Consider the following 72,089-nt stretch of genomic DNA (forward strand, 5'->3'; position numbering starts at 1 on the left):
TGCTCTGTTTGGCTCCGCAACAGGAATAAATCCAATGCAGTATTGCTTTGGGGAGTCTTAGACGACAGCAGCACTTTTATCTGCCACGCACCTACCTTCATCAGTCAACAGTGCACTCTGCTGCTGACCTGCCCACGGATTCCACCACCTGCCTCTCACCCATTGACTCGATGAGTTAAGAAAAATATTATTAAAAGTTATTAACAATTAAATTTTGGGGAAGACTTTTTTTTTTTTTTTTAAACAGCTCTATGCTTCTCAAGAAGACCAATGTCTAATGCCTTGTGCGTTATCTAACCTGGATGGGTCCACCGAATCCTTTGGCTTTTCAAACACATGATCAAGTGTTCCCTACAGCACCCATTCCCCTTTCCTGTAAAAGGTTACAGCAGGTCGGGGGCTTCTGGATTGATGCTGGTTGGAGGATGCATACAGACACTGGGTCTTCCTCTCTCCTACTCCGGATACAACGCTGTATAGCCAGTGTCCTGAGCTGGCCTGTCTAGAGTTCTGCTTGCCAACAGGGAGACTGTTCTGTTCTGGGGACTCGGTCAGGTGTAGCTGACACAGCAGAGAAGCCCAGAGGTTGCTGTCTACACGAAGTCACTATGAGGGAAACAGCAGAAGGTCTGGGATGAAAGGGGTTGCAGCTTGGTAGCTTACACGCTGAAATCAACGGCAGCCATGTTTATCCAATCAGTAGTGTTTAAAACCATTTTGAATCAGTTCCTGGAAATAATTGTCTTACAGAAATTTGAATTCCTTGAATGTTTGGAGAACTGGTAACCTTGGTCTGGAATTTCTGCATGGTAGCAGCTGGGGCTTAAAGGGGTGGCTCTATTACATGGGGTTGTGACACTGTGGCTTACTACATCCCCCTCAACTACAAACTAGTGGGCAGCAATCGAAGGAACAGCTGAATTCTGCAGCACCAGGGCTACTCTAGTGTGTCTTTCTATGAGGCTAACGATTCGGGCTTCATCTGGGACAGTCCCACTTCCTTGAGAAATGGATTCCTTTGTTGGCTGGCTGGCTCCAAGCCACATGAGGTTGCTTTGGTAGGTAATCTTAACATGCGATTCTACTTGTCCTTTACACTACACTGCAGACTCCAAAGGTACAATCACACTAATATTTATGTGCTTAAGTGTGAGAATGCTGAACACGTAAAGGGGCATGTATCTATACAGAAATATGTATACTTCCATTTGGGCAAAAGTTAATTTGGTTCCACAGATACAAGTGCTGGCAGCATGGAGAATAAATGTAACAATTAGGTAAAACCTGTATAATTCTGACTTACAATATTACAAAGAGTGACTTTTTAAGTTATTGCTTTTTGATTACAGAATAAAGAGTTCATTATGTCGTTTCCTGTTCAAGTAGAAGCGACCAGAACCGGAAGTTCCCAACAGTCGATGCTCGAAGGTGGTTTGGAATGGAGATGTGATTTCACCCTGGTCCAGGATTGATGTGGGAAACTTGAGGATGACTTATCAAGAGTACAAGAAAATCAGCACCCCAACTGCTCAGTGCGCGGGAGGGTTTCTCAAGGGCTCAGTGATGCGCAAAGCTCGGCCTGACAGAGAGTTCACGCCCCTTTGGAAGGATTTCCACTCCACTTACGCAAACCTCAGGTCAGAACACAAAGCTGAAATCAACAGTCAGAGGATTAAGAGCAGTGTTGGTTTTTGACATTCAGATTCAGAGGATCTCGGTCTTTTGTGTCTGCCGCAGAATCGCTCACGTGGCAGTCTTATTTCAGGCACTTTTAAAGCATCTTCATCTGGAATAAAAATCTGCACGAACTGCTTCTGCAGAACTTGAAATGAGTGCTGAGTGATTCTAGCTCCAAAGCCGACTGCATTGCAGATCACCGCCAACTTCTCCATCGCCAGACGCCGGTGACCGCGGAGCTTGAGATGTCTATGAGGTCCCCTTCTAGCTCAGTACAAACAGGCAAGTCATAAAAACCCAGAGTACTCAGTTTCTACTTAAAAAAATACAAAAGGTAAATACACTGAATGTATTACACAGATGGCTACTATCAAAATAAATAACATGATCCGACGCCAAGGTTTATCTCGGAACTCTTGAACGAAATCTGGTGGAATGTCAAATGTGGAGACCCACTCCTAGGGACTAGCTGCTGGTAGGCACAAGTATCTCAACGTCCTTGCCGTTGGCCACCACGGCATTGGGAGAGCAGCTGCTGGCGAGGTCTTCTGTGGTGGTCAAGGAGGACGTCTGGGAATGAGTTTTGGTCACGGGAGAGGCAGCAGACTGGGATGGGGTGAGGCCAGGCTTTTTGGGTGGGATTGGTGGAGGGTTTCCTCTCTCAGCTCTGGGGATGGTTGGGGACTTGATTCCTGGAGACAGGGGGCTCAGAGGACTAGACACTTTCCCTGGAGTAGGCGAATGGCTAGCGTCACCTCTTGGGTTGGCAGTGCTGGCCAAGTTCCGGTAGTCTGTACCGAAGGGAGAGCTGCTGGGAGAGACTGGCTTGATCGGCCCCTGGCTAGTGAATCTGGACAGCACCTGTGTGACCGTGTTCCGGGCCAGCTGCTTGGCAGCAGAGTTGTCTAAAAGGGTAGGGGACAGGTCCCTGGATGGAGGGCTTTGCAGACCACTGGCCTGCTGATCTTGGTCTGCTTGGGACTGAAACTTGTGCCGAGCTGCGTGGAACCGCTGGTTGATTCCTACTTGGTAGGAAGACTGGTAGCCGGGGCTGCTGACCGACGACCCCAAGAGACGCTTGGTTAGAACTGGCGAAGAGCAGGGAGAGGAGGTCAGAGAGGAGGAGGCGGTGCTGCTGGGAGACAGTGAGCTGCCACTGGAAGGGAGGTGACTCGGCATTGTGACCGGAGTCTCAGCTCCGACAGGACACCCGCCATTCTCTACCGGCTTCTCCTGGGCCGAGACCACAGATTTCTCTCGCGGAGGCCCTTGGTTTTCTGTGTTGCTGCCTGAGGTCAAGTCCCTGGTAGTTTGTATTTCCGGGTCACAGTGGCCATTGACTTTTGCGTAGGAGTAAGTAGGAGTGGTGGGACCAGTATCTGTCAGCTTGGTTAGGATGCTCCCGTGGCTTCTCTCTATCTGAACACTCTCTGTTTGGCAGGACACAGACACTTGCAGCGGGGGCTCTGTGGCTGTGCCCCTGGATGCGGTCGCTGGCCCTCTGCACTGCTCACTGGTGCCACTGCGCTGCTGGGCGGCCTCCAGGTCCCTCACGAGCTTCTTCAAGTCTTCAATCTCGTCCTTCAGGGCTCTGGTCCGGTTCACCTCTCGATTCAGTTTGGCTCTCAACTGCTCCCTCTCGATATCAAACTCAGACAACTGCTTCTCCACCTGGGCCTCCGTCTGCAGGCTTCGTTTCCTCTCAGCTGCCAGTTCTTCCTCCAGCTTACTCGCCCGGGTCCTCTCCTTCTCCAGTTTCAGGCTCAGCTCTCCGGCCTTCTGCCCCTCCTCAGCCGCCTTGCTGGTGGCCTTCTTGCACTCAAGCACCAGCATGGACGAGAGCTGCTTGTGGCGGGAGCGCTCCTCTTCCAACTGACTAGACAGCTTTTTTTGTTCTTTTTCAAATTTTTTCACTTGGGACTTTTCGAATTCCAACTAGGGGAAAAAAAAAAGTCAGCACACACCTTGATTAGAGCAGGGAAACCAAAGGATGTACTAGAGCCATGGTCACAGGGAGTGCCCTTGCTAGCTGCGCTCTGCGGCATGGTGCTAAAACTGTACGCTGGCGCTTAGGTTAATCAGTATTTCTGAAGTCTGAAAACATCCCACACAGAACCCCCGCACATTATGATCTAATCTTTGCTTGATGACTTGGGAGGCGTTTGAGTTCCTAACTGCTTCAGGGCAAGCAGCGGGAATATGATGCTCCATTGTGCTTTAGGTATGTGGGGAGAACACAGAAGCAGCCAAAACAAATACAGAACATATGCAAGCTAGATCTGGGGATAGAGGCACTGAAAATCAAACTTAAAGTTCCAGCAATCATTTTCTCTGATCTAAAAAAAAAAAAAAAAAAAAAAGAACAATCTTAAATAGCTGCACTTAAATCCTCATGCATTAGACAAGGTCTTACTCTGAGAGTGGCTTTGAACTTGAAATCCTCCTTCCAACAGCTAGGATTAGAGGTATGCACCACCATCCTTGGATCTACCTAAATGTAGTTTGTCCAATATTATCACACAGACTCTGAATGAGAGGGAACAGGGTAAGTCATGTTCATATTTAAAAAAAATTAAAGAGTGTGAGTTCAAGGCTAGCATGATCTACATAGTAAAGACCATGTCTAAAGAATTGAAAACAGCACCGTATACAGGAATGAAGGGTTGTTTCGTGTCCTGCCATCTTTGCTTCAGGTACATTGAATTGTGACAGGCCACACAGTTACTGTAGATCAGGCAACAACAAAAAACTCTGAGAATCAGAGACCTCTAAAGTATGTGCTACAGATGACAGCCCCACTAAGCGCTCTATGTTGGTTTAGTTTCTAAGACTGTGTGCTTGTGGGTGCGGTAGGGGTTATGAGTGCGGGCATCACTGCAGACAAAAAGGAGGGCATCAGATTCCCCAGAGCTGGAGTTACAGGGAGGTGTGAGCCACCTGATGTGGATGTGGGGGCCAAACTTGGGTCCTCTGCAAAAGCAGTGTGTACTCTTAACACAGGGGAGCTGAGCCATCTCCCCAACCCCAAGTAACCTATGTTTAAAAAAAGAAGACGTTTTAGAAACAGACACGATAAACACAGAACGTCCTATCTTCTCTCTGAAGACTTATAATGTAATATTGCACACTGAAAATGAACTTTAAAAATGTCATTCTAAGCAAATGCCATCATGCTCTTTCTTCCTGATTTACCTGTTGCGTCAGCCTCTCCCTCTCCTTCTCCAGCATGTAGGTGACGTCATCTCCTTCCGCAGTGTCCTGCGCGTGCCTCTGCCTCTCTTCTTCAAGGTCAAGGATCACCTGTAAAGGATTTAAAAATATTTACTTTTAAATATCAAGTAATCACATTTATATCACTTAACAGTTGAGGGTTCCAGATTAAATAATAAACAAATGAAATCCAGCCAGGGTCGTCAAGGAGCATGCTGTCTGCAGGGAGAAAGACATGCGAGTTATGTGCTAGAAACAGGCCATCTACTTTGCTGAAGAATGTGCAGAAGAATGCAAGCAGAGACAAGAGAGCGACTAATTAGCTGTGGGGTTCTGAAGGCTTGAGGACCAGCAGAAGTCTGGGAAATCATATGTAGTTTGGAATGACTAGGGACCTGCTGGGGTGGGGTGTGTGAGTGTGTGTGTGTGTGTGTGAGAGAGAGAGAGAGAGAGACAAAGAGAGAGAGACAGAGACCTTACAAGGCTGAGGTATTATTCTCAATGCTGTCACTGGAGGTACCAAAATGGGAATTTGAAATTAAACATCTCAAATGGGACATCCTGTGCCTTACTCAACTAAGAATACTTATTTTTGTATACCTAGATAAGACAGGAAAGGCTCCTACTTCATCCTACGTGCAGAAGGCCCAATTACTAGGACCCTAAGTGATGATTTTTCGGAAAACTCTAATGACTTGTCCATTTACCCTGCGGAAGGATCCACACCCACACCATGTCCTGGACAGGAATGTATCACGCAGTGCCTCTGCTTCCGGAGTGCCTCGGCTCAGCCCTCCAGGGCACAGCACTGTCAGCTACCTCGATGGCCATTTCTCATGACTCTGCCTCATAAAAATTCTTAGGAATGAAGAAAGAAGAATTTCTATGACATGGAACTCCATTTTAAAATGAAAAAAACCAAGCATGGGGTCACATGCCTATAATCCCAGGATTTAGAAGGCAGAGGCAGGAGGATCGCTATGACTGTGAAATCAGTCCGGTCTATACAGAGAGTTCCAAGCCAGCCAGAGCTATACAGGGAGATTTGACCTCAAAAATAAATAAAAAATGAAAACATATTAGCATTTGAACTTTAAAAAAAATCTAGTTTTTAAATTTAATAGAAAGGCTTTTGGTTAAACCTTTTTGGTAGACAAGGTTTACCTATCTTCTCTTTTGAGAGCCCTTTAAAATTACAAAAAGAAGGGGCTGGAGAGACGGCTCAGAGGTTAGGAGCATTGACTGCTCTTCCAGAGGTCCGGAGTTCAATTCCCAGCAACCACATGGTGGCCCACAACCATCTATAATGAGATCTGGTGCCCTCTTCTGGCATGCAGGTATACATGCTGACAGAACACTGTATATATAAAAAACAATTCTTTAAAAAATTACAGAAAGGAATAAAAAGAACTATAAAGTCTCAGAGACAAGAATGGCTTTAATAGGGGAGAAAGCTTTTTAAAAGACTCATTTTATTTATTTATGTGTGGTGTGTATGAGTGTGGTTGCCCACGGCGGCAGAGTTCATGGAGCTGCGGTTACAGGTGGTGGTGAACTGCCTGATGTGGGTGTGTTGGGAACTGAACCTGGGCCCTTTACTGCTCGGCCATCTCCCAGGCCCAGACAAGTTTTAATGACATTCTGAAGTGGGAAAAGAGCAGTCTTCAGACTCCCAAAGAGCTGGGACCTGGAAGTAGCAGGGGCTTCAGGGAGGCTGGTTCAGAGCCTGGACTTTCAGACAATTAGGAAGACTCTCCTTTAAACTAGGTATGGAAAGTATATATCTGTAACCCCAGTGCTCGGTTACCTCCATATTGAGTTCAAACCTAGTGAGGGCTACACGAACCCACAAATCCACGTGGGGGCTGGGCAAGGGAAGAGGTGACTAAGGAACTCTGCTTCCACTACCAGCAGTGAGCGCATTATGCTGTGTGGATCCCAATCTTTCCAGAGGTGAAGGGTCAGTTAACAGCCACACCACAGCGAAGGGCAGACACTGGGAACCTCCCGCGAGGTTCAGACTTTAAGCTTCCTCTTACTAACGACCTCAAAGAGCTAATTGATTTCTGGGAAATTAAGTGCCCCACTTGGTAACATTCCCAGGAGCAGACAGGTACTCTGCCGGGTAGGCGATGTGGGAACATGGCATGGTGACACACTGAGAGCCGTAGGCCAGCCTGGCTTAGAGCGGACCCTGTCTCAAGAAACCAAACACAACAGGCAAATCACTTGTTTTCAAAAATTTAATGCTGCTTACATTTCACACTGAAACAGTATACTAAGGAATTTTCAGTTATTTTTAACTTTCTCCTCTCTTCAGTCACCTAGATCTGAAACTGTACTACACCTTCCATGACACGATGTCGTTCGGCAGAGTTCAGTCACTTCCTGCATGAAGTGGGAATAAGGCCTGCTCACCACTTGAGGATCTGATGAAGAATTTTTTATCTTCATCATGTGAAAGTCCCAATTTAGCCCACATTTCAACACACTGCCAGGAATGTTCGGGATGACACACTCTAGGTCAGACTCAAAAGATCTTAGGCAATTTTGGGAATTTGACTAAAAGTAAAAAAATACACTTTCCATAAAAATGCGTACACTTCTGATATTTTATGTATTTTAGGGGATATCTGTGGCCTACCCATGATTAAGGACCTATCCTTTGGACTCAATGGAGAAAACCGAAGACTGACAGGCAAGAAGACCCAGCCTGGGGACAGCCCATCAGATATGGCTTTAGCAGTGAGCTCTTGTGGAGAGAACCATGGGAACCAACTAATGTCCATTAAGTCTGAAGCTGCCGATCTCATTTTTCTGGTTAAAATGTCTCCTACAAAACACTGCTGATGCCTGTCTCTGTAGGTCCAAATCTAAACTGGTAGTTTGTTTTTTTTAATGCAGATTCTTGCCAAACATTGTCTGCAGGCCAAAACTGAGCAGCGAACGACAAGCTGAAAAACGAATGTACCCACAATAAAACTCTGAAGATGAAGCACTCAGGGACCACAGGCTTGCCCTTCCTTCTGAGCTATCAGACAGAACAGAGCGCCTGCCCTCCATCCAGTATAGGAAAAGCTTAAAAGCAAGCATCCTAGGAGCTGTTCATGGCTTTACAAGCATGCGGTGAAATACAAAAGAAGAATGGATGGAACAATCTCCATGCCTGCATGGCTGCAATCAGATTTATCCTTTTTCTTCCCTAAATACTCTTTATTTATCACTTAAGTAAGCAAACAGAGAACGCTCTGTTTAGCTACAAGCTCACTGTTGCCAAAGTTTGGAAGATTGAGCTCTGAAAATAAAATGCACTAAGTGCTCTGGAGTGCCATACAAGAAGGAATGTCTCCTGCAAGAATGTCTGCCCAGTCCTTAAACTGAACCCGTGCAATTATCTGTGCTCCTTTTGTGCTCCCCTGGCTCCTGTGTCACTGAAGGACCTCTTTATACCTAGGAGGTCCCCTGCCCCATCAGAGCCCCATGAAATCTGGTGGTGGACAGGATAGGATAGAAGGTATTATTTCCAGAGGCCTCTGAGGACTCCCGAAGCACACACCTGCCGATGGGCGAGCCTACCTTTCGGTGCCTGCTCTCGGCAGCAGCCAGCTGGGACAGCATGCGCTCCTGCATGTTCTTGCATTGCTTCATCACCACCTTAAGGATAGAGAGGGGGTTTGTGCACACTGGCTGCTTCTCACTATCATTCTTTTCCTTTAGTGTTTCAAAATCTCTCTGAAGAGCCATTAGAGGGTCACTGATGTTATATTTTCCATAGCGTTCTTCAATGAAAGTATCTCTGTGTTGGGCCTGAGAATAAGAAAAAACAAAATAAAGAACAAGACAAAATCATTAGAGTGAGGACTGTGCTCAGGACGTATTAAAGGTGGCAACATTAGTGGAAGCTGACTACAAATCAGGAGGAGCCACGAAGACAGGCAACTGCGGAGGTGAGCAGTGTGGTAACACGAACAAGCGAATGATTACAGGGAGCCGACCTGGTATCAGACATTATCCAAAGCAGGTACGGCCATGTTAACTCGGGAACTTTTATAGCCCCGAATTGATAATCATCTCCATTTTGCCGATGAGAAAACCATTACAAAGAGGCTGGACCCAGCTAGCCTGCCTCCAAAGTCCCTGTCTGGAAGCAGGCTCTGCCTCTGCATGCGTCTGTCCATGTTACCTTCAGGTTTATCCCATCTTTCTTCTGCTAAAGTACTAAGCGTGATGACTTTATGAGTTTATAATTTAGAGACAACAGGGAGCCGGCAGGAGTGCAGAGGATGCAAGTCTGGACACAGGAGAGAGAGTCCAGGACTCCTTGGGATCTGCAGAGAAAACTTGACTGCACTGTTGATGGGACAATGGGGGGGGGGCTTGCACAACCACAGCTGAAGACAAAAACCCCTTCTGCCAGCCACTAAATTCTACCCCCTTTTCAATCTCCCATCAGCCTCTAGCTCCCTTAGTCTTTTCTGTTCCCCTGAGCAGGCAGCCATCTAAGGACAACAAGTGCTTGGGAAGATACTTCCATGTCCTTCCTGTGGTACTGCTGCTCGGGGCAGCTTTAAGGATTACATGGGGGAAGCAACAAGCACTACATGTAGGCAGACAGAGGGGCACCAGCAGTTTCTACAGCGGCTGGGCATGGTGGCACACCCCTTTAGCCCCAGCACTCAGGAGGCAAAGGCAGGTGGATCTCTGCGAGTTTAAAGTCAGCATAAGCGACATCCTGAGACCCCGTCTCAAATACAACAAAAGTAACAACAAACGAGCTCTTAAGAACACCCGGAGGATGTGTGTGATGGCACGGCCTGTAACCCTAGCATCCGAGGCCCGGATGGGGAGACCCTGTCCAAAACAAGCTGTCCTGCCACCACAAGACTGGAGTAGTTCAATGATATTTATACGATAGAAACAGAAATTTAATTAAATTGAAAATATTCTTTCTTTTTAAAAATCACCACGTGTACTGGTACATGGAGGTCCTTAGTTGAGGAGGAGGTTGGTCTTGAATTCTGGCTGGATTTACAGAACCATCACACCAGGCCTAAAACCAAAGTCCTCCCACCTTCTTTCATTTTCTTTATTCTCTCTCCTCTCAGCCTGAAGATCTAACCTAGAGTCTCCTACAGCTCCTGTCCTGGCCACACTTCTGGTTATTGATGTAACCATGGCTGCATCATCAGTGTGATAAATGGACGACCACCATCACTGAGATTGATTTGGTAGGGCAAAAGAAATAAAATAAGTTGGAATTAAAAAAAAAAAATTAGTAACCTTTTCTTTTCAAAACACCATGGAGAAAATGGGATGGGAGAAGCTGCAGCTTCTCCTCTGGCCACATCAGTTCTGCTGAGAAGCTGTCTGTCAGGTTTGAGTATATAGTTAACTAATCCTAAAAACACGACTTTAAAACCCACATAGTGATTATCCTATATAATTAATAAGCACCAGAGTCCCAAGTAATGGGAGCTTCTCTGCTGAGCCTCGGCCTGAGAACAGCTGTCAGTCTGTCTGCTTTCTCTCCGAGCACCGCGGGGCAGCTCCAGTCACCTGCACGGTAATCACGAACCACACAGATGGCGTCACCTGTCAGTGAAAGGGCACTGTGGACAGACTCCAGTCACAGCAATTCTACCACAGGGCCAGACACAGAAAAGCTCAACTTGAAGGCTGTATTTATGATCCCAAACAGCTAGAAAATGGGAGACAATACAGTTTTCAACCAATTTATGGGCTACAAGTTTAACTGTAAATACAGGAGAAGCAAAACCAAATGCTAAAACTTAAATAATGAAAGTAACTTTTATGGGGGTACGTGTTGGTTATCTGTTGCTGCATAACAAACAGCCCACCAAATCAGCAACTTAGATAATACTCATTTTATCTCACATGACATCCGATGGTTAGGAGTCTAGGGTGAGGGGTTAACTGGGTGGATCTAGATCAGGATCTTGAGCTTAAGTGCCAGCTTCCCACAGTGCACAGCGTGCAGCTGATCTAGACCAACGTCTCAGGAGCAACACCACCTTGGGACATCCCAGATGGGACCACACAGGGGAAGAGCAGCAGGAGGCAGTGCTTACTGCCCAGGGAGCAGGGACTCCTCAAAGGCTGCCACAGACAGGGGACGAGATGTGTGCCGCTAACACTACATTTCAGGGTGAAATCTGAAGGCCCAAACTGCCAACACTGAGCTTTAATATTTTAATGACATTTCAGCTATTAAGAAATATAATTATAAGGCCCTCAAGGACACGAGGGGCTGGTGTGATCTTAGGTTTGAGTTTTGGAGAAATTTAGTAATAAAGCTAAAATCAGTCAATTTCTTGTCTCATCATTTTTACTTTGCTTTAAGTGACAATATAAACTCTAAGTGAACAGAAATTCCTACATTTTCAGAAACCACACTGGCCTTTAATTTCAGAGACGAGGAAAATAATTGACTTGCTAGACAGACTTGGCGACAAGGGTGTTATCAACAGACAGAACACACTGGCCATCTTCGGCGGCAGGGGTGTTATCAACAGACAGAATACACTGGCCATCTATTACTCATTTCTTTTCACTTCACAGGCTGGAGGAAACACATCACAAGAGAAGGCTTAAAATAACATCACAGAACAGCCCTGGAGCCTGCCATACTTAGTCTCCAAAGTCCCAGCTGTGTTATCACTGACTTCAAAGAGAAAACCAGGCACTCAGACCAAAGCAGGAGAGAGTTTTAAGCCAGCCTGAGCCACAAAGAAAGATTTTGTTTCAAGCATCCCCGGACCCCAAGAATAAAAGTAGTTTCTTCTTCTACCTTCCTAGTATAATGTGTGGAAGACACAGGAGCACACATAGTCCAGCTGCCTTCCTAGTATAATGTGTGGAAGACACAGGAGTACACCAGTCCAGCTGCCTTCCTAGTATTATGTGTGGATGACCCAGGAGTATGAATAGTCCAGTTTCAGGCAGGAAGTCAGTCCCTATATTCTTTGGAATTAAGCCTGGGAGAGCTTAGCTGGCAGGGTGCTGGCCTAGCAGGCACGAAGCCCCAGGTTCCACCCCCAGCTCAGCATGAAAGTGCATACATGTCTGAAGTTCAAGTTCTTAGAAAGTGAAGGTGGTGGACCAGAATCAAGGTCATTTCCAGCTAAATATCAAGTTTGGGGCCAGCCTGGGCTATGTGAGGTCCTGTCTCAAAATAAAGCATAACAGACTAACAACTAGGCAGATAAATGGCTTAGCTGGTAAAGGCACTTGCTGCAACGCTTATGACCTCAATTTCATCCTTAGGGCCTCTTAGAGCCAACTCCTGTAAGTCTACGAGAGTGCTGTGGCATGTGCCCCCTCCCAATAAAAAAAGTGTTATCAGCGGCCTTTGAAGTAGAATGGACTTCAAACACCCCTCAAAGCAATCTTCAGGCACAGATGTTTATGAAAGCAGTTATTTACATAAGGACAGACGACTATTTATTATTGTTTGACTAAAGTGTTCTAAATTCTATTCAGGACTAAGAGTGGATTTAATTTAAGTAGCTGTAAGTGTGGCTGCAAGGAGCGGTGTCAACACCCAAATTTCAAAGTCTGCAAAAAGTTTTGATGAAACCAAAACTATGTCCGTCCTGCTGTCGGGTCCCTCCCCTCCAGGAATGAGGCTGACGGGAGGGGTGTGGGCTTTCTGGCCCAGATCCATATGCTCACCTTTTTGATGTGGGGAAGAAAACATGTATGGGAATTCATCAGAAAAGAAAGAACCGATCAAGGGCAAATACTCCCAAACATAAATCAAGGATTTTAACATACATTAAAAAAAACTACTTTATGACAAAGAAGCAAAAAATATCAAATGGAAAAAAGAAAGCATATTTAACAAGTGGTGCTGGCATTACTAGATATCAACATGTAGAAAAATGAAAATAGACCCATATCTATCACCATGCACAAAACTCAAGTCCAAATGGATCAAAGACCTCAACATAAAGCCAGCCGCACTGAACCTTATAGAAGAGAAAGTGGGAAGTACACTTGAACGCATTGGCACAGGGAACCACTTCCTAAAATAGAACCCCAGCAGCACAGACACTGAGAAACAATTAATAAATGGGACCTCCTGAAACTGAAAAACTTCTGTAAAGCAAAGGACACGGTCAACAAGACAAAACGACAGCCTACAGAATGGGAAAAGATCTTCACTAACCCACATCAGACACAGGTCTGATCTCCAAAATATACAAAGAACTCAAGAAATTGGACACCAAAAGAACACATAATCCAATCAAAAAAATAGAGTACAGACCTAAACAGAGAACTCTCAACAGAGGAATCTAAAATGGCTGAAAGACACTTAAGGAAATGTTCAACATCCTTAGTCATCAGAGAAATGCAAATCAAAACAGTTCTGAGATTCCATCTTACACCTGTAAGAATGACCAAGATCAAAAACACTGATGACAACTTATGCTGGAGAGGTTGTGGGGAAAAGAGAACACTTCTGTATTGCTGGTGGGAATGCAAGCTGGTACAGTCCCTTTGGATGTCAATATGGCAATTTCTCAGAAAATTAGTGTTGAAAGGAGCTGCGGGCTGCGTTCCTGCTGCCCGGCTCCCGGCCGCTTGGCTTGCTTATGCCCCGAAATAACAACACACAAACTGTATTCATATAAACACTGCTTGGCTCATTTCTATTAATGTGTGTAGCACCACGAGGTGCGCTTACCAAGAAGATTCTAGCTACGTCCATCCTGGGTCTGAGCTTCATCGCATCTGCCTAAGAGATGCAGAGCTATGGCGTCTCTGACCTCACTTCCCTTCTTCCCAGCATTCTATTCTGTCTACTCCACCCACCTAAGGGCTGGCCTATCAAATGGGCCAAGGCAGTTTCTTTATTAACCAATGACCTTCCTCCATCAAATTAGGAAACAACCTTCCTCAAGACCCAGTAATACCACTTTTGGGTATATATCCAAAGGATGCTCAATCGTGCCACAAGAACATGTGTTCAACTATGTTCATAGCAGCTTTGTTTGTCATAGCCAGAACCTGGAAACAACCTAAATGCCCCTCAACCAAAGAATGGATAAGGAAAACGTGGTACATTTACTCAATGGAGTACTACACAGCAGAAAAAAAATAATGACACCTTGAAATTTGCAGGAAAATGGATGGAGCTAGAAAACATTATTTTGAGTGAGGTAACCCAGATACAGAAAGACAGTTATCACATGTACTCACTCATAGGTGGTTTTTAAACATAAAGCAAAGAAAGCCAGCCTACAAACCACAATCCCAGAGAACTTAGACAACAATGAGGACACTAAGAGAGACTTACATAGATATAATCTACATGGGAAGTAGAAAGTGTAAAAAGACAAGATCTCCTGAGTAAACTGGGAGCATGGGGACCTTGGGGGAGGGTTGAAGAGGAGGGGAAAGGTAGGGAGAGGAGCAGAGAAAAATGTAGTGCTCAATAAAAAAATTTATAAAAAAACAAAAACAAAAACAAACCTACTTTACCTTTCCCATAAGTTTTATGTTCTCTAACTGAACAAGTTAGATATTTCCCATTTATTCTCACTGGCACACGCCCAGAGTCTCTCCCCTGACCACCAGCTCTCTTTAGAACGGTCACATGGACCCAGGACCTCCTAGGCAACTGGCTGGGCTACAACGCCAGTCTGCCAGTTGACCACACATCCCTCAACACAACAAGAGTCAACGGCTGCTTCAAAATCACACATTGAAACCACACTGGCCATAGACAGAAATAGGAATTCCTGCATGTGCTAGGGCTCAGTGCAGAGCTGGAGAGATGGCTCTGGGGATGGTAGGGCTTCCCGTGCAAGCCATGCATGAAGACCTGGGAGTGGCCCCAATGGCCCTGTAATCCCTGGCACCGGGGTGCGAGTGGGTGGATATAGGGGTCTCTGAAGCTTGCTGACTGTCAGATAACCCTAGGGAGAGATCCTGTCCCTGGGAATGAGGTGGAGGGTGCCAGGCAAGACACCCGGCACCCCACTCCCCCATCGTTACATGTGCAGACGCCACAGAAACGTACGCATCCCGATACCCAGGTCCCTGTTAAATCACAGACTGTTCTTAATCTCAACAGAACATTATTCCATGCCCCCTTCCAGCCAGAAGTCTCCCTCCTCCCAGAGACAACCCGTTGGTTCCACCACTTTTTCGTTTTGTCATATCCAGACCTCTATCTAAACAGTGGCACACAATACATTCTTTCGTATCTGGTCTTTTCTGTTCTCACTGTAATGAAGCTCACGCTCATCGGTGGCATGTCGGTAATTTGTCCTTTTTAATCATGTGCTGTGTGAGTATACTGCATTTATTTATTCTCTCGATTGACATCTGATTCTACCAAGTCGGGTTCTTCTGCGAATAAAGCTGCTATGGACAGTGGAGTAAGAGCTGTTAGTTTATGAGAGGCTTTCTTTCCTTTGTAATTAGGGCTAGTTACCTGCTAAGTCTATGACCACTTCCCAATCAACTTCCAGCGTGGGTCCACCACATTATCCCCTCATTAGCACCGTGGACACACTCAGGTCTCACCCAGCACCTGATGTGGTCAGGCCATGTTTCTGCACCATCTACTGTAGGATCTCACTGTCCTGACTAGTGTCTACCGAATTTAACAGCCTGCCCCTGTGTTCTATGTTTATGAGGAAGCACACATGCATGCACACACGCGAGTGCTCGTTCTTATGTCACACAGAGCTTGTCAGAGGACAACCTGCAGCAGTCAGTTTTCTCTATCTTTCTACCATGTGGGGCCCAAGGATTGAACTGAGGTCACCAGGATTGGTGACAAACACCTTATTCTCTGAGCCATTTTGCTGGACCCCTAAAGTAATCTCAACAGTGGCAGCAGAAACACCAGGGAATCCAACATCTAAATGTCATTCCCTGAGAGCAGTGTGGTGAGCTTTCATATCTCCAACTTAATCCTAACAATATTTCTCTTTGCTTGAGCCAGACCTAGCAACGTGGCTCAGGTTGGTCTAGAACGTGAGGGCCTCCTGCCTTGGCCTCGGAGTGCTGGGACTATAGGTGTGCGCCACCATGTCCAGCACAATATTCCTCTTAGATGTCGCTATTGTTTCCATTTCTTCTTAGGAGAAGCTAAATAGCAGCATACAGCTTTCTCACTCGTAGTGAGTAAGAAGAGGAAGCGGTACTGACCATGCTGGCGGGTAAGCCGATGCTCCCCAGAACCTACAGGAATGGGTTTCAGTCGATTAGGTCCTAACTGGCGAAATAAGGGGAGCTGAAAGTTTGCACAGTACAGAGTTCATCTCTGCCCCTCCTCCCTGCCTAAAAAACAGAAGAGAAACCACTGCAGAGTGCTGAGAGTAGGTAGTGAGGGTTACTTCAAGGACTTTCTCCCCACGTGTGACCCCAGTGACAATACAGAGTCTACTTTGTAGTATGTCTCTATTGTAAATGACACTGAAGGGAATGAAGACTCTCAGAAGGCTGACTCCAGATTCTGCTTTTCAACAATGTAAGGTAAAAGAAATATACAGGGGCCGGGCGGTGGTGGCGCACGCCTTTAATCCCAGCACTTGGGAGGCAGAGGCAGGCGGATCTCTGGGAGTTCAAGGCCAGCCTGGTCTACAAGAGCTAGTTCTGGGACAGGCACCAAAGCTACAGAGAAACCCTGTCTCGAAAAACAAAACAAAACAAAACAAAAGAAATATACAAAATCTATTACAGAAGGTGATCAGCACTACTATTTTACTGTAACAAATGCTACGAAAGTCTACAAACTAAAAGGCTTGGCTGTAGATCAAATATATAATACACAAAAGAAAGAAACAAAAACCAGATAACCAAAACATTCTGGAGTCTGGGGACAGTTCCCAGTACACATGCATTTAGTGATCACAACATGTTTGCAGGGCAGTGCATGTGCTGTGATGTAGGCAGTGACAGGAAGACAGATATGACCACATGAGGCACAGTCCTTGGTCTTCAAGGCGATGAGAAGCTGCTGGATTTTTAAGGACAGACTCAACATCTGCAAGGGACAGCAGTTTTCTAAAGAGCATCACTCATGTTTAGAGGAACACCGACTACAGTTTATTTGATAAGAATTTTCTAAGACACAGACTTTAAACTCATAAGGAATAGGAAGGAAAAGGCCGACCCTGGAAGTGGGCGGGTTCTGGCAGATAAATGGGACAATCATTGACTGAATGAATCACAGGAAATATGGTAAAGGTGGTGGGGGTGGCGGGGCGTACATGACCCCAAACTCCCTCTGGAGTGCTACACAGTGGGACTAACCCACAGACATCATGTGACACCTTAAATTAATCCTGTAAACCCAAACACCGTTCTATTAACAATGTACACAGGCCCTTTTACTCACTATGTATCGAAAGCTACAGGGCTCAGTGAGTGCAGGTTCTTACAACCAAGACCAACACTGACAGCCTGAGCTTGGTCCTTGGGACCTACACAGTAGAAGAAAAGAACCAACTCCTAGAGGCTGTCCTCTACTCTGACCTCACCGTGCTGGCTAGGCTGTGTGACTACACGCATGTGATCTGACTCAGGAATATTAGTGCATAAAAGCCAGGTGTGGTGGCACACACTGTTAATCCCAGTACTCAGGGGTCAGGGGTTTTATATAAGTTCTAGGCTAGCCAATGCTACATAGTGAGACTCTGCTTCAAAATAAAGAAATAAAAATGACATTCCACTCAGAGCTCCAGTCCTCCCTTTTAGAGTCACCCAGCTAGAAGAGGGTTCCTCCTCAGTCACACAGCGCGCTCCTCTTTTAGTACTGGTGACTACGTGCACCAAGCTTACACCACCACACGTGAACTCCTTTTAAATATTAAAAGTCTGAAGCTAAGCTTTTAAAAAATGATTTATTTTTACTTTTGATTATGTGTCTGTGTCTTTGCATGTACACACGAGTGTGTGTCCCAGGAGGCATTCGATCCTTTGGGGCTGAAGTTACAGGCTGTGAGCTGCCTGCTGAGGGTGTTGGGAATTGAACTTGAGTCCTCTGGAAGAGCAGTATATGTGCACCCTTAACTGCTGAGCTATCACTCCAGCCTGAAGTTAGTTTGCACTAACTTTTTGTTTTAGATTTGTGTGTGTATATACATAACTTAAAAATAAGTTTAATAAAAAATTTAAAGGAGGGTTAATTTCGAAAACAGAGAAAAGAAAGATGATGAACAATTTTGTAAAAGCCATAAAAACAAAACAAAACACTAAACCCAAAAACCTTGAAAAACCAATTCCCAGTTGGGCACCGGGGGCACAGGCAGAGCTCTGTGAGTCTGAGGCTAGCCTGGTCTACAAAGTGAGTCCCAGGACATCCAGAGCTACAAAGTGAGACCCTGTCTCAAACAGCGCCCCCACCACACAAAAACAAAGTAAAACAAATCCCCAATAAAATGAAGTCCAGAGGAGAAATAGGGAAAGGAAATACATTCCAAAAGAGAGCACCTGTAATTCAGACAGATGCTCATCAAAGCCCTCGGTGCGACAGTCTGGGAAATAGACTTTCTGTTGAGTATCTAGGAGACGTTGCCAGCAATACCACACTGTTTAATACTTAGGGCTGGAGTAATCTCAAGGAGAGGGAGGGCCTGCCTAGCATTTGTGAGGCTGGGGCTCGATTTCACAGTGGGGTGAGGGTGAAGGGAAAGGACGAGCAGCCTTTGATTTTCTTCTGATACAAGCCTCTCACTATTATCCAGCTGGGGAATGCAGACGACTACACCTGATCTTGACTAGAAAGGGTACCAGGACAAAACGTTCACTAAAAATCAAAATGCGGTGGGGGCTGCAGAGAAGGCTCAGCCATGAGGTCACTGGCTGCTCTTCAGGAGTACCCGAGTTCTACTGTTAGCGCCCAAATGGCAGCTGCTTCTAACTCGAGCTCTGGGGGAGTTACTACACCTTCTTCCAGCTTCCCTGGCATTACATGCATGCATGCATTACATGCATATATGTAGGCAAACACCCATACATGTCAAAGTATTTTTTATTTTAAAAATTAAAATAGGAAAATTTGCTTTACTACATGAATACAACAGTAGACAGAGGTGACAGCCAGTCACTTGGTATCCTTTATACAAATATGAAAGCAAAAACAAAGCCATGACTTCCTGTCTGAAGAACAGGCTGTTCCCAGAGAAGTAAATAACATGACTGGATGGGAATTCTAACAGTGAGAATTATGAAATTACTTTATTAAAGCTAGGCCTCTCCTAAAAAACATTAATAAATGGCACCCATTCTCAAGAACTGGCAATGCTCAAGCAAGACTTCACGGGTCTGAACTTCGTGAGATGAGCACTTGTGAGGGCTTTAGAGACTGGGGATTCTGGGCTGCACAGCTGGAAGAGGTGAAATGCCAGCTCTCTCTCTCAATAAAAGGGGGAGGTTCACAGACAAAATACAAAGAGCCCTGTGATGTGCAATGCTTGTCAGAATGAACACGTCTTCACATTGCTGTAATCCCCAGTGAGGACAGAAAAGAGAAATCACATTAAATGTATTCAGCTTTTTAAAATGTACTGGAGTGCTTGGTGGTTAAGAGTGCTTGCTGTGGGTTCCTAGCACACACACCAGGCAACTCACTTGTAACTGCAGTTCCAAGACAAACACCGAAATAGATACAATTAAATAAATGTAATTTTATAAAACAAACAATCCCCCCCCCAAAAAAAACAACCAACCAACAAAACAAAACTACCCCCAGAAATTCTAAAGGACCAAACACAACACTATTATGATATAGTGCTGAAATCCGCTAGAACAGATTCTGAATATACACCATGATCACAGAAAATCGTATTTTAAACAGCCATGGAGGGCATTTCATTTAAAAGGCACATGGAAGAAAAAGAAATGATGTGGGGCCGAGCGGGATTAAGACAAGAGTGCCAACAGCACCAAGGAAAGAAGTTTAAAAAGGAACACGAGGGGCTGGAAAGATGGCTCAGTAGTCAAGAGCACAGGCTGCTCTTCCTAGCACCTACATGGTGGCTCACAATGTCTGTGACTTTAGTTCCAGGGGAATCTAGAGCTCTCTTCTGGCCTACACTGGCACTAGGAATGCACACACAACATATATTTAGGCAAAACACCCACACATATTTTAAAAAAATAGCCTATAGTCCTAGGAATTGGGAAGCTGGGGGGGGGTCTGCTGTGTCTGGTACCTGTCAGTTACTCATCGCAACACCCTATCTCAAGAAACCAACACCCGCCGCCACCACCAAAAGTAAGGCACCCAGGTAATCTAATTAGAAGGTCATCAGGGGCTGGAGTTTAGATGTAGAGTGTTTGCCATGCTAGGTTCTGAGTCCAATCTCCCCAGTGCAGAGAGGGGAGGGAATTGGAAGTCACGTGTACTTTCAGTAGGTGGAACTTAAGCAAGAGCGGTAAATAGTAAACGAGAGATGCAAGAAGCAGGAGGCGGAATACAAATGACACTGAAACACCTGAGTCACCAGAGGAGATGGGGGATGGCAGGTGGCTCAGGATGAAGACAGCTGCAAAGAGCTTTGGCTTAGAAAAGAGCAGAATGCAGAAATTGGTTCAAATGAGCCTTGAGTCTGGGACAAGAAGTAATTTAAGTGAAGAAATTGGAGCATCAAGAGAAGGGAGGAATTAAGGGGAGAATAAGCCATGAAGAAAGGGAAGACGAGGGCTGGGAAAGATATCCATCTGGTAGAGTGCGAGCCCAGTATGCGCGCAGCCGAGCTCAAGCCCAGCACCATGTAAGTGCATATGGGGCGCCTATACATCCCAGCACTCAGAAAAGTGTAACTGTGTAGGGAAACTGAAGTCCTTGACTGCAATCCAAGCTACTGCTCTCCAAGTCTGTGAGTTCTCCTCCTGGGCCACTTCTGAGCATCTCAATGATTAGGTGTGGATTTCCAAAACCTAATGACATAACTAAACAGTAAACTAAGAATAACCAATAATAAACTACATAAACTAGTATTAACTAATCTGCGGTGCCCTGTTTTGTCTTAAGAGATCTAAGTCGGTGCACAGCAGTTCCTCCTTTCTTACAAATACTGCACGTTAGGCCTGTGGGCACTGTCTAAAACACCAGCACTGGAGAGGAAAGGCAGGCAGTGCAAACCCTCCACCTAGGAATAGTGCACAGTGAGGCGCACCAGGTTCTGCAGCCTTACTTTACTACTTTACAGGCTCATGGTGCTGCATCAAACAGCGCTGCACGGAACACCCTTGGGTATCCATGAAAGAATGCCCCCACCTCCCGCCCCAGAGTTTCTCTATGGAGCGCTGGCTGTCCTGAAACTCGGAGAGCTGCCTGCCTCAACCTCCCGAGTGCTGGTGGCATTACAGGTGTGGGCCACCACCCAGTGAAAGGACAGTGTTGCAGAAGAGATATTTCTTTTCTTTTCTTTTCTTTTCTTCCTTCCTTCCTTAAATAAAGACTTTAATGTTTCTATTATGTTTACCTGTGTGCTTCTGCATGAGTATATACCACTTCTGTATGGGTGCCTGAGGTGTCCAGAAGAGAGTGCTGAATCTCTGGAGCTGAAGTTACAAGTGGTTGTGAACCGTTTATTGTGGGTGCTGGGCACCTAACTCAGGTCCTCTGGAAGAACAGCACGGACTCTTAATCACTCAACCATCTCTTTAGTCCCCTATGATAAAGGGTCCTAGCTTTTCTTTTCAAGACCACTTCTTTATTTATTATCGTGTTTATGTGTGAGACTCTGTGGAGTTGGTTTATTTATTCCTTCCACTTTCACACGGTTCTGAGACTTGAACTCAGGTCAGCAGGCTGTGTCGTTGGGCAGTGAGCACCTTTACCTGCTGAGAGCCATCTCAGTTGCCCTGGTTTTCCCAATGCGTTCTGTAAAGTGTCTCTTTTCCACACAGATTGTCAGCAGGCAGATAGGATGGCTTCCTTCTCTCCTAGTTATTTCTACAACTCGCTGAATCTACACACTACATGACCCAGCACCGTTTTTATTTGAAACGAAAACTTTCGTACTTTTCCTTGCTTTTCTCTATAGGGGCAGCTAGAAATAGCCTGATTAAACCTGAATCATGAGGTCAGCACATGCCAGGAGACACAATGATAGGAAGTCAAAATAACAGGAATAAGCTGCTTCCTTTTTTATCTGTCTTAGTTTCAGGCTGAGGGACTGCAATAGAGCTCGTCCCCGACTGCCCAAGAGGAGAACGTTCTGGAAGGAAGTGACACTTCACAAGCAGAACCCCCTTCCCTTCCTCCAAGGCATGGCCCTCCCCCACCCCATACCCAGATCCCAGAGGCCACAGGGAGATGTGAGCTGGATGACAACAGTGGCTCCCGTAATTACTGCTCACACATTCACAGCATGAATGTCGCTCACCGAAAGCCGGCCAGCCAACAGCTGATACCACAATCACTTCTAAGAGCTAGCTGTTATGGATGAGGGTCAATGCTTTCATGAATAAAATTCAGATGTTTTATCACTTAAGAACACAAGCTTCTTGTTATAAACAGTTTATGAACACTCTTGGATAGGAACGGCCTTTCCTGTTCTTTTGGCTCTTTCTGCCGGGACGGCCCATCAGTACTTCCCGCTCACTGACTCACGCTGCCCTGGTGGTACAGGACTCCTACCGCCTTCAGGGAAGCACGCCACGGAGAACGGAGAGGCTTGGTTGGGAGTTTCCACCAGTTACAACCCGGCACTCTTCTATGTTCACAGTTCTGTTTTCACACACGGAGACCTTTTTCCTTATTAGTCTAAAGGTCCACTCTGATCGCGCTGTACTGTTCTGCCCAGACCCTGCTATGAGATGCTAGGCTGTTTCTAGCATTTCCACTGCACTGAAACTGCTCCACAAACAGCCTGACTTGCGACTGTACTCACGAGGCTGAAGTGGGAGGAGGGCAAACTGCAGACAAACCTGGGCTGGACAGTGTCTCAAAACACTAAGGAAGAAAACTCTGACGACATCTAAATATTCAATGTCGCTAGTCAATAAGAAATGAAAATTAGAACTGAGACGAGAGCCTGGTGTGGGTGCAGGAACATGCAGCTGAGGCAGGACTTCTCTGAGTTCCACGTCAACCTGAGCTATATAGTGTGTTCCAGGCTGGCCTGGGTTACACAATCTCATACAACAACAATAACAATGAAATGGAAGTGACTTATGACACACCTGTTAGAATGGTTAAATAAAAAAGGGGGCTGTACCCAATGCTGGTGAAGCTGTGGCATCACTACAACTCTTGATGGGGAATATAAGATGGTTTATCACATCAGAAACTACCTGGATAGCTCTTACAAATTAAACAAGATACTTGGCATGGTGGCTAATCCCAGCACTTGATTCAATACAGTCATTCCAATCCTTTGTGTCCACACAAAGCCTTTCACATGTAAAGGTTCACGGTGACTTTATTTATAGTAATAACAGAGTTTGAAATAATGCAGATACTAAGATGAATGTAACTATGATGTATGTATAGAGATGGTGGAACACTATTCAGTCATAAGAGAAATCAACTGTCAATACATAAAACAGCAGAGATAATAAACAATCATACGCATAGTAACAGGCTGACCCTAACTTATCTTTGTACCTATAGGTTAGGGCGTCTCTCAACTATTATCACAGAAGCTGCTTTTTGCAGTAGGTGGCAGTTAATACAGAGACCTGCTCTAGCCAACACGCAGAGACTAAGAGTGTGAAATGTTCAGACAAACGGGACATCTGGAGCACACTCCCTTCCCTCAAGGCTCAGAAGACAGCACTGACAAAGAGGGGCTGGACAGTCTGTGAGAGCCAGAAAGGGGAGATGTGTGCAGAGAAACCGTAGTTGCTAACATGACAGGATACCTGTTACACACATGAACTCACAGTGGCGGAGGTTGTGTGCTTAAGACCCACACAAGATTAAGCCAGCTAAAACCCAAGTGTGGATGAGTGAGAGGTTCTTGAAGTCCCACCTCTACCTGAGAGGCTACTGGCAACTGACGGCTGTTAGGGGATATTGGGGAAGTCTGCTGTTTCCAGGGATGTGGCCTGGGCTCCGTGGATGGTCCCGTGCCCATGCACGCACAGGTAGCTATGTGGGAGGGGGCAGATAAGGGGGGGAACTGGACAGAAGGGAATCAGGCAAATTTGATCAAATACACCATTTGCAGATATAAAACTCTCAAACAAGTTCACTCTTCCACAACTAAGAAAATACCTTCTGGATGATTCCATAAAGCCAGGTAACTGACACCTGGGGACAGAAAGCAGGCCAGGGATTCAGGAGCAGGGGTGGTGAGTTAGGCAGGGTGAATTAAAAAGGGCACAAAGAAGATCTTGGGGGTGATGGACACATCTCCTGGGACTGTGGAAATGGTCGGCAGTGCACACCTGCGACGGCAGCACTCTGGCAGAGACGGATGGATGGATGGACGGATGGACGGGTCTTAGGCTCAAGGCCAGCTTGGGCTGAATTGCAAGACTATCTCCAAACACAAAACTATGGAGGGTCTGGGTGGGGGAAGCTACAACATACCATCTGCTCCAAGTCACCAAGTGAACCTTACCCTTTGTCAGCTGTAAAGGCAGACATTTGGTTCTCAGGGCAGGGATGGAGTAATTCCGAACAAGCACTACTGGGAACATCAGAAAGTGCGCCTGAGAAGCAAAAGTGCGGGTCTTCCCCGCAGGACAGCATCCCATGAACACTGCTGGCTTTATGAACGTAGTTCTGCCCTAAACCGATGAACTCTGTAGCGTGGATTGTAATGCTAGTAACTATGGATAAAGTAGTCATACCTGTCTAGTCGGGGTCTCTCTCTCAGTTCATCAGACGGGAGCCCGATCTGTGCTGGTGTGCACACACGTGTGCAAAGCCTGACGGAAGATGTCTTTATTATCTTCCTTTTTTCCCCAGACAGATTCTATGTGGATAGAGCTAAGTGTGGCTCTGTATCAGAGGAAGACGTGTGTGGAGTGTGTGCTCTAAATCTGATCAATTCTGTTTCCCAGAGTTTTTAAATGGCTATGATCGCAGTCCCCTGTCCTCCTCTGTGGCAGGCACTTTCTATTTCTAGATCTGTGTGGAACTATTGAACTGGGACTTTCCTGCTGAACTGTGTGGCTCCACCCCTGGCTTCTAACAATGTGATTTTCCTTTTACTACTGAAGGGATTTCTACAGTGTGCTCACTAGGGAAAATAAAAGTTTATGTGACTTTCATGAAGATTGTTTTTCCCTGACACATGCTTCTAAACAGAAAATCATGTTTACCTGAGGTTCAACTGAGACCAAACACACTATAAATGGTCTCTTTAACAACTAGTTCACATACAGGAAGACTGGTTACTACAACATAGAAGCACTGCCTTTCATGGCTTTACGCAAACGTGCTTCGGCTGCAGCGGAGAAGGGCCCGGCGGCTTTCTATGGGCAGGAGAAGCACACTACTGGGAGACTGTAGAACTGCAGTGCAACCCAGCACGTGGCAACAATTCCAGAGAGTGAATTAACACTTTTACAATCCCAGCTCTAGACAGGGATTCATTTTTACAAACTGTAGGACATTTACAATTGTTCCCTAAAGAAACAAAACCTGTGTGACTTGATATTCACTAAGAAGCAACAGGTAGCCATGTGGTTTTGTTCAGAAACAAAAACTTAAAGTAGAAAAAAAGACTGTCCTTCCCCTTTGAAAGCAAAAGAAAAGACCAATCAAAGCTGCTTAAGAAAGACCAAGCTGGACATTTCTAGAGCACAACTTTATTCCTAGTACTCGAGAGGCAGAAAGGTCTTTATGAAGCCTGAGGTCTAGGTCAGTCAGGCTACATAATGGGATTGTGTCAGAAAGTGAGTGAGGGTGGGAGGAAGTGGCCTGAAGAGAGAAGAGAAGGCTCAGTGGTTAACTGGGCATATTGTTCTTGCAGGGGGACCAGAGTTTGGTTCCCAGAACCCACTTCAGACGCTCACAGAAGCCTGTAACTCCAGCTGGAAGGGATCCAGCGCCTCTGGCCTCGCAGAGACCTCCACTTGTTTGTATGTGCTCGTGCGTATACACGTGTGAGCACACACATACACATAAACGACCCTCCAAAAAACAACTCCAAAACACAAAAACCCCTCAAAAAAAAAAAAAAAAGACCAAACCCAAAAAACAAAGACCAAAGCTTTTTAACTCACTGAATATGAATTAGGAACTAGTAATAAAAAGAAAATCATTGTTAGTTCAGAAAGTCTACCAAGCATTTGTTAAGCAAAAGAGCTGTAAGATGACATCTAGCATTGCTACAGAACCCTAACAGACAGACAGAAACGATCCCACAGATTAAATGAGATTTCACTTTAATGTAAAGAATCTGGCATGGGGCCAGAGAGATGGCTAGGTGGTTAAGAGCATGGTGGCTCACAAAAGTCTATAACTCATTTCAGGGAATCTGATTTCCTCCTCTGGCTTCCCAGGTACACATACATTGCACATACATACATGAAGGCAAAACACTCCTACACATAAACACAAATAAATTCAAAACAGCAGCAGCAAAGAATCTTGTTGAAGACTGTGCCTCTAACCCGACTGTGAATAACTCTGACTCAGGAGATGTTTAAAGATGCCTGTCTTGTGGGGGAGCCACACTGGATGGAGGCCGAGCTCAGCTACATCACCTACAGGCCACACACAATGGAGAATGCCACTGGCTGTCTAAACAACTCCCTTATAGGGCTCAGAGCTCCTGCTTCTCCAGATCCTTTCAACTGTTCAGACTATTCTTATAGTAAACAGAACCAGACACGTAGAAAAACCACTAGGAAACACGCGCAGCAAGCAGCCAAGGCATCTATGGCACAGAACAGAGAACAGCTTCTGCTAACTCCAAACACTTGCCTGGGAGTACTGTGGCAATCTTAAGGCAATGCATCAAAATGGCAGTCATTTTATTTGTTCAACAAATATTTGATGCTAGGGATGTGGCTTAGTGACTGATCGTGTCCCCGAGTTAAACTTCAACAACAAAAATTACTACAGCAAATATTTACCAGGTATCTATATCAGGCTCTGTCAAGCTTAGGGGAAACGAACAGCGAAGTGACACATGCAGCAGGTGCCATTCTGCGCCCTCACAGGCCGGGGAAACGGTCTCTTTCCGTTGCAGGTGTCCTCTCCCACCCCATCCAATTCCGAGGGGATGAGGGCGGATGAAGGACACGGAACGACAGGTACTAGCAGGGTTAAGAATGGGATCAAACCATCCTTGGTTCTTTTCCTGTTCTCATTGTCAGGCAAGGACAAGGAATGGGAAGGTGTCCTGAGGCCAAGCTAACTAGCAAAGTTAGTCTTTTATAAATTAGCATCCCTCTAAACCTGACAAGGACAGAAGCAACGAGTTGCACTGCTCTACTCAATCATACTTCGTAGGGAGTCATCTGTCTTCAGCACGCTCAACTTTTGCCTACTTTGGTTACTGCCCTTTGGCTTTGGGGGTCTCGTCTGCTGAGATTCAACCGATACTAGGAAAAGTCTCTTCTCCTCTTATCTAAACATGTTACGACAGAAGGGAAAGATCTCCGTGCAAGTGTAAAAAGCTCCAAGTTGAAAGGGGGTGCATCTGCTTGGGTTTCCGCAGATTGTCTATCCTCACTAATACACTTCTCCTAACCTTTGTCTTCTAACAGATAACAAATTAAATAACCAAATCATTTCCTTTTTTTTTTTTTTTTTTAAAAAAAAGGTCTTATTTAGTTATTATGTATACTACAGTGTTCTGGCTGCATGTATGCCTTCAGGCCTGAAGAGGGCACCAGATCTCACTATAGATGGTTGTGAGCCACCATGCAGTTGCTGGGAACTGAACTCAGGACCTCTGGAAGAGCAGCCCGTGCTCTTAACTGCTGAGCCATCTCTCTAGTCCTATTTTTTTTTAAATTTTTGAGACAGGGTTTCTCTGTGTAGCCCTGGCTGTCCTAGAACTCACTCAAGAGATCTAACTGACTTTGTCTCAGGAGTACTGGAATTAGAAGCATGTGCCACCATGCAACCACATCCTGCTTAGCAACAGCTTTACTGAAACCTTGATGTCCTGGACATTATATCCCGAGCATCAGTATATGAATGCTGAACTGCTCATGAAATAGATCTCAGCAAGTTCTCAAAGGGCGTCAGCACTTAAAAACAGTCAAAACACACTACAAGTGCAAGGCTCAGGGTTTAGAAACCTAGCAGAGACTAAGGGGGCTATTTTTGGGCAGAAAAGCTTCATCACTTTTCCCTTCCTTGGTTTGTTTCTTTTCTTTTTTGTTCGTTTTTATTTTGTTTTTTCAAGACAGAGTTTCTCTGTAGCTTTGGAGCCTGTCCTGGAACTAGCACTTGTAGACCAGGCTGGCCTCGAACTCACAAAGATCTGTCTGCCTCGGCTTCCCAAGTGCTGGTATTTAAGGTGTGCGCCACCACCACTCAGTGGTTTGTTTCTTGAGACAGGGTCTATGTAGCCTTAGATGATCTGTAAATTGCTATCTAGACCAGGCTGACCTCAAACTCAGAGAGATACCCCTGTCTCTGCCTCCCAAGCACTGGAAAGGTATGTGCTACTATTCTTGACTTAAAAATCTTGACACACAGGTGGGTGCCTAAAGCAACTGTCACTATGTCCCACTGCCACTCCAATAACGACACCAATATCCACTTAAATACACTAGAGAAATGACACAGGATCCCCAGGCCCTCTCTCTACATACCTTTAAAGCTTCTATAACGAGGTCCCTTGCTTCAAGTTCTCCTTCAAGAATACTGAACAGTGTCAGGAGTTCAGGCTTGCTGAGTTTTTCCAGATTCATCCTGAAAGTCTTAAACAAAGACAACAATCAGTCTCCTGAAGAGGAGGGAGCTTGACAGGAATGAAGGGTAAAAAGACAAGACAGAATATACCCATGGGAGCTGCGACCCAAAACAACACCCAAGGTTTCTGATGCCAATCATAAACTGAGCAGGAAGAGAAAAATAAAATCCCCTGTGAATTATTGATTCTGTCACTAACATCAATTATTCATTACCTTTTCCAGGCTGGTTTGCAACCCGGGTCTCAGAAAGGATCAGGAACTAATTCTGTCTGCTAGAAACTGAGGTAGAATTGGGTTCCACTGGGTACCATTTCACTAAAGAATTACTGGATCCCACAGAGATCCTCAGTTTAGGTAATTCACGCAGAACATTCTGGGATCTCCCTTTTGTTTGGTTCAAGTTTAAGCAAAGGTAATGCATGCTGTGAGCACAGGAGTAGGGATCACAATGTTTTCCCATCCTTCAGTAGAACAGGCCTAAACTAAGCATATGGAGAGAGAGAAGCCCTTGTGCGGTTTTCTTTCCTTTTTTTTTTTTTTTTGGCTTTTTGAGATAGTGTTTCTCTGTGTAATAGTCCTGGAACACGTTCTATAGACCAAGGTGGCCTTGAATTCACAGATATCCTCCTGTCTCTGCTGGGATTAAAGATGGACATATCACCACCCAATCTGGCAGTGCTTAGAAAGATGTCCTGGGCCACCCCTTGAGATAATTTTATCTGGAGAACAGATAAAGAGACAGATCCTGTCTCAAAAACAAAAAACAGTTAAAATGTGAAGTAAGCCAAATAAGTGTTTTTCTCAGAAACCTGAAAATGACTTCACCCACAATTGATAAATTATGAAAAATATAAACAAACTAAACACAACCCAGTATAAAGAAATGCCTTTTTGAGAGACTCTGCCTTTCAAAAAAACCAAAAAACCAAAACCCCAAAAAAAAAAAACCCCCACACAACCCAACAACAAAAAAGGATAAAATTAAATGAATAGCTTCCTATTTCTCTTTAATTGTGCGCCTGTGTGCAGATCTGTGCATGAGGACAGTGCCCGTGGGCCAGAAGACAACACCGACTCCTCTGGAGGTACAGGAGGCTGGGAACATCTGATGGGTGCATGGGCAGCCAGTGCTCTTAGCCAAGGAACCAGCTTTCATCCTTTAGTTTATTTCTTTTTTAATAACCAGCCTACGTGGTGCAGGCTGGCCTAAAACTCACTATGTAGTTCAGGCTGGCCCTGAAATTTTAATCCTGCTACCTCAGCCTCCAGAGTGCCAGGATTAGAGAGTCGTGAGTTAGTTTAAGTATCTTAATGATGTAGGCTACAACAAATTTAACTTTTTGTGGCCATTATTTTGTTCCCCGAGATATGGTCTCACTATATAGAGCAGCTCGGCCACACTTCCTACGTAGATCAGGCTGGTCTTCACTTTCCAAGGGCCAGGATTACAGTCAGTATTCCTTGTTCACAGTGATGGCTTCCACAAAGACATTTTCATTCAACTGTATCACAATCTTGACCATATTCACCTCCTCAAATATTCTCCTTTCTCCCCAGACACACCAGTCCCCCCCGCCAAAGTCTTGCTTCTACTTCCAGGTTGTGTGTGTGTGTGTGTCTTAGGCTTGTCTCCTCTCTGCCGCCCTCTTCCTTGTCTCTACACAGTCATGGCTAGCCTTGAAGTTGCACAATCTTTCTGCTTCTGCTTCCTGGAATTACATCACACTTGGTCTTATCATCATCTTGACAGCCACCCTGATAGGTGAGATGTAATCTCAATGTATTTATTTGCTGTCTGAGAATGTCAAGTATTTTAATTTTCCTGTTTTTTTGGCCATCTGCACTTCTTTTGAAAAGTGTTTGTTTCATTAGCCCATTATTGATGAGGTTGGGTTTTTTGTTGTTGTTGTTATTTGTATTTATTTTACATGTATTTATTTTTGTATTTTTTGTGTGTGTTATGTATGAGTATGTACATGACACACGTGCCAAAGCAAATGTATGGAGATCAGAAAACCGGTGGGGTTGGGTCTCTCATCCCATCATATGGGCTCCAGTGATCCAGCTCATGGTGCAAGGCTTAGAAGGAAGTTCGTTTTCACCCACTGAGCTGTCTTGCCAGCCTAAGCTCTTGCAAACACTACTCTTCAGCCGTGTACAGCTGGCGAAGTCCCCCCCCCCACTCTGTGGCTGTCTCTGTCCACGACTGTTTCCTTTGCTGTGCAGAAACTTTCTCTCATTCCATTTGTCAGTTCTTGGTTTTATTTCCTGAGCTAACTAGTCTTTTTTAGAAATGCCTGTACCTATATCAAATGTATCCCCTAATAGTTTCAGGTCTTATACTGAGGTCTTTGATCCACCACATTCAATTGATTGTAGTACAGGAATATCATTTATCCAGCACATTTGTTGAGGAAGATGTCTTTTCTACAATGTATGTCTTTGGCATCAAGTGGTCACAACTGTGCAGGTTTATATCCAGGCCCTCTGTTCTGTCCCATTGATCCACACATCTGGTTTTGAGCTAGTAGCACACATTTTCATTACTATAACTTGAGACCTACGGTAAATAGTCTATAAGTAGACTATACCTTGAGGTATTGTGACATCTTTAAATCACTCACTCAGGATTGCTTTGGTTGTTCCAGGTCTTTTGTGATTCCAAATTTGCATTCGGGTTGTTGTTTCTATTTATATAGTGAAGAGTTACTAGAATTTTGGTGGCAACTGCATTGATTCTGTAAATTGCTTTGGTAAGAGTCATTCTCATGATATCAACTCTGCCGACCCATGAACATACGAGATCTTTCTATCTTCCAGAGTCGTCTTTAATTATTCTTCAGTGTTCTAGCACTTTCCCTGTAGAAACAGTTTACTTCCCGGCTAGGTTTACTCCCAGGCATTTTAGTTTTACCCGTTTTTTGAAGTTACTGTGAATAGGGCTGCTCTCCTGAGTCCTTTCTCATGGTGTTTGCCATTGGTACATGGGAAAGGTGCTGTTTTCTACTGGTTTTGTATTCTACTACTTTGCTGAGTGTTTACCAATTCTAAGAGGTGTTTTCAGTCAACCTGTTTAACAAGCTCACATTTCTCCAAGGATCTGCTAAATAGTGTGGCACCAACTCTAGCTACTGTCTCGGAACACACGCAGGTAGAAGGCAGTGGTTCCATCAGCTATGAAGGGTCTACCACCAGGGAACACTGCACACAACTCTGTAGCTTCCAAGGGAGGACACACACTACCTTCCTTCCATTTTATACCTCAACTGTAACTGTCATGGCTTTTCTTCGGAGTGACAGCAACATGGTGAATTCATATACTCCCCTTATTCTTCAACTGAAAGCTCAGGGGCACTCAGAGAAGCCACTCACTTGCCTTCAGGGCTGCTGTGCTCAAGTGAAGGAGACCATGCACAGATGTGTACTTCAATGTGTCACCAGAGCACGTACTAGCATGTAGTCCTCAACATAACCTCAGCGCTAAATGCTAACTTCTTGTTAGTGGAGTCCAGTGAGTCTCACAGTAGCATTAAAGACTATGTGCCATAAGGATGACGACAAAGAACACAATTCCAATTAGAAACCCCCAACAAACTTAATAAACCTGTCTATCAGTCCTGCCTTAAGCGACATAGGGCACAACAAAGAACCCAAGTCTTTGTGGCCAGTGCCAGGTCTGCATCTTCCTATTTGAATGACTGGGAGACTTCCTCCTACAGATGGACAGGGAGGTGAGGCTTTAGAAAGCTTTACTGGAAGACAGCCAGAGCTGTTTCAAGGACCAAGTTCCTTCCTTGTTTTTTCCTTTTCCTTTTTTTTTTTTTTTTTTGGGAGATAGGGTCTTTCTATGAAGTCCAGACTAGACTAGCCTTGAACTGACAACAAGCAGTCTTCCTGTCTCGGCTTCTCCAATGCTCAGCGTACAAGTATAAAGCACTACACCTCGATCAATGACTTTAAATAAAAATTTAATAACTTATCTACTTATTTTGTGCGGATGTGAGGAGGGCAACACGCGTGCCATGGCGTGCTGTACAGGAAAGTCAGACAGCAACATTCGGGAGCCAGCTTTCTCCTTTACCTTCCATTCCAGGGATCAAACCTAGGTCATCAATCAGGCTTGGGCAGCAAGTGATTTTATTCAATGAACCATCTCAATGGTCCTGATTGAGTAATTATTATTTTTGACTTGTTTTATTACTTATTTATGTATATGTATATATGTACATCTGTGTTATGTGCACCTGAGTGTGTGTGCCATTAAAGGTCAGAGAGCATCAAATCCCGAGGCTGGAGTTAACCTGTAGCTGTCACCCTAAGTGATGCTGGGAACTGAACTTGGGTTCTGTGAAGGAACAACAGACACTCTTTTTCCCCCTGGCCTTGAGCTCACAGAGTTTGGCCTGGCCTCTAACTCCTGAATGTGGGGACTGAAGGCACTTGCCACCACACCCAGCTACGCAACAAGCACTCCTAACCCCTGAGCTATCTCCCAGGTTGTTTCAGTCTCAAACAGATCTAAAGAAGGCGTTGGACAAGCTGCCCCTCTGCAGTCCTGACCACACCCAGAGGCCAGGGCGCCAGGAGTGAAGCTGGGTGAGGAATTAAACACCAGCTGAGCCGTGCTGGTTCCTTCCCCTGGGTTCATGCTCTTGCTTCCCTCCCCAAGATCAGAAGGTAGAAGGATATCCTTTCATGCTCTTCCTCTTCCCTTGAAACAAAGAAGGCACACCACAGTACCAAAGGAGCAGAGCAGAGCAACGGCCAGACAAGCACCCAGGCCAGACGGCAGCAACACCCCTCAATGACTGCTCACATTACTCCCTTTTCTGCAATATTTTTAGAGTCTTTAAATATTTTTGTTTAGAGGTTCAAAACTATGACTACAAGTCGAGTGCCAGTGAGTAAAACAGGGGGCCACTGAGAGTGCACAGTGCCAGTCCTGGCTTGGACAGGAACAGCTAGATGGCTGTGAGGAACACACAGGTAAACAAAACAATTAGGCTGGGTGGTGCACACCTTTAATCCTGGCAAGCAGGAGGCAGAGGCAGGTGGATCTGAGTGGAGGCCAGCCTAGGCTACAGAATGAGTTGAAGGACAGCCAGGGCAACATGTCTGGACAGCCAGGAAAACCATGTCTCAAAACCCAAAACCTAAACAAAAAAAAAACCAAATTAGTGCTCTCCAAAATCCTTCTTAGTCCACCTAAGGACTGAAGGTGAAGCTCCAGGGTGTGGACTGGCAGTCTAGATCCTGGGTTCCACTCCTACACCACGAAAACAAAAGCCAACACTCTCTCTCTCTCTCTCTCTCTCTCTCTCTCTCTCTCTCTCTCTCTCTCTCTCTCCCACCCTAGCTAAATCAGACTGTACCCAGATCAAAGTCTCTGACCTGCTATGGTAATATTCATGTCTATGAAAGAATAAAATTGCTGTCACCTTCGGAGTCACTTAAATTATAAAGCAGCCTAGCCTACACAAGAAAAAAAAATTCTATTTCTTAATCAATGACATGAAGAATAATACTCTTGGGGATGGAAATATAGCTTGTTGGGTAAATTGCTTGCTGTGCAAGTTAAGGACCCAAGTTCAGATCCCCAGCACCCACAGAAAAAAAGTGGGGCATGGAGTCATACACCTGCAACCCCAGTCAGTACCGGTGAGGGCAGAGACAGGCAGATCCCTACAGCCCACGGATTAGCCAATCTGGCCAAGCAGTGAGCAATGGGTTCAGAAGATACTCTGTGTCAAAAAATAAGGACGTCTGTTCCAGAGTGTCCTTTGTTCTGTACACACACTTGCAGAAGAGCATGCAATGTCACACACATGCATACACCACACACACACACACAATGTAGTCTTACCTGTGTCTATAACTAGCTGGAACATTTTATTAATACTTATCAACTCATTTGGCTTATTGTATATGCAATACAAACAGAATACAAGATGGGGGAAAAGCCACAGCTGTGTAACTCAGGGCCAACATATTCTAGCAACCATTCTTCATAAATACTAAAACTTAGTAATTCTTTGCTATTCTGTACACTTGGATCTATTCTCATTACACATTATAATCTTCTTACCATAAAATCTTGTCTGAATTAGAGACATCCACGCTGCATTATGATTTAGTATGGCAGTGGAGAGTTTGTGGGTGGAGAGGTGACACTGACCTGGTATTGGTGGCTGCACTTGCGTCCTCTGGAATAAAGTCTTAGAGATTTCCTTCAGTCAAAATGTTGGAAAATTGACAGATATTTAAAATGCCGTCAGCATGGTAGAAAAGTGTCCAATACTGCAAAACAAGAAGAAGTTCACTGTCTTTGAGACCACACTATGAACAGTGTAGTGGGCCCCATTGGTGTCCAATAGAACCACAGCTGCTAAGTCTGATGGCGCCAGGCTGCTAATGTAATTATGAAGGGTGGGAGCTAACGAAACCCGCCCCCCTTTTCTTTTTTTTTTTTAATATTTATTTATTATGTATACAATATTCAGTCTGTGGGTGTGCCTGAAGGCCAGACGAAGGCACCAGACCTCATTACAGATGGTTGTGAGCCACCATGTGGTTGCTGGGCATTGAACTCAGGACCTTTGGGAGAGCAGGCAATGCTCTTAACCACTGAGCCATCTCTCCAGCCCCTCCCCTTTTCAAGACAGGGACTCGCTACAGAGCCTGGGGGACCTCAAACTCCAATGCTGATCCTCTCGCCTCAGCCTCTGGCATCCAGAATCTCTCCTGATGTCTGGGCCACTCTAAGAACTAACTCGTCAGGGGCACTGGACACTCACTTTCCCTGGATTGACAAAAGCCTGACAACAGACAACATGAGTCGCGCACAACGCCACAATGCACTCAGAACATAATCACAACCAAAACGTTCCACCTGCCAAGTCTGTGTAAGAGAACGCTCATCTCACTTCCTGACAACCACAAAGAAACAAACCAAGCTGTAACCTTTTCCACTGTTTACAAGGATGACCAAACACTGCCAACTTCTATTTTCCCATCATGTCTACACATTAAACGCTGATTTACAAACAAATGGTTTTGCTTATATTTCCCCAATGGTACTAAGATATAGTTAAAAAAAAAAGATACACACACCCCTCAATATGCAAGAAGTGAAATTGACCAGGGAAAAAACGGGGCACTGGGAAAGGAGTGGAGTCAGAAAAGGGAGGGTAGGAGGGAAGGGGAATGGGGACATAGGGGAGTCAGGCTCAACATATAATATATACATGTATGAAAACTTGAAAAAAATGAAATAAAAAACCCAAGAAAAAAAAAGGAAATGGGGATCTTTAATTTTATTCAATTTATCCCAATTTATTTACTGAGTCAACAGTCAAACTCTGAACCTCCCAAGTTAGAAGAGGAAGTTTGGGTCCATCACACAGTCAAGAGTAGAAGACCAACAGCACGCAGGCAAACCACTAAATAAGCTAGTCCAGCAATTTCTGCCAGTATATGGGCAGAATTACATAGCCCAAGGTTTTCAGAAAAAGGCTGCCACTCATTTGAATCATCATTGCCAGGTTTTGCGCACGTATGCCACGCTATACTACATACAGGCTATCGGCTGCTCTGTTTTCCAAGTGAGCTGTTACTTGTCATTGACACCATCCATGAAGTGACTTTGAAAGACAGAATCATGCCAACCAGATGCCCAGCTTGCTCTTTCCAGCAGACCCCTCCAAGGCCCAGTCTGCCCAAGTTTACTCCCAGACACTCTGTCTAAGGAATGCGACAGTCTATGAATCGGAAAGAAAAACCACTTGTGCACACGTTGTCTGGACAGATCCCAGTGCCGGCTGACAGTGCACTAAACTTCAGAGTTTTCTTAATAAAAATACATAGAAACACACACAATAAAAATGTTACAAGTATTTCAATGCCCTGGAAAAATAAGCCCACTTAAAAACTAAGCATGAGACTTTATTTACGTTACGGTAGGTGATTTCAAACAAGCTTGCTCAGCATACCTGTCACAGGCTCCTTCCCGCTGCTCCAGCTAACAGCCGAGATTGTGAGTCTTCCTTCACTAAACAGACTTCTCTCTTTTGTTTCTTCCTGTCTGTCTTTTGAGGCAGTCTTACTACATAGCCCTGGCAGGTCTGGAACTCCGCTATGTAGAGAAGGCTAGTCTTGAACTCAAAAGATCCACCTACCTCTGCCTCCCGAGTTGCAAGCAGGCCTCCTTTTCCTTTTTGAGATGGGGTCTTGCTGTGAATTTACCCCTTTGCTCCAACTCCTCAAGCACTGAGACTAAAGGTGTGTCTGGAGGAGTTATGGGTATCAGGGAGGAGGGAGTGTATGCGCACACACGGGCTACACCCCCTCGTTCACACACCCAAACAGCCTCCTAAACTGCCCTGCTGATTCTGCCTGGGAAATACATTGCTGCGATCTGCTCACTTTGTTCCCAACCTTCCTGTCTCTGAGGAACACCCAAGCTCCGCTCATTCTGGTTCTCACTGTGTTTCCTGCTTCTTGATGAAGCCTGCGCCCTGGAAATGAACTAATTTTGTAGGACAACAGGCACAGCTGCCCTTTTACCACAGAGAGACGAGGTGGCAGAAAAAGAAACACCCCAAACAGCTTTTACAGCCCTGTAAACAGGGCAGGGCAGGGCGGGGCAGGGCAGAGCACAGGTAAAATGTGTCTGGTATCTGGGTGTATCAGGGAAAGTTTACTCTCTAAGTAGTTAGTAATAAGGAACATGGATTAAAAAAAAAATCAACATTTTAGATGAGTCTTAGTTCTTGACAGTGTGACCTCAAAAACAAAAAAAAAAGAAAAAAATAACTCAATTTTCTAAAAATTCAGTTATTTTACTAGGAGATCATTTTGTTATACACTCAAATATTCAATTTAAATAGCTCATACTTGGGCTAAAACTGCCTCATAGGCCATTCAGTGTGGTTTTAGAATCAGTAATTAGATATGACCAGATATATAAAATAAATGTATTCCAATCATGTAGCCTCAAATATATTTGTATAAAACCAAAATATGGGTCAGTTACTTCTTAAAGCTCAAAGAGATAATACACAAACATAGGCACTTTGAATCTGTCCACTAAAAGTACACTACTTTAAAAATCCAGTGTACACCCGGGCCTGGCTGTGCAGACCTATTATCCTAGCACCTGGGAAGTGGGAGGCAGGAGGATAAAACGTTCAAGGCCAGCCTGGGCATGAACGCCTACTGGAGTCAAGGCCTGCCCATGTTAACCGAGACCTTTCTAGAAACAAAATTAAAAACCAAAACCAAACTAAACCAAACCAAATGACAGAAAACCAGTATACATGAGATATTAAGAAAATGAACATGAAACACTGTTTAAAGCTACCAAACCTAAATGTGGGCACAGACGCACGGTTAGGAGGTGAAAAGTACTGGCGTCTTAGACTATGTCAAAAGATTAAAAACTCCTGCTCCTCTCTGGTAAGACAGTAACAATTCTCCAAACAGTCCTACCCCCTTTAATGTGTTTTAGGATCTGAACAGGGAAGATCATGTCAACATGCTTTAACAAAACGATTTTCTGATTTGTTTTAAAAAGCGGTTTTTAGAAGTTGGGCAGTGGTGGCGCATGCCTTTAATCCCAACACTTGGGAGGTAGAGGAAGGCAGATTTCTGCGAATTCGAGGCCAGCCTGGTCTACAAGAGCTAGTTCCAGGACAGGCATCAAAGCCACAGAAAAACCCTGTCTCGAAATACGCCCCCCCCACAAAAGCGTTTAAAAATTCCTAACGTCAAGGTGCAAAATACAATTTCATTTTATACTATTAAGTAATATAAACTTAATTAACCATACTATAAATCAGGTTTTTTTTTTCAGCTGAAGATATTACAAGACTATTTCCATTCCTATATGTTAATGGGCTGAGTCCTTACCCCACACTCCTGTTGACTCTTACGTCCAGCCTCTGAGAATGTGATTGCACCTGAAGACACAAGGAATGCTCCCCCTCCCCCGCCTTCCTTTTTTCTTTTTCTCCAGGACTGGTGATTGAACCTGGGGCCTTGAACTTGTTAGGCAAGTGCTGGACCAGTGAGCTAATTTCCAGCCCCAGAGACTTTAGAGAGGCAATTAAGTTAAAATGAGGTCACCACTACGTGCAGCATTAGAGTGAGAGGCGTGAGCACCCAGTCCTAAATGAGATGTCTATCAAACCTCTCCCCACAGGCTCCGGGATCCACGTGGAAGAGGAGGTGGACAGACGGTGAGGCAGAGGTGAAGAACACTCCAAGGAAACAGTCATCCAGACCCAACAGGACTGATAAGCAAGACTAACAGACTCCGGGAGCACCCTCAAGACCTGCTCAGGTGGGGGGGGGAGGATTTGCAATTGATACCTGATGTGGGGCGGGGGAGTAAAATCTGTTTTCTCCAATGGAGTGTCACTGGTTACAACAGCCATACCCCAGGGCAGGCCCAGGAGTCAATACAAAGTGGACTTCATGGTTTGTTGTGTACTTTATTTTTGTTTGGATTTTCAGAATTTTTTTTGTTTTGTTTACAAAGGAGAATGAACATGAAGTTGCAAGGCAGGAAGTTGGGGGAGGGGAAACGATATGATCAAAATATATTGTATGAAAAAAATCTCAATAAAAAAGGTTAATATAATCTTTAATCCAATAAGACTAGTATCCTTAGGGTAAAAATTAGTATACAGGCCAGTCAGGGAAAAGTGCAAGGCAGAGCGTACCCTAAACAGAACAGTGGGCTAAACTTTTAGCCAACAGGTGAGAAAAGACCTTTTTATTTAAACCAACCAGTCTGCAGCTACCCAATAAAACAATATACTAACCACTTTTTGTTTGTTTGTTCCCGATGTCCTGGTTGGCCTGGAACTTGTTATCTAGACTAGGCTGACTTAAAACTTTCAACAACCTTGCTGCCTCTGCTTCCCAAGCGCTGGGGTTACAGATGTGTGCCACTAGGCCCAGCTCACTTCTACTCTGAAAGTGCCCGGGAACAACCAGACCCAAGCCTCCTGCCTACCACGTGAGCACACGCCAGTGCATGCCCTTTCTCAGACAGCGTCACCTTTTTTACTGGCCACGCAATACACAGCATTACGATAAAAAGAATGGTTTGGGAGAATGCTTTAGAGATTGTACGTTGCAGTACCCTCTCTCTGAATTAACGTGAAAGACATCTGAATAACACACTTAGGGAGCTGTCACGGTGCTGGGGGGATAGAGACATTTATTTACTTAACACTGAGGGTGCCTCTAGGGAGGAGCTCTGCGGGAGTGCTAAAACTCCGAGGTCAGCATCCAGACACTGGAGCACTCCTTTAAGGCAGATTCAAGGACTCTCCCCGCTTATGCTTCCTATGAACAATGAGAACATTAATCACCACTACCTCAGCATTCTACAGCATAACTTTCGGAGATTTCAAATGAAAAATACTGAAAAACAATAAGCCATTTATTGAGCTACACACGAATATGTGCCAGACATTCCTAAGGACCTGACATATATTATCACTATCTTGGTGACAGAAGTCACACCCCTCAACAACACATCACTGCAATCCCAGTTAAAAATGGCCAAGCTGAGGCACTGTGGCTAAAGGACTTGCTCAGTCTCATAGCCAGTATGTGGAAGAAAAGGGATTTGAACCAGTAAATCTGACTCCAGGGTTTTCTTGAAAACCACTATTCATGGCTAATCTTACTTTATGAGCCTTAGGGGATGGGGCCTCAAAAATAATCCAATTCAGCCCCTCATTTGCAAACAAGGACTGAGCATATGGCACAGCTAAAGAGAACCAGGTCTAGCGCTGAGCACTACAATTTGTATTATATTTGTTGTGTGTGAGTGTGTGTACACGCGTGCGCCATGGCATCTGTGTGGAGTTCTGAAGACAACCTGCCAGAAATGGTTCTTTACCATGTTGGGCTCAGGACTGACCGCAGGTCATCAGGCTTGGCAGAAAATGGTCATTGGGCCATCCTGCTAGCCCTACTTACTCATCTCTGAAATCTCATCTACCTTGCTCTTTTGGACACTATGACTTAAGTTTTGGTTTGGTTCTTAGGGTCTTCTGTGTGTGAGTCTGTGCATCTGTCTCTCTTGTTATTTTTCTTATATGCTGTCAGCAGGAGTACATGTGCACTGAGGAGCAGCTGTCTGTAAACAAGCATCTCTCTGTCTGTATGAGGATGCCAAGACAAAGCTATCAAAAACAGGCCTTCTGACTGGGCATGGGTGCACAGCTGTAATCTCAGCATGCAGGAGGCTGAGGAAAGAGGATTTCTACAAGTTCAAGGCAAGCCAGGAATACACAGTAAGACCCAGCTTCAAAAACAAAACAAGAAGCCAGGTCTGTTTACCTGAGTATCTGTTCACACCCTTTCACTTTTCTCGCCCACAGAAGACCACATAGTTTTAGCTTCTGGAATGGGTGTGAATGAAAATTAAGTTTTAACAAAACATTTTTCATTGAAATTTTAAGAAAAGACACATATCTTTAAACATCAGATTATCAGAATTTGGTTTTCATACTTGCTAGTTAGTTTAAATGAAATTATAACAAGATTCTAGTCTAACATGTCTATTTTAGCTATCAGAGTCCCCCAAAATTCCACTCTTCTAACAAAACCAGAACAAGGGAACAATGGTTGTGTAGGGTGATTTCATTTTCAGTAAGATGTTTCATGGGTCACAATTCTTGAGGCGGCCTGGATGGAAAAACCCTCAGTTGCTGCAGGAGATGAAGTCACCAGCTCCACGGGGATTGCAGAGACACACCAGCAGTCTGGAGGACTAACCGCCACAGTCACGGTGTCTGAACTGTGCTCGCGCCTTTCCCTGAACTCTGAAAACCTCCACACGAGCCTAGTTTTAACAATCTGTTGCCATGAGCAAGCAGCAATGCCTTCCGCTCCGGTCCTTCAGGGGAAATCATCCTCATGGGAGACAGTGCTCTGAACCGGAGAGAGCATGGACTTTGGAGCCTGACAACTGGGGTTTCAAGCTGCCTCTGGTCCATTTAACATCTGAGCTGTAGCTCTTCATGTAGAAAACAGGATGACATACATTCTAGCAGGAGGCTGTGTGGACTCCATGAGCTAGTGCTTGTGGCTGTCAGTTCTCACTCTGCATCGAAGAACATCCAAGTCCAACTACTGCTGTAATTTAGAAAAAGACGCACGGGAGAGAAAGGCGCCATGGGATGAACCTCAGGTGGAGGGTTTTAATTGGGGGAAACTGAATGGGAAAAAGGGGGTGACGGGGAGACTGGTCTCTGGGAACAGAAGAGAAGGAGGAGAGGAGGGGAAGGGAGGGGAGGGGGAGAGGAGGAGAGGGACAGACGGATGGTGAGGGGGAGAGAAGGGGAGGGGTGGGAGGTGGGCAGGGCCCTTTTAAAAGGGAACACAGTTAATGTGCACAGGTGGTGCTCTTAGTGGCTACAGCTGAGGATGTATATCCCATGGTCAGGCCAGTACAGATGCCTGAATACTAACACCTACAAGGACAGGACATTATTTTATTTGTTTATTTTTTCCAATAGAGCATCACTGTCTATCTTTCATGTGTCTAATTTACAAATGAAAACAAATGTATTTATTCTTTAACCCAACTCAGGAGGTTGACCTGATCCAAGGAGGAGAGGGCATCTCGAGTTCCCAAAAATGTCAGTTTAGGGACATGCCCCACACATGTCTAAGCCTATGATGATAGCTGCACACTACTTGGGAACACGGAAGGACACTCCTCCACCTACACCAGCCCCTTGCGCGGTCTGCAATGGAAAGGAAAAGCGTGTCTCTGCTTCTAGTGAAACTGTACAGCATTTAATCAAGTTACAGCTTTCAACTTGTAATGGCTGAGAAATGGGGTTGCTAAAGCTACCACAGAAGATTTTGACATTAGACATGTAATAGCCACGAACCCAGCTCTGAACTCGGGAGCAGCTATCCCATTCTATTTTATCAATTCATCCATTTACACATCTGCTTACGGGTTTCGCAATTCTGAACTCTGTGGACAGCTGTTCCGTCTGGTGGAAAGAGGAGGAGGAAGCGGGAGGGATTTATGCACAGTGACTTGGAGACCGATTCCATTTAGGGAGCTTAATGGGGAAATAATCCAAATCCAGCAGAGGTTTAGAGACTCGGTGACCAATGACAATGTGGTCAACAGAAACAGGGATGTTAGAACGGGAACTGGTTTTAGTGGGGAAATGATGACTACGAAATGAGACATGCTGACTAAGAACCAAGCAGCCCCCCAAGAGGAACCTGTGGGAGTCGGCTAGTGTGCTGAGGGGCAAGGTCTCAGGAAATGGGCTCCTAAAGAAATCTATTTTGCTGTCTTTAATCTAAAGACAAGGGGTAAAGCTGACATACAGGACCAGATCTGTGTCCTCAAATACTAAGTCAGTTAAAATGAGGACTATAGCCTGGCCTGGTGGCACAAACCTACAATCCCAGCTACTCATGAGTCCGAGACCGGAGGATCTCAATGTCTAGGACTGTCTGGACTATATAAAGAGTTCAAGCTAGGGCAATTATTTAGTGAAACTCGGTCTCAAATTAAAAAAAAAAAAAAAAGGAAGAAAGAAAAAGGAGGGGTGGGGACACAGCTCAGGAGCAGAGTGTGTGCCTGCCATGTACAAGGTCCTTTCCCGGGTGGGGTAAAGAAGAACTAGACTGCTCTGCTTTCACTCCCACAACACCAAGGACTAGCTAGGAGAACCAGCAGCGCGGCCTCCCTCACGCCTTCAGCAGTGCTCTTCCTGCCACTTGCCTGCCGTGTTTTCTATACCTTTTATTCCTTCCTATCTGCAATCCCTATCTATTTCCCTTCTTGTGTGTGCATGTGTGCGCGCGCATGCACGCGCATGTGTGATGCTTGGATGTGTGCAGATGTGCATGCAAGTGGAGGCCAAAGGTCAGCAACAGGTATCTCCTAAATTGCTCTCCACCATATTTTCTGAGACAGCCTGTCACTGAAGCTGAACTTCCTGACTGGCAAGGCTGGCGGGTCACAAGCCCCAGGGATCCTGATTGCCGGTCCCCGAAGGCTGAGCTCACAGGCTTGCAGCTGCACAGGCTGTGCATGAGGGTGCTGCGGGTCAGAACACTGACTCCTCAAGCTTATGCAGTCAAGCACCTAACTGACTGAGCCAACTCCCCAGCCCCTTATGCCTTGTTAAAGCAACTTATCCTCTTTCCTTTCTGCCCCTTCCCCCTTCTCCTGGGCTCCACACAAGGCCCCACGCTTTTAAACGCCCACTAGGCTAAGAGTCAGGAGTCTCGGGGTTTTGTCTCTAAACTCCATCATCTTGTGCTCCCTAATTTTCCCTTTCTAGTGTCTATTAAATTTACTAACAATCATGAAATACACACACACACACACACACACACACACACACACACACACACTGGCTCTAACAGTTAGAACACCTTTACTGGCAAAGGCATGCTTAGATGTGACGCTCTGGCTCGGCGCTTGACACATCCTTTGGATCCACTTTTCAAGGAGAGGTCACATTATAGCACTCTTTACTTCAAGGACGTCTGAAGTCCTGTCTTCAGTCCCCAAACCCCTTCCCTTGCCATCCCCCACAGCCATTCTCAATTCCCCTTTCTTGCCCGTTCCTAAAATCTTTCCGTATTTTTGGACTAACAGGGGCTGGAGAGATGGCTCAGAGGTTAAGAGCATTGCCTGCTCTTCCAAAGGTCCTGAGTTCAATTCCCGACAACCACATGGTGGCTCACAGCCATCTGTAATGAGGTCTAGTGCCCTCTTCTGGCCTGTAGACATACACACAGACAGAATATTGTATACATAATAAATAAATAAATAAATAAATATTTTGGACTGACAGGAGAGGTGGCCTTCAGAAATAAAGAAAATACTTTAAATCAAAATTATCATTGAAAATCTCTTAAATCTTATAGAAGACACAACCTATCATACAGTAAGCACAGCATCCACAAAACCATTTATAAAAGATGCAGGATGGCAGCATTTAAAAAGCAAAGCTTGTCAGGTGGCAGTGGTGCACGCCTTTAATCCCAGCACTCAGGAGGCAGAGGCAGGCGGATCTCTGGGAGTTTGAGGCCAGTCTGGTCTACAAAGCGAGTTCCAGGAGAGTCAGGACTGTTACAAAGAGCATACCCTGTTTCAAAAAAACAGGGACGGGAACTAAAGATGGTTGTGAGCCTTCTTCTGGGTGCTGGGATTGAACCTGGGTCCTCTGCGAGAGAAACAAGTGCTCTTAACCACCGAGCATCTATCTCTTCAGCCCAAATCATAGCTATTTACAGACAAATTTAAAACGAAGCCAATCAACAAATACTATTCCACTTCTGCTTACAGAGACTATTTAGTGTCTTTTTTCTTCTTTCTCGCTTTCTAAGACTAAGGTGGTCTCAAAAGAAAGCCCCCTGCCTCAGCCTCCAGAGAGCAGAATGTGGGCACGATTAACTTCTCTGACTCACATGCCAAGTGCTAATAATTTTCCTACATGACACACCTTGGTAGGTTCACAATCTTACATTCCGATGTGTGAACTTACTGAGTTGCTTCATGTAGGAAACAGCCACTGAGAGAGCTCTGAACTAAAAGTTGGAACTTGCCGGGCGGTGGTGGCGCACGCCTTTAATTCCAGCACTCGGGAGGCAGAGGCAGGCGGATCTCTGTGAGTTCGAGACCAGCCTGGTCTACAAGAGCTAGTTCCAGGACAGGCTCCAAAACCACAGAGAAACCCTGTCTCGAAAAACCAAAATAAATAAATAAATAAATAAATAAATAAATAAATAAATAAATAAATAAATAAATAAAAGTTGGAACTTGATTTTCAGTTACTGACTGAAAACATTCAGGAATTAAAAACAGCCTTTAAAAGCAGGCTGGCAAGCCGCTCCTGGGGGCCAACCCCACAGACCACTACCACAATTTTCCTATATAGAATAATCTCTCTCCCTCATGCCACTGAACATCAGTTCAATGGCAGCCTCTAAGAAATACCACAGAGAGCCAAGAACCAACTGGCAGCACCGTCAATGTGATTCTGACTTGGCACAAATTCCTAACAGACCAGGGAGATGGTGTTAAGAGTCCCCTGATGTCCTGTGCCATTGATACACTTAGTGGTAAGTTAAAGCACACAAATTGAGGTCGGAGGTAAAGCTCAGGTGGAAGGGCCGAGGTTCAAGCCCCAGCACAGGGTTAAGAGAAAAGCACAAAAAAATTACTCAATGAAAAATCCACTAAAAAACCATGAAAGGAGACCTCTTATAGTAGTTTGGGTTTCTATATATTATACAGTATATTAAACAAGTGCTCTTAACCATGATATAATAAAATACTACAGCCAAAAGCAACTTCGGGAGGAAAGGGTTACGTCATCTTACAATTCTCCAATCACACTCCATCAGTGAGGAAAAGCCAGGGCAGGAATGCAAGGCAGGAACCTGGACAGAGGTACCGAAGCAGACCACAGAGGAGTGCTACTTCCTGGCTTGCTCAGCCTGATTTCTTACATCACTCAGGCCCCCAGACCCTGTATGGCACCACCCACAGTGAGCTGGACCCTCTCACACCCATCATCAATCAATCAAGATGCCACATAGGCTGTCCCACAGGCCACTCTGGGGGAAGCATTTTCTCAACTGAGGTTCCTTCTTCCCAGACGACTTGAGCTTTGTGAAGCTGACGTAAAACTAGTCAGTATACTCAGAAACTAAAATAAAAAAACAACCAACAGTTCCTAGTGTGTTCTCCAGAATTCACTTCATCCCCATTAGATGAGATTTCTATACATACATAACTTTAAAATGACTTCGACTGATCGTGTTTGTAAGTCTGGCTCAAATTTCATAACAGAAGAACAAACAATACCTCACCAGAGATATTTTCCCATAGGAAAGTCCAAATTTTAGTCACTTCAGATACGGCAATTCCCTATCGTTATCAGATAAGGAAGAACCAAATTACATGAAGACAAGAAGGCAGATGTTTCAAACTAACAAGATTTGCCATATTTTATCACTTTATGATCTGTCCGGTTTGATCCTTCGGTGAGAGTTTTAAACTAAACTCAGTGTTCACATCAGGCACTGTGGAAGTTACCAAGAGCAGACTTTATGTCCTCAAAGGATAGTTTAATGAAATCCACTAAACATACGTGCGTGCGCGCGCGCGCGCACACACACACACACACACACACAGACATAAATTATCTGTACACAACACCTTTCGCCATCTAACATGACCAAAAAAGACACTGAGAAGGCAAGAGGAAAGAGCTTCACCAGAGCTGAACACAGTAGTGTGAGCTATAATTCCAACACAGAACATGGAAGCCCCCCTGGGCTACACACATAGCTTCCAGAAACATGGTGAGATTGAATGTCCCACCCTCAATTTAAAAGAACAAAACCCCAAACAGAACCAAAACACCCTCAGGATGCAAAGGTATATCAGACAGGTCCTTTTTATTGTGCCAAAACACAAACGGACTTTATTTTCTTTTCCCTCTCTGTTTATCAAGACCCTGGCAATCGCTGCTCCTTGGATTCCTGAAGTCTTCTACCTTAGTTTATTTTCTGTTCTCTCCTCATGTAATAAGATATATCTTTCGGGGATTTCCTGTTCTGCTTCTAGATTTTTTTTCCCCTGCTATTGCTTGGATAATGTATCCTTCCCGCCCACAGCAGTAAACTGCGTTTGCTGGAGAGGCCCTGAACACAGTTTCTCCTTTGTGCTTCCTTTCACTACATATCTGGAAACAATCATGGAGCAGATCTGAAGCCCCTAGAGTGGCTCAGAAACCTTGGAACCTGACTATTCAAAAATAATTACCTTCGGGAAGTCTCCTCGGAGGTTAGCGACAACAGCCACTACAATCACCCTCTGTGACTGCAACCCGGCATCTCACAGCTACCAGCTATAAATAACCAGTAGTAACGCGAACTTGAGATTAAACTTTTAAAATGCTAAAAATATGGGAAAATTAATAGGCGGTACTGCGAGCCATACGTGATTACTGGAGATGGGATGACATTAACATCAGGCAAAAGGCATTTGTATTTTACCATTGATGACTTGAGCAAGTCTTCACAGGTACTCCAGAGACACTTAGGTAGTTTTACATGAGCACAGAATTTACCAGGCCTTTATTTATCCTCTCTGAAATTGAAAACTACCTTTTATTTTAATGCTCTATATTTTGGTTGATGATGCTGGCATGGTAGAATCACATCGCAGGGATATTTGTTTCCTTTGAGGGTAAAACCCCACTATAAAAGAAGGGCAGGGGAGTACTAAAGGCCAAAGGACCAGATTAATCATAAACCTAGCCAACTGAACCTGAATTTTGTTCAAATACTTCCTGTCTTTTGTTTCAACCTGCCACACACCTTCAAGGTTAACTGCAGTCTCCCTGAGCAACGGACCAGCCCACTTCAAACTGGGAGATGGGGATTCTTAGTGCAGAGCCATTTATTGACTCCTTAACACCGGTTCATTTGAAAATACGCTATTATTCACTGACTGTCAAACAATACACACTGCATTCCTACCCACACAAGGCCAACTCTGCTGATAGCTAACACACCCACCTCGCTAGGAAATATGTGGATGCTTTCCTATCGAGTTCTCAGGGAAGAAACCGGGTGGAAAGCAACACCGAAAGGCAACACAAACCTAAAAACACCCTAAAAGCTGGCTTCTCCCACAAGAAATAGGAGGGTGAAGAAGGTACAAAGGGCGATTTCACCTGCCACATTCTAAAAACGTCCCAAAGCCAGACAGTTCTCAACACTCGACTAGAGAATACTGGATCCGAGGGGATGCAGGAGCAATGCTGAGCATCAGAGGCTGGGGGATGGGACGGGCTAAAAAGGGGGCAAGGCCGCTATGGCTGTTGGAAATGTCTGTCTGGGTTCAGTCTTTTTTCTTTTTTTTCGCCCATCCCTCATAAGGAAAACGCCGTTTTCACCTTATGCAGAACACTAGTCTGGTTCCACCCTTGCGAGAAAGGACAGGTGTGAGAAGGGATGCCGGAATTCGTGGGGGTCTCATATAGGGGGTGAGGGCTGCAACCTGGAAGACTAAACCCACCGTCCGTCTCCGAGGCTGGGGCTGGGCACTACGTACCGTGGCGTGAACCGGGACTGGAGGGGACCCTTGCTGAGGGGCGGACGCTAGCGAGAGACAATGAACAGCCGCGAGGACCCCCGAGGATGCCGCGGCGCCTCCTCGGGGAATCCCGGGAGCTGGAGGCGGCGGCCCCGCCCCCTAGAGGACCAGCCCTGCCGCGACAGGGGCCGCTGCGGGAAGCCACCCACGCTCCGGGCAAGGAAGCTCTCTTGGGGACCCGGCCCCCAGCACCGCCGGGCCCAGAGCCCGCGCTCCGTACCTGGTCTCGGCTCTCCGGAATCCTTCCCCGCCGCCGCCTCCGCCGCCCGCTCCCCATCCCCAGCCTTCCAGGACCCGCCCCCTCATCCGCCGGCGGCAGCGACTGGCAGATGCTTCGGCCAATCGAAGCTTCGTTCTTGCGTCCCTGCCACCAATTCGCGCAGACTGGAGGCGGGGCTTCTCCAAAGTCATCCCAGCTCCTCCCGGGGCCCCAGGATCCCTTTTGTTTGGGAGAGCCAGGCTGGGATTGAACTCGCGTCACTTCCGGGAGGAAGTACCCTCCTCAGACCGGCTAGAGTAGGCGCTCGCTCTGTCCCTTGCCAAGGTTCTGCAACTTTCCCCCTCCAGGGAGACTGAGGGGCAGGGCTCTGGGAACACCGTGAAGTGGCTTAGTTGGGTTTTTATCCAAAATGTGGATACGCCAAGTGAGTTTTAGCTTCTGCTTTATAGTTAATTATTGAAATCCTGGTAACGTGGCTTCTTTGCTCTGTTTCCTCTTGCACCGGCCTCTGGGTGTGGTGTTGGAAGCAAGGGCGCAAAGATAAAGATGAAGCGCCGGGAGACCACCCTCATAACCACATCACACACTAGGTGCACAAAAGGGTTCTAGTGATGGAGCCCCTGGCCGGAACAAGCACACGGTAGAGGAGGGCATAAGCCCTGCCGACCTCCCTTTCAGGCCGGAGTCAAATGATTGCAAACTTGTGCGTTCTTTTCCCATGCTATGCTTGCTATTTGGGTACATGGGATGCTCTTGTATGTTTGGGCTCCGTCCTATCGTGGGCAATGGCGTTTGTATCGAAGCTGAAACAAAGAGCAGTTGGATGAGAGGGAATGGCTTTCCTTGTGAACACACGAATGCAGATCTTAGTGACAGCAAACCCTAGAAACAGGACCAGATAACCTGCAGGGAAGAGAATGCCCTCCACCTGAGATAAGAGATGTTGGTTTCCGTTTCCATAGGCTGCACTTCAGCTCACCAAGTGATTGAGCTGGATTAATAACCACATTGTTTTAAGGACGTGTAACAAGTACATACAAGAAGCCGAATATCTGCCGACGGTGCTGGTGCACACCTTTAAGCCCAGCACTCACAGATCTCAAGGAGTTCAAGGCCAACCTGGTCAACAAAGGAGTTCCAGAACAGGCTCCAAAGCTACACAGAGAAACCCTGTCTCGAAAGCCAATAAATAAATAAATAAATAAATAAATAAATAAATAAATAAATAAATGAAGTTGCTTAATATTTAAAAGCACAAATAATGAATTACTCTGAATACATTATTCCTAATCTTCATAATTAATATTTTTGCAAGCGGAATATTAGAGACTTAGTACACAATAGCCAGCAGTTCTCAATCAGTGGAATGTGACCCCTTTGGCAAACCTCTACCTTCAAAAATATTCACATTATGATTCATACCAGTAGCAAAATTACAGTTATGAAGTAGCAACGAAAATAATTTTATCGTTGGGGGTTCACCACGACATGAGCAACTGTGTTAAAGGGCCACACTAGGAGGGTTGAGAACCACTGCCTTAGGCAAATATAGTCCTCAAGACAGGTGCAATTTACAGTCTGGTAGCGAGATGCCAGCCTGTGTAATCATGATTTAGAGTAAATAAAAAGGTATTTCTCATCATCACAGCTATGTTCCTCCATATAATATTTGTGTCAGTGCTGTATGAGAAGTCTGTCTTGCCCTGTAAGGTGGACATCACTGTGACCGATTTATGATGAGAAGATAGTTAAAAAAAAAAAAAACCAAGAAAACCAGAGGAAGGTTATAGAGTTAGTAGATGGTAAAGAAAATTACAAGAATAAGTAACTCAGCCAGGCGGTGGTGGCGCACGCCTTTAATCCCAGCACTCGGGAGGCAGAGGCAGGCGGATCTCTGTGAGTTTGAGGCCAACCTGGTCTACAAGAGCTAGCTCCAGGGCAGGCTCCAAAAGCTACAGAGAAACCCTGTCTCGAAAAACCGAAAAAAAAAAAAAAAAAGAATAAGTAACTCCAAACCTATGCTATATTCTGCTAACCACCCTCCCCCCCACCAGGTGGACCTGTCCAGGGGCATGGGTAGTGATTCAGAACAAAGGCAGCAACTCCATACCTCTCCTGGCCATTACAGGCTTGGGAAGGTCAGGGAGACAGCACGTGTGGATGCTCCAGCGCAGCCCAGGTGCTTTTAGGTGATGTAGGGCATGGAGAACTAGCTTCACAAAGAAAGGCAATCCAGTTGGATTGGGTGGTGCACACCTGTAATTCCAACATCTGGGAGGTGGAGGCAGAGGAGAATCAGGAATGCAGGACCTCTCTTGGCTCCATGGTGAGTTGTAGAGCACCCTGGGCTATAGGAGACCTCTCAGAACAGAGCACAGTGTCTGAGGTGGTTAAAAGATGCCGTATTCTATACAGGAATAGTACCACAAGCCTGAAAGGAATCCATTTCCTCCTCCTTCCTTTTGCTTTGCCTATGGGTATGCGTGGAGGAAGTGTCTCATTGCCAGACAATGAGGCAGATGTGGGACAACAGGCTATTTTTCTGCTCGATTCTGACTCACTCTAAGATTGGCTCCAGTGAATCAGCTCTCCCAGCCTCCCTCTCCCTCCCTTTGTAGCTATTAATCCACCATCACCCATTCTGCTCCAAAGCTGACCTAATGGAAATTACCATGTGACCCACATCCTCTACAACAATGAGCAGCTCCTCTGACTCGCCGGGTTCCTTCAAGCCCATTCCTGAGCAAGTGCAGAAGGGTTCAACAAGGATGAGATCACCCTTGCCTCGTAAGATTCAGAGTCCCAAGAGGGTGTAGATGGCTTTCAATTTGTCACCCCGGAGGTAGTGAACAGGCAGGGCTTCTGAGTGTCAGATAACCTTCAGCCTTCAGCAGAAGGCTTCAACAGAGTCAGTGAGTTCTGGAATCTTTTGATTCCATATAGAATGCTTGTAAATAGATTTAGGGTCTTGGTATAGAGAGGGAGAAAATAGGCTCATGATGTCTTGAATAGGTATACCACATTATGTCATGTTTTGGTCTATTGTTTTAGCGGCTTGTCAGCTGATATTTATTAAATGGTTCCAGTGTGTCCGGCAACAACTTTATGTTGTTTGCATGCTGAAAGATTGCAGTTTGGATCAAGTTTTTAATACAATGGCAAACTTTGTAGGTAGATGTTCTAAGTTTCTGTTACTGGCTTGGGAGGCAATGACAGAGTAAAAGAGGTTAGACTGGAAATGGAAAAAACAACGCGGGATTTGATGCTGCTCTGTCACAAGCTGTTGTAACAAATCACCAGGGAGTGTATGGCTTAGGACAACAGAGCACATGCTCTCCCTGTCTGGAGGCTAGAGGCCTGCAAGCAAGCTCTTCTGGGGGCCGGGAAGGCAATCCACCAGTGACTATTGTGTGGCTCCAGGCAGTCTTCGGCACTCCTAGGCTACAGTCACATCACTGCAGACTCTGCTTCCATCACCACCTGGCTGCCTTCCCTTTGTCTCGTGTCCCTACGTGTCCTCCTCTTTCCTAAAGACAGTGGACATGTGGGAGTGAGACATCGCTCTGATGTGGCTGTTTTTTTTTTTTTTTTGTTTTTGTTTTTTTGTTTTTTTGTTTTTCCCAGTCTCTTTATATAGACCATGCTGGCTTGGGAATCATGAATAGGTGGATTTATAAGCATGGACCACTAAGTTTTGCTTATCTTCACGACATTTATTATCTTCATGACATTTGCAAAGACTGTTTCCAAACTAGTTCACATTCTGAGATTCTGGGTAGACAGTAACCAATTCGTACAAATCTAGTTGACAAAGTAATCTTCCCCACTGAAGTCTAACTCCACTTTGGTAATTAGCACGAAAGAAATAGATGGATTATTCAATATCATTACATGCTGTGACTGTAAAACATATATATATATATATGAATGTATGCATGTATGTTCAGCATTGAATAACTATTAAAATATGTGCCAGGTGCTGTGGACTTAATTTCCAAAAAGCATCTGTGTCAGTACCCTGGGAAGAACATTAATATTCCCATTTTGCAGATTTGGAAATTGAGCACCAATAGGTCCCCGACTCAGAAATCTTGTGGTCAATACAGAAGTGCGCTCTCTTGATTACTATGTTGTGCTCTCTCTCCACCATGCTCAGAGGGTTAGGAAAATAGAGAGTGCAGCAATGCCCTTTTGAGTTATGGGGCCAGTGAGATAGCTCAGTGGGCAAAGGCACCTGCTGCCAAGCCTGATGACCCAAGTTCCACTCTTGGAACTCACATGGCAGAAGGAAAGAATGAACTTCTACAGATTGTCCCTTAATTTCTACACCCAAAGCATGGCAATGCACACACGTGCACGCGTGCGCACACACACACACACCACACACACACACACACCACACACACCACACACAAATGAATGAATAAGGGCAATGACATTTGTTGATTTATGGGACTTGGAGAGGTGGCTCAGCAGTTAAGAACATGGACTACTTTTCCAGAGGACCAGGATTCCATTCCCAGCACCCACATGGTGGCTCACAACTCCAGTTTCAGGGGAACTAACATCCTCTTCTGGCCTCCCAGGACACCAGGCATGCACATGATGCACAGAGATTCATGAAGGTAATATATTCATACACATAAAAAGTAAAATAAGGGCTAGATTGCTCAGTGGTTAAGCACACTGGCTGCTCTTTCCAGAGGTCCTGAGTTCAATTCCCAGCAACCACATGGTGGCTCACGACCATCTACCGTGAGATGTGGCGCCCTCTTCTGACATCAGGTCGCAAGAGCACATACACATGAGAGCATGCCTATAAAATAAATAAATAAACAAATAAATAAATCTTTTTAAAAAGGTAAAATAAAACATTTAAAAGTTTTTAAAAGATTTATGGAATACTTGGAGCTGAGTAGTTCTCCTGCAGTTATGTGTGTAGTTTGAACTAATTTTAAAACAAGGGCAGGGGGTTGGGGCATAGCTCAGTGATAGAACACCTGCCTAGCACAGGCAAGGGTCTGGATTAGATCTCCCAACTGCATAAAAACCAAACAAGGGCAGCAAGAGAGGTGCAAACTGTGAGTGATGATGAAGCATAGTAGCCAAAGTGTGGGCGGTTACCCGAATCCAGCTTCCTCACTTTTAAAATGAGATGCTCGCCTCTGCCCCAAACACCAGTCTGTGACTATCCAGTAAGGTGGTACACGTGACACAAGCTCATCACACAAACGTCCACATGGGATTTTGTAGACCACCTAGAGACCTTTCTGAAGCCCTTTCTCCTTGTGGGTCCCAGCTCTCCGACTATACACCCGGGACTCTATAATAGTCTGGAGTAGTCTTTTAGCTGTGGTCCAGAGCCCGTGAGGTGTCGCTGGGTGAGCTAGAAGAAACTGGAGTGACTGCGAAGAGTGTCCTACCCACTCTCAAAAACCAGACCCGAGAGGTTCTCTAGCCCGGTGCTGGGCCAAAACCGAAGGGAAGGTGTTTCATTCCTGCTCCCTCATTCCCCTCGCATCTTTTGTCCTCACGAAGATCTTTCTGGGCAACGCTTAATCCTTCTCGCATGGACCTGAGCGCCAGGGAAGCAGGAGCGTTCTGAGATTTTTGGGTGTGGCTCTTACCACTTTCCCGAGCTTATTGCTCCCTCTAGTGTTCACTGTTGAGTCCTGCAACTGTCTGCTTCTTTCCCCGGCGGTCTCCATGGTGCGCTGATAGCTTTTCCTTTTATGGGTGTAGGCAGAAAGCCCATCAGGTAGAGGATTCTAAAGACCCGCAGGCAGTTCAGAAAGCCAACTCCAGGAACAGATCACTTTTTTTTTTTTTTTTTAGCTGAACTTGGGGCCAGTGTGGTTACGATAGAGGCGGAAAACCTTTATCCTTGATTGCGGTGGAGGTAGATCTCAGAGGATGAAGAAACAAACAAACAAAAAAACCCAAATATTGAGTGCCTACTCTCTATCAGACACGGGGCCAGGACTTTTGCATATACACCTTGTAGTCTTCACATATATAATCCTCATAAGCACTCTGAGAGGTAATTAGTACGACTTTCAGCCCTTCAAGGGAGGAAGCAAGTTCAGAGAGACTGCTTGGCTCAAGGTCACATGGTAACAATGCAACACCTGTGCCAGTTACTAAATGTCCATTTAGCACCAGGTGCATCGTGCGGGTCCTCATCCCAGCAAAGCTTTAAAGTCATTCAGCTGATAAGGTAAAAAAGGAATAGCTAAACAGCTTGCCTGGAGTCACAGCACAGAGCTCTTCAGTCTTCTATTGCCTCACAGTGCTGTTGGGCGACAGAAGTGGGTCCCTAGACTAGGTTGGTGTCACTTGGAGGATTTTTGCGTTGCTTACTAAGGTCCTTTATGAGGACCAGATAGCTAGGCAGGAATGAAAAAGTTAAGGCAGAAGTGCCTGGGACTTCACTACAACAGTGATGTCAGGAAGAGCAGCCAGAGGACTCGGGTGAAATCCATATCTTCCCCTGAGGTTGGTGTGCCAGGGTGCAGGATTCAGCTCTCACAGGGCGTGAAAGGAACGTTAGAGGGGAAATTCCTGGAAATAGAGAAATTATAGGGTTCTCAAACCATCCTGCGAGGTTCCCAAGAATCTGGATTATTTTTAGCTCCTCCTCTCAGCCTACAAACGCTCGTTAGTCACAGATCTCTGGAATAATGCTTCGTGTCTCTGAGTGAGTCACACACTTTCCTTCCCACTGTCAGCTTTGAGATTGTTAACTATTATCACTGCACATTCTGAGCAATGAGTGGGAAAACTGACTTTTTAAAAATCTCATTTCTTTTCACAGGGTCTCACTGTAGCCTTAACTGAGCTAGAACTTGCAGTGTAGACCAGACTGGTCTCAGACTTGCAGAGATCAACTTGCTTCTGCCTCCCAGGTACTGAGATTAAATGAATGCACACCCCAATTATTTTTAAATGTAAATTTTGTACAGTTGAACAGCTGGGAGAAGGTATTAGTTGACTATTTATATATATAAATTTTATTTTTTAGAGTTTCTCTATGTAGCCCTGTTTTTCCTGGAACTCACTCTGTAGACCAGACTGGCTTCAAAGTCAACCTGTCTTTGCCTCCTGACTGCAGGGATTAAGGACATGTGTTATCACACCTAATTGGCTACATATTTTCTGTTAATTGCCCCTTTGTTTGTGTCGTACATAGGATAACCTCAGGTGTTGTCCTCTGGTACATTGCCTGCCTCCTTTAAGACTGGGTCTCTTGCTTATCAGCTAGTCTAGTCTGGATGGCTGGCTGGCTGGTGAGTCCCAGGGAGGGTTGGTTTCTCTCTCGGCAGCGGAGGAATTGATTATAAACCACCACATTTGACCTAAGGTCCTCATGCTTGCGAGGCAGACGCTTTCCCAACGAAGCTGTCTTCCCAGCCCATTCTTGCCTGGCTGCCTTTTCCTTTCCTTCTTCCCATACCTAGGCTAAATCCCTTTCTGTCCCTTCTGGGCTATGGCCTTACAAAGAGGTTAAAGATGGTCCAAAGTCTGGCCTTCCATTTCTTTTCTCTTTATTCCCTTCTTCTCCACACGTGGCCTGACATTAAGCAGAAAATAATTTCCAAACCAGAGACAGCGCTGCTCCACAGTTCTGATTTGATGAGAGCCAATTAGGCATTTCCTCCGGTCTGTTATTTCAGCTGAAGCACCACGCAGTTGGCTGAATGGGTCCTTGTTGCTCACGAAAGGGAGACATATTTGTAGGGAAAGTAATGGGCCGGTTATGGCTGTTGGCTGTACCGTCATTTCTAGGCAATTTCCTGGTAAGTGCCCTTTGGCGCAAGCACATGCTGGAAGCATCTGTCCCTCCCGTGGCTCTTGTCGGGCCCTCTGTCCTGAGCAAAGTGACCAGGATTTCTGCTTCTTCGGAAAGAGTTTGTTTACTGCGTGTCCCCCTTCCTTCTGGCCACGTGTCTTTCTTTCACTCTAAAAAGTATCACCCAGTGCCGATTCCCATTACAGCAATAACCACCACCTCTCAGTTTGGGTCCTGGAACACCCAGGTCCCTGCGTTAGACTTGTGTAACTTGCTGACCCCAAGAAGTTATGCTTTCTTGCTGCCACACATGCCAAATAAAATAGCTCAAACCCCACTATCTCACACCATAATCGGGACTCACGCTTCCCAAAGAAAATAACTGAAATCATTATCTTACATCATGATCAGACCTTCTCCAGATGGAAGGGACAGAGAGCTCCAGCCAAACTGGCCAAAAGGAAAGAAGGTTTTTATTGGCTCATGCGATGGAAAAGTCTGTGAAATCTGACTTCAGATGTGGCTTCATCTAGCTTCTCAAAAATTTACCAAGGTCGAGTTTCTCTTTGTGTAGTTTGCGACTCTGTCTCCTGTGTGTTGGCTCTGTTCTCTATCATACTTTCTTCCTCCTCAGCTGCCAGGCACCTTGGATTCCATTCCATGACCTGCCACCTTCAGCAGGAAGGATCGCCTGCTCTTTCCCGGGAGACAGAAAAATCTCACCGCGTCTCTGGCTGGGCTCTGTCCATACGTTCATTCTTTTTGCTTGCTCGTTTGTTTGTTTCAGATAGTTTCACTATAGAGCCCAGGCTTATCTTTAACTCACAATTCTCCTTTCATGTTCTAAGTGCTGGGATTAAGGCACGCCTTGTACGCTGCATCTATATGTTCATGCTTGTACTGGTGATTGCGGCCAGGGGATGGCAGTTTTCATGGTTTGGTATATGTCGTGGCCTCCACCAGGAGATGTGAATCAAGAATGGTGAAAATCTACAACCTCAAATGAAGTCAAAGATAACTATCTATCATCATAATCGTCTATGTCTCTGTATACTTACCTATTGCCTGCCTGTCATTTACTTACCTGTCGTCTTGTCTAGTTACCACTAGAAAGAGCGAGACTAGATGCTTTGAAAAGCTTATTATAAGTGTCTGCCATACGCTGAGGAGTTGTTCTGCATTTGTTCTCACATGTGTTTGAGATTCAGTCTGCTATCCTGCAGTCGTCTGATTCCTCATCTTGTGTGGACTTGGCCTTGGCCAAGATTTTCCTTGCTGTAGATCCCCGGTGTGATGTTTAGGCTTCCTGTCCTTATTCTTTGTTGTCCAGAGGAGACCCGTTAACAAGAGACTGGTGTATAGCTGACTCTTATGGAGGATTTGGGGACCCCAAATGGGAAGGGAATTGGAGATACTGTGCTGTTGAATCTCCTATCCCAGCTCCCCCAATTCTCTGTGAGTGGCTGTCGTTATTAAAGGACCTGGTTAGCTAAGATGTTTTATTTGTTTGTTTGTTTGTTTGTTTCTGAGACAGGGTTTCTCTGTAGCTTTGGAGCCTGTCCTGGACTAGCTCTTGTAGACCAGGCTGGCCTCGAACTCACAGAGTTCTGCCTGCCTCTGCCTCCCAAGTGCTGAGATTAAAGGCGCGCACCACCACCGCCCAGCCTAAAAGCTGTTTTAAGGAATAGAGGTTTTTAAAGTTGAGGGTGTGTCTTAGCTTCTCTTCTCCTGCCTAACACAAACAGCTAAAGGGAGGGAGGTTTTGTTTTGGTTCATGGTTTGAGGATGCAGGGCATCATGGTGGGGAAGGCATGCGGGCAGGATCATGGCAGGCAGGGTGATTTTATTTAGTTAGGAAATGGAGCATGTTGTGTGCAGTGTCTTTCTCTTTTTCCCCTTTTATTCAGTCTAGACCTCTAGCCTATGGGGCATTGCCCCCTATATTCAGGATGAGTCTTCCCTCATCTTAACACTGCTGGAAAGCATTAAGAGTCACCCCTAGAGCTGTGTCTCCTAGGTGATTCCCAATTCAGCCAAGCTGACAATGGAGACCAGTCACCACACTCTGCCCTTTGTCCCCTTCACACCCGAGCACATCACTTTTGCCAGTGTCCTTCCACTGAGATCCCCATACGGTCATAGTTAGCTCAATGCAAGTGGACTTAGTACATTTAAAAGGGTCCCCCAAAATCTTAGCAGTTCTAACATTGTTCAAAAACCCTCCAGCTCAGTCTCTTCTGGGACTGAAGGCAATCTCACTATTGTAAGTTCCCATTAGATAAAATCAAAACAAACCAAAGCATGTACTTCCAATATACGACAGCACAGAAGTACATATTGCCATTCCAAAAGGAAAGGATAGAAACACAGAAAGAAAGGCCAAAGCCAAGCACAGTAAACACCAAATCTTACAGCTCCATATTTGGCATTTAGGCCTCATGATGGAATCATCTGGGCCCCATTGTCCTTGCTTATCCTGTTTTCTATCTCTGCCCACTACAGTACTCATAGGCTTGCTCTACTCCATGTTTGAGGCTTTCCTTGTCAGTCACTTTCCCAGCTTCATGCAATGGCTTGTCAGGGCATCCTTGTAGGGAATCTGGTCCGTCACATGTTGCCTGGCTTCAACAACTTTCTTAGACCTTGCCTTGGTTTAAGCTTTTATAATCCCCTAATTATTGTATTTTGCTTGGCTACAAAACCACATTGACAATGCTGCTAAGTTCTGCTGCCAGCTTAAGTCTGACCCCTTTCTGTGATGCCATGGCTGTAGAGCCTTCTATGTGCCTTGATGTCTAAATCTGAGAAGATACTTCCCTCTTCATTCTCAGTCCAGGCTCTCTGCTTTGGGATAAATTTATATTTCACACAAGGTTGGGGGCTTCCCTTCCTCATTATTCCGATGAACAGCAGGAAGTTTCTTTTAATTGTCCCCACAAGCCTTGTCTGCAGCTTTAAACTTGCTCACATGTTCTTCCTCACCAAACTGGGACACTTTTCTTTCTTTTTAATATTTTATTTATTTATTTTTATGTGCATTGGTGTTTTTCCTACATGTAGGTCTGTGCACTGCTTGTGTGTCTGGTACCATTGGAAGCCAGGAGAGGGCACTAGATCCCCAAGACTGGAGTTACAGATAGTTGTGAGCGGCTACGTGGGTGCCGGGAATGGGAACCACCACTTCTCTTCACCACCAAGAATCTCTCTAACCCACAATCTGCACACTTTTTCTATATTTATGCTCTCTTATTGTGTAGCTCACAAAGAGTTTTAAGCAATAACCATGTCCCCCTGGATGCTATGCCCTCTTGAAGTTTTCTTCAGCAACTTAGTCCATTGCCTTTCAATTGAGACTCATACAAATTTCCAGCACATGGACTGAAAGTCATGTGCCAGAGGGCAGCCAGACCCCGCCCCCAATGTATGACACAGTTCCCAATAGTCTTTATTCCCCTCTGAAACCTTGTGGGGATAGTCTTTGCTGTATGTTTCTTGTGGGTGTTCTGGTCTCCCCACACCCTCCCAGAACTGCTCATTAAGCCTGGCTTACAGTATCCGAGGGCTTCTCTAGATCACAGCCCCAAACCTTGCCACATTCCTTTCACAAGCCATCTCTAAAGGCCTGTGAACCACATGGTCAGATTTGTCACAGTGACAACTCCACTCTATGGTGCCAATTTTCTATATTAGCTACTTTTCTCATTGATGGGATAAAATACCTAACAAAAACAACAGAAGGAAGGAAGGAAGGAAGGAAGGAAGGAAGGAAGGAAGGAAGGAAGGAAGAAAGGAAGGAAGGGCATTTAAGAAATTGTTTTTGATTTTATGCGTCTGTTTTGCCTGCATGTGTGTGTTTGGTGTGTGTGTATGTGTTTGGTGTGTGTGTGTATGTACGTATGTGCATCACATGAGTGCTTGGGACCCATGGAGGTCAGAAGAGGGCATCGCATCCCCTGGAATTGGATCAGCAGGTGTGAGCCAACATGTGACTGCTGGGAATCGAACCCAGTTCCTCTGAAAGAGCAGCCAATGCTCTTAACCACCGAGCCATCTCTCTAGATCCCTTTCTTCTTCTTTTTCTTTTTTATTTAGTATAGGTTCCCAGGCCACAGTATGGCACAGCTCACATTTAGGGTGTGTATTCCCTTCACAGTTAAGCCTCTCAGGAAACACTCTCACAGATGCATCCAGAGATATTCTAAACCCAGACCAGCAGACAGTGAGGACTGACCAGCAGACCTTCAGAAGGGCAGGTACACTGAAGCCAGGTTGCCTCAGTTCAAATCCCGGCTCAGACACTGACTCTCTAAAAACATCTCCATCCCTTGGTTTTGTTATTTTAAAAATATTTCTTACTTCATGGGCTTGCTTTGGGCATTAAGTAGGTTTGTGCTTATAATCTTGGAATAAAGTAAATGCTATATGAATAAAATAACTTATGCCACTTGAAGATAAAAATGAATACTTTTGAGAACGAAAGAATAGTATTAAGAATATGACAGGAGAACAGGTGTAAGCCAGGGCTGCCCTTGGAAGAGAGGGACATTTGGTCACATACATATAAAGGGCCATTAGGTAAATAAGTGTCTTCATCTTCATTGGTCTTAGTTCCTATTTCACTTGTGTGATTAGCAGTAAACTCTGCCAACCGTAAAAAGCCTGTGCATTTATCGTTAGGATAATGGAGGAAGAAAGAAAGAACTGGGCAGGGAAGTCCAATGGAACGGAGCAGTAGGGCATCAAAACAGGAACTGAGAGGAAGATGCATACTTAGGCGCTGGGTAGAGGGAAAGTGGGAAGCCTTCCCACAACCCACAGAAGCAGGGCAGCCTGTGTGTTTGACAATGGAAGGCATACTGCATGCTGTTGGGTGGTTGGATTTCTAGAGTTTCAGGCTTCGCTGAGGCCTCATCTGGGAAGAATTCCTGAGGGAGTCTGTGCCGATCCTGTTTGACATGCATTTGCTGTCTGCTCCGCGGGTTTGCTGTTTTCTCTCAAACTGTTCAGTACCATGTGGTTCCATTTGCTTCCCCAACAGGGAGTGGTTTTTCATTACCTTCAAAAAGTTGTTTTTATGAACCGGGATAAACACCTGGTGGGCAGAAGTTTTACCACATGGTCGTTCCAATTTGAATTCCATTATTTCTCCTGCTTACCTGGAGAGGGAGAAAATACACCTGCTAAACACAACCTTCCCTTTTCTGGTTTTCCAGAGAGATGCACCATCAGGTAGCAGTGCCGCTGCAGCCGGGCACATCTGCCCGAAATGCCAGTTGCCAGCAGGTATGGTGGTAGCCATGTTGCCAGAGGGAAAGGGGAGCAAAAAAAGCTGCGTATGTGCCATTCAGAGATGGGTGTCAATCATTGTTACCCCTTCTCCTGGAAAGGGCTAGAGGTGGCGGTGGGGAGGAGGAAGGAACAAGAGAACAAGATGAAATTCCTTTTTTCAGCGCGAGGATTGAACTCGGAGCCTTGAGTGTACTGACAAGTGCTCTAGTATTGAGCCATAGCTCGGCTTAATAATATCATGTACCATGTAGGACCTTTGTCTCCATTATGCTTTAAAACATGTACTGTTGAGACTGGAGAGATGGCTCAGTGGTTCAGAGCCGCAGCTGCTCTTCCAGAGGACCAGACTTGTTCCCAGCACTCATGTGGCAGTTCACAATTGTCTGTAACTCCAGCTTCAGGACCCCTTCTGGCCTCTGTGGGCTCCAGACTTGCACATAGTGCATAGACATACATACAGACACATACAAACAAAACAATTTTTAGTTAATATGCTTGATTATTTCTGCTATTTTTTCGAATAGATGGAATGTTGTTTTAATATCTATTTTAATAACTCTGTCTACTAATTCTATCCCTTATATCCATTTTAGACCAGTTTTCATTGCTCTTTATCTCTATTTTGAACTGATTATATATTTTCCTGCTTATTTGTGTGTACCATAATTCTTGGGTCTTAGTTACTGTTTTATTGCTATGGAGAAACACCATGGCCAAGGCAGCTTAAAACCATGTATTGGGGGCTGGAGAGATGGCGCAGGGGTTAAGAGCACTGACTGCTCTTCCAGAGGACCTGAGTTCAATTCCCAGCAACCACATGGTGGCTCACAACCATCTACAATGAGATCTGGTGCCTTCTTCTGGCCTGCAGGCATCCATGCAGGCAGAACACTGTATACATAATAAATAAATAAATCTAAAAAAAAAAAACCAAAACCATGTATTGGTTGAATTCCCAATACTGCGTATTTTGGCTTGTTGCGTTGGATATTTTATATTTCTACAGATGCTCCTGGGACTTGATCTGTGACACAATTAGGCTTCTGGGAACAAACAACTCGATCTTTTGAATTTGCTTTGTTTAGGTACAGCCAGAGCGATTTTTGGTCTCTGTCTCCTATTGCTCCACCCCTAAGGAAAGGACCAGCTAGAGAAAAGTGATGGCTTGTGGATTATGAGGGTTTCCAAGAAGGCTCGTAAGCCAGCAGGCCAGCAGACAAACAAATCCTGAGAATTTCCTCCTCTACTCCTTTCAAATATAATTTTATTTTAACTTTGAGTGCTTCTGAAACAATCAAAAGACTCTCCTTTAGGTATTTGGCCAGGAGTTACAAATACTGTTAACACATTAGTGTCATGATAGATCTTTATTGTAAACACTTTAATTTTGTTCTTAAAATGTGGTTATAACACTTTTATTATTATTGAAATACTATTATGTTACTTCTCCCTTCCCTTTTCTCCCTTCAACCTCTCCCATGTCTCCTGCCCACTCCTCCTTAATACCTGCCAAATTTATGGCCTCTTTTTCTTTAATTGTTATTGTTTTACACACGCACACCTGCACGCACACACACACACACACACAACCTGCTGCATCCATTTATGATTGCGTATATGTACAGAGTTTTAGGGTTGACCACTTAGTATTGGATAGCCAGTTAAGGTGCTCCATACTGGGGAAGCCCATCTCCTGCTTGGCATTCCTTAGTTTCCTGTGGTTCTTCCTCTAGACACGGGGCTTTGTGAGATTTCCCCCTTCCATGTCAATTGGAATTGTCCTTGTTTAGGTAGCCGTATTATTGAGGCTTCTCTGCCATCCTAGGAGGCACAATCTCGCAGCAGATTTCCTGGTCCTCTGGCTCCCACGATTTTACCTCCTCCGCTTCCTCACTGTTCCTTGAGCTGTGGGTGTGGAGGTTGTTTGTAGATGTAGCTTTTGGAGTTCAGCTCTCCATGATCAGTTGTCCTCTGCATTTTGACCAGTTGTGTGTTTTTGATAATGTGTTCATCTGCTGCGAAGAGATGCTGTTCAGTGAGGGGTGGGAGCTGTACTTCCTGGGCAAAGCCAGCTCATGAGAGCAGGTCTGGAGGGAGGCCTACGGTGGCAGGACAGTAGGCACTTACATTCTTGTTTTGTTTTGTTTTTGAGACAGGGTTTCTTCTTATAGCCCTGGGTATCCTGGAACTTGTTTTGTAGACCACCTTGGCCTCAAACTCACAGAGATCCACCTGCCTCTGCCTCCTAAGTGCTGAGATTAAAGGCGTGCACCACTACTACCTGGCTTAAAAAATTTAAAATTAGATCTACAACATGTATGTGTATACCATGTATGGACTTGGTGTTCACAGAAGTTATCTGATCCCCTGGAACTGGAGATAATTGTGAATCATCACATGGGTGCTAGGATTTGGACCTGGGTCTTCTGCAAGAGCAACAGGTGCTCTTAACCTCTGAGCTGTCTCTCTAACCCCCAATCTTTTAATGTTTATTTTTTCTTTAAATGAGAATCAGTTGTTTTGATCCTGTGTTTGACAGTTACCATATCCTTCCCTTATGCCTGGCTTCCATGAGTGAGGAGCAGCAACCAGATGGCTATGTTGAACACTCCACTCTAGCTGCAAAGGAACCTTACTCCAGTCAGGACCACCCTGAATAACGATTAATAAAAACTCAGAGAGAGAAATTGGGGTTCAACCTGAAGATCCGTAAAACAAAACAGCCAGCCACTGGCTCTTACCTCGACCTTAGTCCAAAAAGGCAATTCTGCCTTCAGGAATCTCAGAATGAGACTGAGCCTGAGAGCTGTCTCCTCCTGTTTGAGAATCCTCTCTAGTTCTGGGATTGAAAGTGTGCACCACTGGGATTAAAGGCATGCACTGCCCAGTCACTAGTGTGGCTACTGGGATTAAAGGTATGTGTTATTGCAGCCTGGTCTGTATGTCTGGCCAGTGTGGCTGTTTTACTCTCTTAACTTCAGGAAAGCTTTATTTATTTATTTATAATATTTTTATGGTTTATTTAACTTTTTATTTTATGTACATTGGTGTGAAGTGTCAGATCCCCTGGAATTGGAGTTGCAGACGGTTGTGAGCTGCCATGTGGGTGCTGGGAATTGAACCCGGCTCCTCTGGAAGAGCAGTCAGTGCTCTTAACCACTGAGCCATCTCTCCAGCCCTGGAAAGCTTTATTTATTAAAATATAAATGAAATATCACTAAACCACTCACCCCAGGCAATTTGCAACAACTTCAGTAGACCTCATTTTTAACCAGACAATCCTGGATGGACTTTGGGTGATCTCTTTACCTGGCTGGCAGCTCTTCAACTCAGGATAGGATGTGGGCACTGCTGTGGGAGAATGCTCTTGTATACTGTATATATTTGTCACTTGTATTAGTTTAACAAAATACTGATTAGCCAGTTGCCAGGCAGGAAGTATAGGCGGGGCAACCAGACTTAGAATTCTGGGAAGAGGAAAGGTAGAGAGATGCAGCGACCAGCCAGATGCAGAGGAAGCAAGATGTCAATGCTGTACCAAGGTACAAGAGTATCAAGCCACATGGCTAAACATAGATAAGAATTATGGGTTAATTTATGTTTTAAGAGCTAGTTAATAATAAGCCTGAGCTAATAGGCCAAACAGTTTGTAATTAATGTAAGCTTCTATGTGTTTCTCTAAGACTGAACCACTGTGGGACCAAGTGAGACAGAAACTTCCATATACTGGACACTTCCCCAGTGCCTCAGCAAAAGTCATTGATTGGTGCAGTGTAAGGCTTCTGATTGGTGGAGTTAGAAACTGCACACATGGACTATGACTGATGAAATTATAGTCTGTGCACAAGCATGCCATGGTCTTTATCATGCAGTTTCTTCGTGTTTCAGCTTAGTCTGGGAGGTTTCTCTCCAGGGCACTAAGCCCCTCACTCCAAAGTGGCACCCCTACCCCCCATCCTGCAATGTTAGGTCTCAGATCTCTCCTGGGCACTACCCTCCCACCCCAAGTGGCACCCCTGCCTCCCATGCGCAATGTTAGGTCTCAGAAAAGTCTCCTTTGGGTAAAACAGGCTATGTATGAAGAGTAGATAAAAGCCTGGATTTTCCTAGCAGCAGCAATAGAGGCTCCCGAAAAATTCCAGAGTCGCCAGGGTCTAAGGAACTTGATAAAAACGTTTGAAGTCACAACACCAAGAGGAAACTAGGAACTAGTGAGAGCAAAATGCTCAAATGACGGAAGCCCTGAGATGCAGCACAGGGGGCTTGCAGACTCTAAAAACCTTAAGACTGTGCAGGACCTTGGAAGTGCTGAGAAGGAAAGAGATGATGGGGGAGTTGAGACCACAGAAGATGAGGGGCTGTGAAGAGCTGAACGAAGGAGTCGGAGTCGACGCTATGCGGGTTGCAAACCCCAGATGCCAGAAGAGCTTGAGTGAGCCTCCGAGAGCTGAAGAGCTGGGAGTCCCCTATCCCTAAAGCTCAGGGCTCTAGCAATTGCTGTCAAGTGTTAGCACACTAAGCCTGCGCCTTGAGCACCGGGAGCAGTAAGCCTCCAGCGTGGAGAGCGTGGAGCTGTAAACCTCTCATCTTGGAGGCTTAGTGCTTTAAGCCCCTGGATTTGGAAGCTTAGATGCGAGACTCTGGAACTCAGGTCCTTCAACATCGAGGGAGCTTAGCTATCTTTGTTATCTCTCTGGATTGGGCGGAAGAACGCCCAGTCAGTCACGCGCGAATGTGGGTCAGCCTTGATGGAGATCTTCTTCAGATTCCTGGCTATCTCTTTAGTTCCATCTTTGAATTCTGACCTGACCTGCATGATATCTTGAATGGAGGGAGATTTGGAGATCCCCTTCTTAGATTAACACCTGGGAACTTGTTCCTGTCACAGCCTGAAGAAGATACCGTGCTCACCCCGGCTGCCTTGCTGCTAAAGTCTGAAAATCTTCTTCATGCATTTTGTCTGGAGTTTTAGCTGTTTCAGGTCGGAGTGTACAACTGGTCCCTGTTACTCTGTCTCGGTCAGTATTAGAAGTCCTGCTGCTATTTTATGGTACTAAATTTTAAAAATTACACTATTCACTTACAATAAACACAAGTGAGAACATGTTTGTATGTTTGGCTTCCTCCTCAGGCCAACCGTCACGGCACTGGGTGACCAACCTGATAGAAAGTTCAAGGACCCTTGCCTTCCAGACCTCTGTAGCCTTTTTTAGGGACCCTGGAATAAGTGGTTCAATTTAACACTCTCTAAAATAAAAACTATGCTAATACCTTCCAGAAAAAAGAGTGATGTTGACACTTGACCTTGTATTGTGCAATCTTGGAGACAGATTCCTTGAAGCTCCCGCAAGCACAATCATGTGAATTCGGAAAGCTTCAGTTCGCGCAGTCTCTTTGGGTCTCCGCTGCCCTCCCTGCCTCTTTCGCTCCTTACTGTCTTAGGAGCAGTGCGGAATGGAGGTGGAAAGAAAGGGCTCTCTTGCCTTGTTCTCTCTGCTAGGACGGAGCGTATTCAGGGCCCAGCTATGTGTGGTGTGACCAGTAGGCTTTCAGTAGGTGCTTTATTGGGTCAGGAAATCATTTTCTATCCGGTCTGTTGAGAGCCTTACCATGAACTGTCGTCAAGTTGTTAACAAACGCATTTTCTGCATCTGTTGAGATAATCATACGATTTGTCTCCTTTATCCTCTTGATGTAGCAAACCATGGGGATTATTTGACTAAACATTGTGCTCTCGAGAAGCTCTATTTAATCATAACAAATTCTTTCAAAACCATTTTTTTACATATTGCTTCTTCTAGTTATTAATGTTTTATTAGGGATAGTGAATCAATATTCCCTGAGAGGAACTGATCCAGTTTTACCTTCTAGTTGGTTCTAGTAGCAATGTAAGACTACTAACGAATTAAATTATCTCTTCCTCTGATGTGAGAGATAGAATTCCTTAATGAAGCTGTTTGGCTTAGGGATTTCATTGTGGAAATTTTTGTTTTGAGGGGCTGTAGATTGAACTAAGGGCTTTGTATCTTACATATGTGCTTACCCCAGCCTCATAGTTTTTTTTTTTTTTTAATAAAAAACTCAATATACTTGGTGGATAAAGGGCTCCTCACATTTTCTATTTCTCCTGTGTCAGCTTTGGTAATTTGTCTTTCAAGGAATTTGTTCAGCAAGCATCATTTTAAGATCTACTGGTTCTTCCTTTCATTCCTGACATTTGAAATTTGTATCACCCTCCACTAAGAAATAATTTATCCCATGGTCCTACCTCAGCCAGGGTCTGTGTTGATGTCCGTGGCTCCTGTTACTGCCGAAGGCTGCTGATGCCCAGGAAATGGGCAGCTACCTGAGGGTCATACTGCTGTCGGGTCCATAGCGATCTGAGTGGCTTACGCTACTGCCCAGGACCATAGTGACATCTTGGTCTGCACTGCTACAGAGTACCCTTTCTGGATCCGTGTTGATGTCTGTGGTCCCTGTTATCACTGGGTGCGTGCTGAAATTCGAGGGCCACGCTGAGCTGGTCGTGCCTCTTGCTGACTCTGGGAGATCTGGTTCTGCCCCTCCCTGGCTGCAGCAGCAGGAGAGCTGGCCCCGCCCCACACGGTAGAGTTGGCCCCCAGTGACACCGGCCCTGGGAGAGCTGGCTCCACCCCTCACCACGGGCTCAGGAAAGCTGGCTCTGCCCCTTGACAGAGAAAAGTGGTCCCAGTGGAGGCTCAGATTGGCCAGCTCAGTTACTACCCAGGCCTACGTCCAGTGCTCTTAAGCTGGCCCACTCTAACTTCTACCCCATCTATGACCCGCTGGAGCGTGTGAAGGGATTGGTCTTGTGGAACCAGAGCTGCAGAATCTCGGGACAACAGCAGGGTACCCAGGAGGAGTTTTGGTGAGGGCCCAGTATTGGTGGTGTACCCAAAGCCAGAGGCCTTGAACCAGACCAACATCTCATTACAATGAGCTATTGCCAAGTAAAGCTGTTTGGACACAAAGTTATGCTCTGTGACACACTGCAGCTTCCGGTGCCACTAAGACGAATGAAGAGGTGATGGAGAGATGGGAGAGATGGAGGAGTGAGTGGGTTTCTAAATTAATGTTTTAATTAAAAAATTTATTTTGGGGGATGCTGCAAGGGTGAAGGGTGGGTATGGGGGGACTGGAAAATGAGTGGGATTGGGGTGCTTGATGTGAAATTCCTAAAAGAATCAATAAAAAATCAATAAAAATTAAATTAAAATAATTTATATAGTGTGGGTCTCTTAGCTTTTTCTGCCTTGCAGGATCCTGTTGTCTTAATGACTTGAGCTGTGAGCACTGGCTTTGTGTTTACGGTGGGTGGATTGGCTCTGGAGGCTGTGGCTGGGGTTTGTGTACACTCGCTGTGTGACTCACTGGACTTGGGCCTTGTGGAGAAGCAGCGACACGGCCACTTGCCTCCTGTTGCTGAAGACTGGGGTGCAAGGAGGTGACTAGAACTTTGCAATTGTCTCACAGCCTCTTTTTTGGGACTATATCCTTCAAAAGAATCAAATGAAAAAGAGTAAGACTAAAAATTATTGGGGCTGGGGAGGTGGCTCAGAGGTTCAGAATTGTGGCTGCTCTTCCAGAGTACCCAGCATTGATCCCCAGAGCCGGCGTGGTGACTCACAACCACCTGTAACTCCAGTTCCAAGGAATCTGATGCCCTCTTCTGGCCTCTGTGGGTACTAGACATACATGTGGCACACAGATATGTATACAGGTAAAACGCCCATATATACATGAAATAAAAAATAAAAATAAAAAATTCAAAGTTAAAAAAATATGCTTTGAATTTCATTGATGAGCATGACTGTGGAAATTTCCTTGGAGAGTGGCAGTTAGAGCTGTTCTAGAACACTGAAGGGACGGCAGCTTTGGACACACTAAGCGAGCATCCTGTCACTGAGTTATAGCTCTGGCGTGGGAGAGGAGGATTTATTACGAGCTGAAAGACCAACTCTGAACAGAGAGAGGGTCATCTTCAGAGTGTAGAGACTGAGGGAAGGACAAGAATAAAAGAGATGCAATGTTGAGGGGGCTCTTGGCTTTATCGTCATCATTATCATCTTCATCTTCATTGTTATTATTACTATTTTATGTGTTTTAATGTTTTGCTTGCATGTATGTCTGTGTATTGAGTGCACCCTGGACCTGGAGTTATGCATGGTTGTGAACTGCTGTGAGGGAACTGGGAACTGAACCTGGGTCCTCTGAAAGAACAAGTGCTCTTAGCTACTGAGCCGTCTCTCCAGCCACCGTTGACTTTAATTTTCCTCAGCAAGAAAAATGCCAGGCAGCCTGATGAGAGACAGGAGAGTCAGATAGATTTGTAATGGCCTTTCAAGAAACTTATGACTGACCAATTTGTTCTTTCTTTCAGAATTCCAAAGTCCGGGCTTAAGTGCAGGGCAAGCTGTGGTAGAATTGCCTTAGGGTGCAGGGTTTTCTAGGGTTTGTGAGTAGAAGAAAAAAGGGAGCAAGAGAACGGAGGAAGAGAATGGGGAATCATTTAAGACTGACAAGAGGCTTAGATTCTTTTGTTTGAGACTGGGTGTCACTAGGTCGTCTGGGCTGGGCTTGAACTCACAGAAATCTGTCTGACTCTGGCTCCCGAGAACTGGGGTTAAAGGCATATGCCAGTAGACGTGGGGTGGGAGTGGGAAGAGAGGGAGGATAAACTTGGAGACAGGGGAAGGATTGAAGTGCTGGGGCTCAGGGCGGTCAGGAGTGGGAAAGTAGGAAGAAGAGGATTGTGGGTAGCGCTGTTGTCTAAGTTGAGAGGTGTATGGTTAATGTTTGAGAGGTGCGTCTCGGTAATGGCCATTAGAGGAGGAGCTGGAGAAAGCAGGTTACTGGAAGAGAGAAGGGTACTGAGAGAAGACGAGGTGAGTGGGCTTTGGCAATTTGTCTCTGGATGATGGTGACATTTAATACCCATTGATCAATGGGAAGTTGTCAGCTGATGTGGGCCAGGGTCAGTAGCAATGACCAGAAGAGGCTAGGCGAATCAGCACACCATTCCGCACACAGAGTGCTTTAAGTGAGCTGTTCAGAGAGACAGTATGGATCTGGCAGAGGCAGGATGTGAGTAGGGAGGTCGCTGATCCCAAGCACTCCCTTTCTGGCCGGAAAACAGACCTCATGTGGGAGAAAGAACAGCTCCCTGAAGAGGACTTTGAGGATGCCAGTGTCCTTGGGTGGGTAGATCAGGACTCAGCTATGGGAGGGAGAGGCAGGAGGGCAAGTTCTTGGAGTGTGCTGTCTTCTTTCTATCAGAATGAGGTTGCCAAGGCCACAGAAGAGCATATTTGGAAGCCAGATGGATAAGAAGATAGACACAGGACGAGTAACTCTGCGAAGGTCTGAAGGTAGAAAGGGTGACCTTTTGTCTGTGGTTGTCCTTGTCGGTTTGCAGTGGGAGCTGTGTCAACAGAATTGGGTAAAGAAGGAAAGAAATCTCTTCCCTATGGAAGAATGGAGAAGTCTCTTTCCTATAGCTGCGTACATTGATTTTCTGGGTCTTCCCTTTTCCATCTGTTTACTGGGGATGCTTCTGCTTTTATCCCCTTAGTAATGAAGCTTACACTAGTTCCCTGTCCAACATCTCAATTCTTTACATCTGGCCTAGTGGGCTGTTTGTCAATCTATCCATTTCACCCAGGCAGCCCAGGGCAGAGGAAGTCAGGGCGGTGTCCCCCTGGTTACAAGTTGGGAGAACCTAATATTCCAAGGGTGCAACATTCACAAAACAGGGTAGATGGAGACTCAGGTAAGATTAAGAAAGTAACTGAGTTGCTTCTCCCAGTTCCAGCCTGTGCCGTGGCTCCCAGAGCAGCCCCTTCATGCGCGGTGAACCTCGGGGACCTGCAGTCAGAGCCGGC

General features: G+C 45.3%; 1 protein-coding gene across 5 annotated transcripts; it reads right to left on the reverse strand.

The window, feature by feature from the left end:
• Positions 1-269: 269 nt before the first annotated feature.
• Cttnbp2nl (CTTNBP2 N-terminal like) lies at positions 270-49,169 on the reverse strand. 5 transcript variants are annotated; one of them, XM_057793817.1, is made up of 6 exons: positions 49,110-49,169; positions 34,886-35,007; positions 28,609-28,716; positions 8,464-8,694; positions 4,870-4,977; positions 270-3,612 (listed from the first exon to the last, which is right to left on the reverse strand). In XM_057793817.1, exons 3-6 carry the CDS (start codon positions 28,705-28,707, stop codon positions 2,143-2,145), a joined length of 1,908 nt encoding a protein of 635 aa, XP_057649800.1. In that variant the 5' UTR covers positions 28,708-28,716; positions 34,886-35,007; positions 49,110-49,169; the 3' UTR covers positions 270-2,142. The 5 variants fall into 5 exon arrangements, with proteins under 5 accessions (XP_057649800.1, XP_057649802.1, XP_057649803.1 ...); XM_057793819.1 differs by lacking the exon at positions 49,110-49,169 and adding an exon at positions 48,848-48,910; XM_057793820.1 differs by lacking the exon at positions 49,110-49,169 and adding an exon at positions 36,885-37,065 and having other exon boundaries at positions 28,609-28,708.
• Between the last annotated feature and the right edge of the window lie 22,920 nt (positions 49,170-72,089).

This window comes from Chionomys nivalis, chromosome 18 (genome assembly GCF_950005125.1).
Source record: "Chionomys nivalis chromosome 18, mChiNiv1.1, whole genome shotgun sequence".
Taxonomy (NCBI): domain Eukaryota; kingdom Metazoa; phylum Chordata; class Mammalia; order Rodentia; family Cricetidae; genus Chionomys; species Chionomys nivalis.

What these genes read in the sequence shown, in the direction of transcription:
- Cttnbp2nl (XM_057793817.1), bottom strand. Translation starts at nt 28,707, where the DNA reads ATGAATCTGGAAAAACTCAGCAAGCCTGAACTCCTGACACTGTTCAGT. An exon ending in CCGAGAGCAGGCACCGAAAG is followed by an intron (nt 4,978 to 8,463) that starts GTAGGCTCGCCC and finishes AATCCTTTACAG; the next exon opens with GTGATCCTTGACCTTGAAGA. An exon ending in GGGAGAGGCTGACGCAACAG is followed by an intron (nt 3,613 to 4,869) that starts GTAAATCAGGAA and finishes TTTTTCCCCTAG; the next exon opens with TTGGAATTCGAAAAGTCCCA.